Here is a 72,089-nt window from a genome sequence, read left to right as displayed (position 1 = left end):
ACTCTCGCACACATTTGCACACACTCACACTCACTCGCACGCACTCACACGCACACACTCGCACACACTCACACACACACTCGCACACACCATACACAATCGCACACACACTCGCACACACACTCGCACACACTCGCATGCACACACTCGCATGCATACACTCGCACACACTCGCACACACTCGCACACACACACTCGCACACACTCGCACACACACACTCGCACACATTTGCACACATTCGCACACACTCTCTCGCACACACTCGCACACAAACTCGCACACACACTCACTCATACACACTCGCACACACTCACTCGCACACACTCACACACACTCGCACACACTCACACCCAGTCACTCGAGCACACTCGCACACACTCGCACGCACACACTCGCGCACACTCACATGCACAAACTCGCACACATTTTCACACACTCGCACTTACTTGCACACACTCGTACGCACACACTCGCACTCACTCGCTTGCACACAACTTGCACACACTCACACACACAGACTTGCACACACTCGCACACACATTCGCACACACACTCGCAAACACTCGCACACACTCACTCGCACACATTCGCACACACTCACTCGCACACACTCGCACACACTCACTCGCACACACTCACACACACTCGCACACACTCGCACCCATTCACTCGAGCACACTCGCACACACTCGCACGCACACACTCACATGCACACACTCGTGCACACTCACGCACACTCGCACGCACACACTCGCACGCACACACTCGCACACATTTGCACACACTCACACTCACTTGCACGCACTCGTACGCACACACTGGCACACACTCGCACACACACACTCACACACACTTGCACACACTCACACACTCGCACACACTCGCACACACTCGCACGCACACACTCGCACACACACTCACACACACTCACACACTCGCACACACTTATACACAATCACACACACACACTTGTACACACACTCGCACACACTTGCACATACTCACACACACTCGCGCACAATCGAACAAACTCGCACACACACACTTGCACACACACTCACACACACACTCGCACACACTTATACACAATTGCACACACACACTCGTACACACACTCGCACACACTCGCAAACACACACTCGCACACACTCACACACACTTGCACACACTCACACACACACTCATACACACTCGCACACACTCGCACACACACATGCACACACACTCGCACACACACTCACGCACTCGCACAAGCTCGCATACACTCACACGCACACACTCGCACACACTCGCATCCACTCACTCATGCACACTCCTGCACATTTGGGCACATTTGCACACACACTCGCACACACTCGTACACACACTCGCACACACTCACACACACTCGCACACACTCGCACGCACACTCACACACACACTCACACACACACTTGCACACACTCGCACACACACACTCGCACACACACTCACACACTCGCACACACTTATACACAATCGCACACACACACTCGTACACACTCGCACACACTCGCACACACTCACTCACACACACTCGCACACAATCGAACACACTCGCACACACACACTTGCACACACACTCACACACACTCACACACACACTCGCACACACTTATACACAATTGCACACACACACTCGTACACACACTCGCACACACTCGTACACACACTCCTACACACTCGCACACACACACTCACACACACTTGCACACACTCACACACTCGCACATACTCGCACACACACTCACACACACTCACACACTCGCACACACTTATACACAATCGCACACACACACTCGTACACACACTCGCACACACTCGCACACACTCACTCACACACACTCGCACACAATCGAACACACTCGCACACACACACTTGCACACACACTCACACACACTCACACACACACTCGCACACACACTCGCACACACTCACACACACTTGCACACACTCGCACACACACACTCGCACACACACTCACACACACTCACACACTCGCACACACTTATACACAATCGCACACACACACTCGTACACACACTCGCACACACTCGCACACACTCACTCACACACACTCGCACACAATCAAACACACTCGCACACACACACTTGCACACACACTCACACACACTCACACACACACTCGCACACACTTATACACAATTGCACACACACACTCGTACACACACTCGCACACACTCGCACACACACTCCTACACACTCGCACACACACACTCACACACACTTGCACACACTCACACACTCGCACACACTCGCACGCACACACTCGCACACACACTCACACACACTCACACACTCGCACACACTTATACACAATCACACACACACACTCATACACACACTCGCACACACTTGCACATACTCACTCACACACACTCGCACACAATCGAACACACTCACACACACACTTGCACACACACTCACACACACACTCGCACACACTTATACACAATTGCACACACACACTCGTACACACACTCGCACACACTCGCAAACACACACTCGCACACACTCACACACACTTGCACACACTCACACACACACTCATACACACTCGCACACACTCGCACACACACATGCACACACACTCACGCACACACTCACACACTCGCACAAGCTCGCATACACTCACACGCACACACTCACACACACTCGCACCCACTCACTCATGCACACTCGTGCACATTTGGGCACATTTGCACACACACTCGCACACACACTCCCACACACTCATACACACTCGCACACACTCGCACGCACACTCGCACTCACGCTCACACTCGCACACACACACTCGCACACACACTCACACACACTCACACACTCGCACACACTTATACACAATCGCACACACACACTCATACACACACTCGCACAAAATCGAACACACTCGCACACACACACTTGCACACACACTCACACACACTCACACACACACTCGCACACACTTATACACAATTGCACACACACACTCGTACACACTCGCACACACACTCCTACACACTCGCACACACACACTCATGCACACACTCGCACACACTCGCACACACACACACTCATACACACTCGCACACACACTCGAACACAATTGTACACACTCACACACACACTCGCACTCATACACAATCACACAAACACTAACACACACACACTCGCACACACACACACTCGAACAGACTCGCACAGACTCGCACATACAGTCCTATACACTCACACTCACAATCGCACACACTCGCACACACTCCTACACACACTCGCACACACTCACGCACACTCGCACACACACTCGCACATACACTCATACGCATTTGCACACACACTCGCACACACAGTCCTACACACACACCCGCAAACACTCGCACACACTCACACACACACTCACTCACATGCACACACTCACGCACACTCGCACACACTCACACACTCATGCACACTAACACATACTTGCAAGCACACACTCACACTCACACACACACTCACTCACACGCAGACCCTCGCGCATACTCGCACACACTCACACACACTCGCATACACTCGCACGCCCACACTTGCACACTCTTGAACACATTTGCACACACTCGCACTCACTCGCACGCACTCACACGCACACACTCGCACACACTCACACACACACTCGCACACACCATACACAATCGCACACACACTCGCACACACACTCGCACACATTCGCACACACTCGCACTCACTCACACTCACTTGCACACACTTGCATACACTCGCAAATACACTCACACACACTCGCACACACGCACGCACACACTCGCGCACACTCACACGCACAAACTCGCACACATTCGCAGACATTTGCACTCACTTGCACACACTCGTGCGCACACACTCGCACTCACTCGCTTGCACACACTTGCATGCACACACTCACACGCACACACTCGCACACACACTCGCAAACACTCGCACACACTCACTCGCACACATTCGCACACACTCACTTGCACACACTCGCACACACTCACTCGCACACACTCACACACACTCGCACACACTCGCACTCATTCACTCGAGCATACTCGCACAAACTCGCAAGCACACACTCGCACACACTCACATGCACACACTCGTGCACACTCACGCACACTCGCACGCACACACTTGCACACATTTGCACACACTCGCACTCACTTGCACGCACTCGTACGCTCACACTGGCACACACTCGCACACACTTGCACACACTCACACACACACACTCGCACATAGTCGCACACAGTCGCACACACTCGCATGCACACACTCGCACACACACACACACTCGCACACACTTGCACACACTCGCACACGCACTCATACACACTCGTACACACTCGCACATACAGCCCTACACACAATCGCACACATTCACAAACACTCGCACACACTCACACACACACTCGCACATACTCGCACACACTCGTACACACTCACTCACACTCACACACATTCACACACAATCGAGCAAACTCGCACACACACACTCGCACACACACTCACACCCGCACACACTTATACACAATCGCACACACACTCGCACACACTCACACACACTCGCACACACACACTCGCACACACTCACACACACTTGCACACACTCGCACACATTCACATGCACACACACTCGCACATACACTCACACACACTCGCACACGCTCGCACACACTCACACGCACACACTTGCACACACACTCGCACACACTCACACCCACTCACTCGTGCACACTCGCGCACATTTGCACACACTCGCACACACTCGCACACTCTCGCACATATACTCGCACACACTCGCACACACACTCGCACACACTCACACACACTCACACACTTGAACACACTCGCACACACTCACAAACAATCGCACATACAGTCCTACAAGCTCACTCACACTCGCACACAATCACACACACTCACACTGACTCGCACGCACTCGCACACACTTGCACACACACGCACACACACTCATACACACTCGTACACACTCGCACACACACTCGCACAAACACGCACCTACACACTCGCACACACTCGCACACACTCGCACTCACACACTCACACACACTCGCACACACTCACACACACACTCGCACACACTCGCACACACTCACTCATGCACACACTCGCACACACTCGCACACACACACTCATACACACTCGCACACACACTCGAACACAATTGTACACACTCACACACACACTCGCACTCATACACAATCACACACACACTCGCACACACACACTCACGCACACACACTCGCACACACACACTCGAACAGACTCGCACACACTCGCACATACAGTCCTACACACTCACACTCACAATCGCACACACTCGCACACACTCCTACACACACTCGCACACACTCACGCACACACGCACACACACTCGCACACACACTCGCACATACACTCATACGCATTTGCACACACACTCGCAAACACTCGCACACACTCACACACACACTCGCACATACTCGCACACACTCGTACACACTCACTCACACTCACACACATTCACACACAATCGAGCAAACTCGCACACACACACTCACACACACACTCACACCCGCACACACTTATACACAATCGCACACACACTCGCACACACTCACACACACTCGCACACACACACTCGCACACACTCACACACACTTGCACACACTCGCACACATTCACATGCACACACACTCGCACATACACTCACACACACTCGCACACGCTCGCACACACTCACACGCACACACTCGCACACACACTCGCACACACTCACACCCACTCACTCGTGCACACTCGCGCACATTTGCACACACTCGCACACACTCGCACACTCTCGCACATATACTCGCACACACTCGCACACACACTCGCACACACTCACACACACTCACACACTTGAACACACTCGCACACACTCACAAACAATCGCACATACAGTCCTACAAGCTCACTCACACTCGCACACAATCACACACACTCACACTGACTCGCACGCACTCGCACACACTTGCACACACACGCACACACACTCGTACACACTCGCACACACACTCGCACACAAACACGCACGTACACACTCGCACACACTCGCACACACTCGCACTCACACACTCACACACACTCGCACACACTCACACACACACTCGCACACACTCGCACACACTCACTCATGCACACACTCGCACACACTCGCACACACACACTCATACACACTCGCACACACACTCGAACACAATTGTACACACTCACACACACACTCGCACTCATACACAATCACACACACACTCGCACACACACACTCACGCACACACACTCGCACACACACACACTCGAACAGACTCGCACACACTCGCACATACAGTCCTACACACTCACACTCACAATCGCACACACTCGCACACACTCCTACACACACTCGCACACACTCACGCACACTCGCACACACACTCGCACACACACTCGCACATACACTCATACGCATTTGCACACACACTCGCAAACACTCGCACACACTCACACACACACTCACTCACATGCACACTCTCACGCACACTCGCACACACTCACACACTCATGCACACTAACACATACTTGCAAGCACACACTCACACTCACACACACACTCACTCACACGCAGACCCTCGCGCATACTCGCACACACTCACACACACTCGCATACACTCGCACGCCCACACTTGCACATTCTCGCACACATTTGCACACACTCGCACGCACTCACACGCACACACTCGCACACACTCACACACACACTCGCACAAACCATACACAATCGCACACACACTCGCACACATTCGCACACACTCGCACTCACTCACACTCACTTGCACACACTTGCACACACTCGCAAATACACTCACACACACTCGCACACACGCACGCACACACTCGCGCACACTCACACGCACAAACTCGCACACATTCGCACACACTCGCACTCACTTGCACACACTCGTGCGCACACACTCGCACTCACACGCTTGCACACAACTTGCACACACTCACACCCAAAGACTCGCACACACTCCCACACACTCGCACACACATTCGCACACACACTCGCACGCACACACTTGCATGCACACACTCACACGCACACACTCGCACACACACTCGCAAACAGTCGCACACACTCACTCGCACACATTCGCACACACTCACTTGCACACACTCGCACACACTCACTCGCACACACTCACACACACTCGCACACACTCGCACTCATTCACTCGAGCATACTCGCACAAACTCGCAAGCACACACTCGCACACACTCACATGCACACACTCGTGCACACTCACGCACACTCGCACGCACACACTTGCACACATTTGCACACAATCGCACTCACTTGCACGCACTCGTACGCTCACACTGGCACACACTCGCACACACTTGCACACACTCACACACACACACTCGCACATAGTCGCACACAGTCGCACACACTCGCATGCACACACTCGCACACACACACTCGCACACACTTGCACACACTCGCACACGCACTCATACACACTCGTACACACTCGCACATACAGCCCTACACACAATCGCACACATTCACAAACACTAGCACACACTCACACACACACTCGCACACACTCGTACACACTCACTCACACTCACACACATTCACACACAATCGAGCAAACTCGCACACACACACTCGCACACACACTCACACCCGCACACACTTATACACAATCGCACACACACTCGTACACACACTCGCACACACTCACACACACTCGCACACACACACTCGCACACACTCACACACACTTGCACACACTCGCACACATTCACATGCACACACACTCGCACATAAACTCACACACACTCGCACACGCTCGCACACACTCACACGCACACACTCGCACACACACTCGCACACACTCACACCCACTCACTCGTGCACACTCGCGCACATTTGCACACACTCGCACACACTCGCACACTCTCGCACACATACTCGCACACACTCGCACACACACTCGCACACACTCACACACACTCACACACTTGAACACACTCGCACACACTCACAAACAATCGCACATACAGTCCTACAAGCTCACTCACACTCGCACACAATCACACACACTCACACTGACTCGCACGCACTCGCACACACTTGCACACACACGCACACACACTCATACACACTCGTACACACTCGCACACACACTCGCACAAACACGCACGCACACACTCGCACACACTCGCACACACTCGCACTCACACACTCACACACACTCGCACACACTCACACGCACACTCGCACACACTCACACACTCATGCACACTAACACATACTTGCAAGCACACACTCACACTCACACACACACTCACTCACACGCAGACCCTCGCGCATACTCGCACACACTCACACACACTCGCATACACTCGCACGCCCACACTTGCACACTCTCGCACACATTTGCACACACTCACACTCACTCGCACGCACTCACACGCACACACTCGCACACACTCACACACACACTCGCACACACCATACACAATCGCACACACACTCGCACACACACTCGCACACACTCGCATGCACACACTCGCATGCATACACTCGCACACACTCGCACACACTCGCACACACACACTCGCACACACTCGCACACACACACTCGCACACATTTGCACACATTCGCACACACTCACTCGCACACACTCGCACACAAACTCGCACACACACACACACTCACACACACTCACTCATACACACTCGCACACACTCACTCGCACACACTCACACACACTCACACACACTCACACCCAGTCACTCGAGCACACTCGCACACACTCGCACGCACACACTCGCGCACACTCACATGCACAAACTCGCACACATTCGCACACACTCGCACTCACTTGCACACACTCGTACGCACACACTCGCACTCACTCGCTTGCACACAACTTGCACACACTCACACACACAGACTTGCACACACTCGCACACACTTGCACACACAATCGCACACACACTCGCGCACACAGTTGCACGCACACACTCGCACGCACACATTTGCACACACACTCGCACACACACTCGCACACACACTCGCAAACACTCGCACACACTCACTCGCACACATTCGCACACACTCACTCGCACACACTCGCACACACTCACTCGCACACACTCACACACACTCGCACAGACTCGCACCCATTCACTCGAGCACACTCGCACACACTCGCACGCACACACTCACATGCACACACTCGTGCACACTCACGCACACTCGCATGCACACACTCGCACACATTCGCACACACTCACACTCACTTGCACGCACTCGTACGCACACACTCGCACACACTCCTACACACACTCGCACACACTCACGCACACTCGCACACACACTCGCACATACACTCATACGCATTTGCACACACACTCGCACACACAGTCCTACACACACACACCCGCAAACACTCGCACACACTCACACACACACTCACTCACATGCACACACTCACGCACACTCGCACACACTCACACACTCATGCACACTAACACATACTTGCAAGCACACACTCACACTCACACACACACTCACTCACACACAGACCCTCGCGCATACTCGCACACACTCACACACACTCGCATACACTCGCACGCCCACACTTGCACACTCTTGAACACATTTGCACACACTCGCACTCACTCGCACGCACTCACACGCACACACTCGCACACACTCACACACACACTCGCACACACCATACACAATCGCACACACACTCGCACACACACTCGCACACATTCGCACACACTCGCACTCACTCACACTCACTTGCACACACTTGCATACACTCGCAAATACACTCACACACACTCGCACACACGCACGCACACACTCGCGCACACTCACACGCACAAACTCGCACACATTCGCACACATTTGCACTCACTTGCACACACTCGTGCGCACACACTCGCACTCACTCGCTTGCACACACTTGCATGCACACACTCACACGCACACACTCGCACACACACTCGCAAACACTCGCACACACTCACTCGCACACATTCGCACACACTCACTTGCACACACTCGCACACACTCACTCGCACACACTCACACACACTCGCACACACTCGCACTCATTCACTCGAGCATACTCGCACAAACTCGCAAGCACACACTCGCACACACTCACATGCACACACTCGTGCACACTCACGCACACTCGCACGCACACACTTGCACACATTTGCACACACTCGCACTCACTTGCACGCACTCGTACGCTCACACTGGCACACACTCGCACACACTTGCACACACTCACACACACACACTCGCACATAGTCGCACACAGTCGCACACACTCGCATGCACACACTCGCACACACTCACACCCACTCACTCGTGCACACTCGCGCACATTTGCACACACTCGCACACACTCGCACACTCTCACACATATACTCGCACACACTCGCACACACACTCGCACACACTCACACACACTCACACACTTGAACACACTCGCACACACTCACAAACAATCGCACATACAGTCCTACAAGCTCACTCACACTCGCACACAATCACACACACTCACACTGACTCGCACGCACTCGCACACACTTGCACACACACGCACACACACTCATACACACTCGTACACACTCGCACACACACTCGCACAAACACGCACGTACACACTCGCACACACTCGCACTCACACACTCACACACACTCGCACACACTCACACACACACTCGCACACACTCGCACACACTCACTCATGCACACACTCGCACACACTCGCACACACACACTCATACACACTCGCACACACACTCGAACACAATTGTACACACTCACACACACACTCGCACTCATACACAATCACACACACACTCGCACACACACACTCACACACACACACTCGCACACACACACACTCGAACAGACTCGCACACACTCGCACATACAGTCCTACACACTCACACTCACAATCGCACACACTCGCACACACTCCTACACACACTCGCACACACTCACGCACACTCGCACACACACTCGCACACACACTCGCACATACACTCATACGCATTTGCACACACACTCGCAAACACTCGCACACACTCACACACACACTCACTCACATGCACACTCTCACGCACACTCGCACACACTCACACACTCATGCACACTAACACATACTTGCAAGCACACACTCACACTCACACACACACTCACTCACACGCAGACCCTCGCGCATACTCGCACACACTCACACACACTCGCATACACTCGCACGCCCACACTTGCACATTCTCGCACACATTTGCACACACTCGCACTCACTCGCACGCACTCACACGCACACACTCGCACACACTCACACACACACTCGCACACACCATACACAATCGCACACACACTCGCACACATTCGCACACACTCGCACTCACTCACACTCACTTGCACACACTTGCACACACTCGCAAATACACTCACACACACTTGCACACACGCACGCACACACTCGCGCACACTCACACGCACAAACTCGCACACATTCGCACACACTCGCACTCACTTGCACACACTCGTGCGCACACACTCGCACTCACACGCTTGCACACAACTTGCACACACTCACACCCACAGACTCGCACACACTCCCACACACTCGCACACACATTCGCACACACACTCGCACGCACACACTTGCATGCACACACTCACACGCACACACTCGCACACACACTCGCAAACAGTCGCACACACTCACTCGCACACATTCGCACACACTCACTTGCACACACTCGCACACACTCACTCGCACACACTCACACACACTCGCACACACTCGCACTCATTCACTCGAGCATACTCGCACAAACTCGCAAGCACACACTCGCACACACTCACATGCACACACTCGTGCACACTCACGCACACTCGCACGCACACACTTGCACACATTTGCACACAATCGCACTCACTTGCACGCACTCGTACGCTCACACTGGCACACACTCGCACACACTTGCACACACTCACACACACACTCGCACATAGTCGCACACAGTCGCACACACTCGCATGCACACACTCGCACACACACACACACTCGCACACACTTGCACACACTCGCACACGCACTCATACACACTCGTACACACTCGCACATACAGCCCTACACACAATCGCACACATTCACAAACACTCGCACACACTCACACACACACTCGCACACACTCGCACGCACACACTCGCACACACTCGCACACACTCGCACTCACACACTCACACACACTCGCACACACTCACACACACACTCGCACACACTCACTCATGCACACACTCGCACACACTCGCACACACACACTCATACACACTCGCACACACACTCGAACACAATTGTACACACTCACACACACACTCGCACTCATACACAATCACACACACACTCGCACACACACACTCACACACACACACTCGCACACACACACACACTCGAACAGACTCGCACACACTCGCACATACAGTCCTACACACTCACACTCACAATCGCACACACTCGCACACACTCCTACACACACTCGCACACACTCACGCACACTCGCACACACACTCGCACACACAATCGCACATACACTCATACGCATTTGCACACACACTCGCAAACACTCGCACACACTCACACACACACTCACTCACATGCACACTCTCACGCACACTCGCACACACTCACACACTCATGCACACTAACACATACTTGCAAGCACACACTCACACTCACACACACACTCACTCACACGCAGACCCTCGCGCATACTCGCACACACTCACACACACTTGCACACACTCGCACACATTCACATGCACACACACTCGCACATAAACTCACACACACTCGCACACGCTCGCACACACTCACACGCACACACTCGCACACACACTCGCACACACTCACACCCACTCACTCGTGCACACTCGCGCACATTTGCACACACTCGCACACACTCGCACACTCTCGCACACATACTCGCACACACTCGCACACACACTCGCACACACTCACACACACTCACACACTTGAACACACTCGCACACACTCACAAACAATCGCACATACAGTCCTACAAGCTCACTCACACTCGCACACAATCACACACACTCACACTGACTCGCACGCACTCGCACACACTTGCACACACACGCACACACACTCATACACACTCGTACACACTCGCACACACACTCGCACAAACACGCACGCACACACTCGCACACACTCGCACACACTCGCACTCACACACTCACACACACTCGCACACACTCACACGCACACTCGCACACACTCACACACTCATGCACACTAACACATACTTGCAAGCACACACTCACACTCACACACACACTCACTCACACGCAGACCCTCGCGCATACTCGCACACACTCACACACACTCGCATACACTCGCACGCCCACACTTGCACACTCTCGCACACATTTGCACACACTCACACTCACTCGCACGCACTCACACGCACACACTCGCACACACTCACACACACACTCGCACACACCATACACAATCGCACACACACTCGCACACACACTCGCACACACTCGCATGCACACACTCGCATGCATACACTCGCACACACTCGCACACACTCGCACACACACACTCGCACACACTCGCACACACACACTCGCACACATTTGCACACATTCGCACACACTCACTCGCACACACTCGCACACAAACTCGCACACACACACACACTCACACACACTCACTCATACACACTCGCACACACTCACTCGCACACACTCACACACACTCACACACACTCACACCCAGTCACTCGAGCACACTCGCACACACTCGCACGCACACACTCGCGCACACTCACATGCACAAACTCGCACACATTCGCACACACTCGCACTCACTTGCACACACTCGTACGCACACACTCGCACTCACTCGCTTGCACACAACTTGCACACACTCACACACACAGACTTGCACACACTCGCACACACTTGCACACACAATCGCACACACACTCGCGCACACAGTTGCACGCACACACTCGCACGCACACATTTGCACACACACTCGCACACACACTCGCACACACACTCGCAAACACTCGCACACACTCACTCGCACACATTCGCACACACTCACTCGCACACACTCGCACACACTCACTCGCACACACTCACACACACTCGCACAGACTCGCACCCATTCACTCGAGCACACTCGCACACACTCGCACGCACACACTCACATGCACACACTCGTGCACACTCACGCACACTCGCATGCACACACTCGCACACATTCGCACACACTCACACTCACTTGCACGCACTCGTACGCACACACTCGCACACACTCCTACACACACTCGCACACACTCACGCACACTCGCACACACACTCGCACATACACTCATACGCATTTGCACACACACTCGCACACACAGTCCTACACACACACACCCGCAAACACTCGCACACACTCACACACACACTCACTCACATGCACACACTCACGCACACTCGCACACACTCACACACTCATGCACACTAACACATACTTGCAAGCACACACTCACACTCACACACACACTCACTCACACACAGACCCTCGCGCATACTCGCACACACTCACACACACTCGCATACACTCGCACGCCCACACTTGCACACTCTTGAACACATTTGCACACACTCGCACTCACTCGCACGCACTCACACGCACACACTCGCACACACTCACACACACACTCGCACACACCATACACAATCGCACACACACTCGCACACACACTCGCACACATTCGCACACACTCGCACTCACTCACACTCACTTGCACACACTTGCATACACTCGCAAATACACTCACACACACTCGCACACACGCACGCACACACTCGCGCACACTCACACGCACAAACTCGCACACATTCGCACACATTTGCACTCACTTGCACACACTCGTGCGCACACACTCGCACTCACTCGCTTGCACACACTTGCATGCACACACTCACCCGCACACACTCGCACACACACTCGCAAACACTCGCACACACTCACTCGCACACATTCGCACACACTCACTTGCACACACTCGCACACACTCACTCGCACACACTCACACACACTCGCACACACTCGCACTCATTCACTCGAGCATACTCGCACAAACTCGCAAGCACACACTCGCACACACTCACATGCACACACTCGTGCACACTCACGCACACTCGCACGCACACACTTGCACACATTTGCACACACTCGCACTCACTTGCACGCACTCGTACGCTCACACTGGCACACACTCGCACACACTTGCACACACTCACACACACACACTCGCACATAGTCGCACACAGTCGCACACACTCGCATGCACACACTCGCACACACACACACACTCGCACACACTTGCACACACTCGCACACGCACTCATACACACTCGTACACACTCGCACATACAGCCCTACACACAATCGCACACATTCACAAACACTCGCACACACTCACACACACACTCGCACACACTCGCACACACTCGTACACACTCACTCACACTCACACACATTCACACACAATCGAGCAAACTCGCACACACACACTCGCACACACACTCACACCCGCACACACTTATACACAATCGCACACACACTCGCACACACTCACACACACTCGCACACACACACTCGCACACACTCACACACACTTGCACACACTCGCACACATTCACATGCACACACACTCGCACATACACTCACACACACTCGCACACGCTCGCACACACTCACACGCACACACTCGCACACACACTCGCACACACTCACACCCACTCACTCGTGCACACTCGCGCACATTTGCACACACTCGCACACACTCGCACACTCTCGCACATATACTCGCACACACTCGCACACACACTCGCACACACTCACACACACTCACACACTTGAACACACTCGCACACACTCACAAACAATCGCACATACAGTCCTACAAGCTCACTCACACTCGCACACAATCACACACACTCACACTGACTCGCACGCACTCGCACACACTTGCACACACACGCACACACACTCATACACACTCGTACACACTCGCACACACACTCGCACAAACACGCACGTACACACTCGCACACACTCGCACACACTCGCACTCACACACTCACACACACTCGCACACACTCACACACACACTCGCACACACTCGCACACACTCACTCATGCACACACTCGCACACACTCGCACACACACACTCATACACACTCGCACACACACTCGAACACAATTGTACACACTCACACACACACTCGCACTCATACACAATCACACACACACTCGCACACACACACTCACACACACACACTCGCACACACACACACTCGAACAGACTCGCACACACTCGCACATACAGTCCTACACACTCACACTCACAATCGCACACACTCGCACACACTCCTACACACACTCGCACACACTCACGCACACTCGCACACACACTCGCACACACACTCGCACATACACTCATACGCATTTGCACACACACTCGCAAACACTCGCACACACTCACACACACACTCACTCACATGCACACTCTCACGCACACTCGCACACACTCACACACTCATGCACACTAACACATACTTGCAAGCACACACTCACACTCACACACACACTCACTCACACGCAGGCCCTCGCGCATACTCGCACACACTCACACACACTCGCATACACTCGCACGCCCACACTTGCACATTCTCGCACACATTTGCACACACTCGCACTCACTCGCACGCACTCACACGCACACACTCGCACACACTCACACACACACTCGCACACACCATACACAATCGCACACACACTCGCACACATTCGCACACACTCGCACTCACTCACACTCACTTGCACACACTTGCACACACTCGCAAATACACTCACACACACTTGCACACACGCACGCACACACTCGCGCACACTCACACGCACAAACTCGCACACATTCGCACACACTCGCACTCACTTGCACACACTCGTGCGCACACACTCGCACTCACACGCTTGCACACAACTTGCACACACTCACACCCACAGACTCGCACACACTCCCACACACTCGCACACACATTCGCACACACACTCGCACGCACACACTTGCATGCACACACTCACACGCACACACTCGCACACACACTCGCAAACAGTCGCACACACTCACTCGCACACATTCGCACACACTCACTTGCACACACTCGCACACACTCACTCGCACACACTCACACACACTCGCACACACTCGCACTCATTCACTCGAGCATACTCGCACAAACTCGCAAGCACACACTCGCACACACTCACATGCACACACTCGTGCACACTCACGCACACTCGCACGCACACACTTGCACACATTTGCACACAATCGCACTCACTTGCACGCACTCGTACGCTCACACTGGCACACACTCGCACACACTTGCACACACTCACACACACACACTCGCACATAGTCGCACACAGTCGCACACACTCGCATGCACACACTCGCACACACACACACACTCGCACACACTTGCACACACTCGCACACGCACTCATACACACTCGTACACACTCGCACATACAGCCCTACACACAATCGCACACATTCACAAACACTCGCACACACTCACACACACACTCGCACACACTCGCACACACTCGTACACACTCACTCACACTCACACACATTCACACACAATTGAGCAAACTCGCACACACACTCGCACACACACTCACACCCGCACACACTTATACACAATCGCACACACACTCGTACACACACTCGCACACACTCACACACACTCGCACACACACACTCGCACACACTCACACACACTTGCACACACTCGCACACATTCACATGCACACACACTCGCACATACACTCACACACACTCGCACACGCTCGCACACACTCACACGCACACACTCGCACACACACTCGCACACACTCACACCCACTCACTCGTGCACACTCGCGCACATTTGCACACACTCGCACACACTCGCACACTCTCGCACACATACTCGCACACACTCGCACACACTCACACACACTCACACACTTGAACACACTCGCACACACTCACAAACAATCGCACATACAGTCCTACAAGCTCACTCACACTCGCACACAATCACACACACTCACACTGACTCGCACGCACTCGCACACACTTGCACACACACGCACACACACTCATACACACTCGTACACACTCACACACACACTCGCACAAACACGCACGCACACACTCGCACACACTCGCACACACTCGCACTCACACACTCACACACACTCGCACACACTCACACACACACTCGCACACACTCACTCATGCACACACTCGCACACACTCGCACACACACACTCATACACACTCGCACACACACTCGAACACAATTGTACACACTCACACACACACTCGCACTCATACACAATCACACACACACTCGCACACACACACTCACACACACACACTCGCACACACACACACACTCGAACAGACTCGCACACACTCGCACATACAGTCCTACACACTCACACTCACAATCACACACACTCGCACACACTCCTACACACACTCGCACACACTCACGCACACTCGCACACACACTCGCACACACACTCGCACATACACTCATACGCATTTGCACACACACTCGCACACACAGTCCTACAAACACACACTCGCAAACACTCGCACACACTCACACACACACTCACTCACATGCACACTCTCACGCACACTCGCACACACTCACACACTCATGCACACTAACACATACTTGCAAGCACACACTCACACTCACACACACACTCACTCACACGCAGACCCTCGTGCATACTCGCACACACTCACACACACTCGCATACACTCGCACGCCCACACTTGCACACTCTCGCACACATTTGCACACACTCGCACTCACTCGCACGCACTCACACGCACACACTCGCACACACTCACACACACACTCGCACACACCATACACAATCGCACACACACTCGCACACACACTCGCACACACTCGCATGCACACACTCGCATGCATACACTCGCACACACTCGCACACACTCGCACACACACACTCGCACACACTCGCACACACACACTCGCACACATTTGCACACATTCGCACACACTCACTCGCACACACTCGCACACAAACTCGCACACACACACACACTCACACACACTCACTCATACACACTCGCACACACTCACTCGCACACACTCACACACACTCACACACACTCACACCCAGTCACTCGAGCACACTCGCACACACTCGCACGCACACACTCGCGCACACTCACATGCACAAACTCGCACACATTCGCACACACTCGCACTCACTTGCACACACTCGTACGCACACACTCGCACTCACTCGCTTGCACACAACTTGCACACACTCACACACACAGACTTGCACACACTCGCACACACTCGCACACACATTCGCACACACACTCGCGCACACAGTTGCACGCACACACTCGCACGCACACATTTGCACACACACTCGCACACACACTCGCACACACACTCGCAAACACTCGCACACACTCACTCGCACACATTCGCACACACTCACTCGCACACACTCGCACACACTCACTCGCACACACTCACACACACTCGCACAGACTCGCACCCATTCACTCGAGCACACTCGCACACACTAGCACGCACACACTCACATGCACACACTCGTGCACACTCACGCACACTCGCATGCACACACTCGCACACATTCGCACACACTCACACTCACTTGCACGCACTCGTACGCACACACTGGCACACACTCGCACGCACACACTCGCACACACACTCACACACACTCACACACTCGCACACACTTATACACAATCACACACACACACTCGTACACACACTAGCACACACTTGCACATACTCACTCACACACACTCGCACACAATCGAACACACTCGCACACACACACTTGCACACACACTCACACACACACTCGCACACACTTATACACAATTGCACACACACACTCGCACACACACTCGCACACACTCGCAAACACACACTCGCACACACTCATACACACTTGCACACACTCACACACACACTCATACACACTCGCACACACTCGCACACACACATGCACACACACTCGCACACACACTCACACACTCGCACAAGCTCGCATACACTCACACACACACTCGCACACACTCGCACCCACTCACTCATGCACACTCGTGCACATTTGGGCACATTTGCACACACACTCGCACAAACTCGCACACACACTCGCACACACTCACACACACTCGCACGCACACTCACACACACACTCACACACACACTTGCACACACTCGCACACACACACTCGCACACACACTCACACACTCGCACACACTTATACACAATCGCACACACACACTCGTACACACACTCGCACACACTCGCACACACTCACTCGCACACACTCACACACACTCGCACACACTCACACCCAGTCACTCGAGCACACTCGCACAGACTCGCACGCACACACTCGCACACACTCACATGCACAAACTCGCACACATTCGCACACACTCGCACTCACTTGCACACACTCGTACGCACACACTCGCACTCACTCGCTTGCACACAACTTGCACACACTCACACACACAGACTTGCACACACTCGCACACACTCGCACACACACTCGCACACACTCACACACACACTCGCACACACTCGCACACACTCACTCATGCACACACTCGCACACACACACTCATACACACTCGCACACACACTCAAACACAATTGTACACACTCACACACACACTCGCACTCATACACAATCACACACACACTCGCACACACACACACTCGAACAGACTCGCACACACTCGCACATACAGTCCTACACACTCACACTCACAATCGCACACACTCGCACACACTCCTACACACACTCGCACACACTCACGCACACTCACACACACACTCGCACACACACTCGCACATACACTCATACGCATTTGCACACACACTCGCACACACAGTCCTACACACACACACTCGCAAACACTCGCACACACTCACACACACACTCACTCACATGCACACACTCATGCACACTCGCACACACTCACGCACACTAACACATACTTGCAAGCAAACACTCACACTCACACACACACTCACTCACACGCAGACCCTCGCGCATACTCGCACACACTCACACACACTCGCATACACTCGCACGCCCACACTTGCACACTCTCGCACACATTTGCACACACTCGCACTCACTCGCACGCACTCACACGCACACACTCGCACACACTCACACACACACTCGCACACACCATACACAATCGCACACACACTCGCACACACACTCGCACACATTCGCACACACTCGCACTCACTCACACTCACTTGCACACACTTGCACACACTCGCACATACACTCACACACACTCGCACACACGCACACACACACTCGCATGCACACACTCGCATGCATACACTCGCACACACTCGCACACACTCGCACACACACACTCGCACACATTTGCACACATTCGAACACACTCACTCGCACACACTCGCACACAAACTCGCACACACACACACACTCACACACACTCACTCATACACACTCGCACACACTCACTCGCACACACTCACACACACTCGCACACACTCACACCCAGTCACTCGAGCACACTCGCACACACTCGCACGCACACACTCGCGCACACTCACATGCACAAACTCGCACATATTCGCACACACTCGCACTCACTTGCACACACTCGTACGCACACACTCGCACTCACTCGCTTGCACACAACTTGCACACACTCACACACACAGACTTGCACACACTCGCACACACTCGCACACACATTCGCACACACACTCGCACGCACACACTTGCATGCACACACTCGCACACACACATTCGCACACACACTCGCACACACACTCGCACACACACTCGCAAACACTCGCACACACTCACTCGCACACATTCGCACACACTCACTCGCACACACTCGCACACACTCACTCGCACACACCCACACACACTCGCACACACTCGCACCCATTCACTCGAGCACACTCGCACACACTCGCACGCACACACTCGCACACATTCGCACACACTCACACTCACTTGCACGCACTCGTACGCACACACTGGCACACACTCGCACACACACACTTGCACACACACTCACACACACACTCGCACACACTTATACACAATTGCACACACACACTCGTACACACACTCGCACACACTCGCAAACACACACTCGCACACACTCACACACACTTGCACACACTCACACACACACTCATACACACTCGCACACACTCGCACATACACATGCACACACACTCGCACACACACTCACACACTCGCACAAGCTCACATACACTCACAGGCACACACTCACACACACTCGCACCCACTCAGTCATGCACACTCGTGCACATTTGGGCACATTTGCACACACACTCGCAGACACTCTCACACACACTCCCACACACTCATACACACTCGCACACACTCGCACGCACACTCGCACTCACACTCACACACACACTTGCACTCACTCACACGCACTCACACGCACACACTTGCACACACTCACACACACACTCGCACACACCATACACAATCGCACACACACTCGCACACACACTCGCACACATTCGCACACACTCGCACTCACTTACACTCACTTGCACACACTTGCACACACTCGCACATACACTCACACACACTCGCACACACGCACGCACACACTCGCGCACACTCACACGCACAAACTCGCACACATTCGCACACACTCGCACTCACTTGCACACACTCGTGCGCACACACTCGCACTCACTCGCTTGCACACAACTTGCACACACTCACACCCACAGACTCGCACACACTCCCACACACTCGCACACACATTCGCACACACACTCGCACGCACACACTTGCATGCACACACTCACACGCACACACTCGCACACACACTCGCAAACACTCGCACACACTCACTCGCACACATTCGCACACACTCACTCGCACACACTCACTCGCACACACTCACACACACTCGCACACACTCGCACTCATTCACTCGAGCATACTCGCACAAACTCGCACGCACACACTCGCACACAGTCACATGCACACACTCGTGCACACTCACGCACACTCGCACGCACACACTTGCACACATTTGCACACACTCGCACTCACTTGCACGCACTCGTACGCACACACTGGCACACTCTCGCACACACTTGCACACACTCACACACACACACTCGCACATAGTCGCACACAGTCGCACACACTCGCATGCACACACTCGCACACACACACACACTCGCACACACTTGCACACACTCGCACACGCACTCATACACACTCGTACACACTCGCACATACAGCCCTACACACAATCGCACACATTCACAAACACTCGCACACACTAACACACACACACTCACACACACTCGCACACACTCGTACACACTCACTCACACTCACACACATTCACACACAATCGAGCAAACTCGCACACACACACTCGCACACACACTCACACACACACCCGCACACACTTATACACAATCGCACACACACACTCGTACACACACTCGCACACACTCGCACACACTCACACACACTCGCACACACACACTCGCACACACTCACACACACTTGCACACACTCGCACACATTCACATGCACACACACTCGCACATACTCTCACACACACTCGCACACACTCACACGCACACACTCGCACACACACTCGCACACACTCACACCCACTCACTCGTGCACACTCGTGCACATTTGCACACACTCGCACACACTCGCACACTCTCACACACACACTCGCACACACTCGCACACACACTCGCACACACATACACACACTCGAACACACTCGCACACACTCACAAACAATCGCACATACAGTCCTACAAGCTCACTCACACTCGCAAACAATCACACACACTCACACTGACTCGCACGCACTCGCACACACTTGCACACACACGCACACACACTCATACACACTCGTACACACTCGCACACACACTCGCACAAACACACACGCACACACTCGCACACACTCGCACTCACACACTCACACACACTCGCACACACTCACACACACACTCGCACACACTCGCACACACTCACTCATGCACACACTCGCACACACTCGCACACACACACTCATACACACTCGCACACACACTCGAACACAATTGTACCCACTCACACACACACTCGCACTCATACACAATCACACACACACTCGCACACACACACTCGCACACACACACTCAAACAGACTCGCACACACTCGCACATACAGTCCTACACACTCACACTCACAATCGCACACACTCGCACACACTCCTACACACACTCGCACACACTCACGCACACTCACACACACACTCGCACACACACTCGCACATACACTCATACGCATTTGCACACACACTCGCACACACAGTCCTACACACACACACTCGCAAACACTCGCACACACTCACACACACACTCACTCACATGCACACACTCACGCACACTCGCACACACTCACACACTCATGCACACTAACACACACTTGCAAGCACACACTCACACTCACACACACACTCACTCACACGCAGACCCTCGCGCATACTCGCACACACTCACACACACTCGCATACACTCGCACGCCCACACTTGCACACTCTCGCACACATTTGCACACACTCGCACTCACTCGCACGCACTCACACGCACACACTCGCACACACTCACACACACACTCGCACACACCATACACAATCGCACACACACTCGCACACACACTCGCTCACATTCGCACACACTCGCACTCACTCACACTCACTTGCACACACTTGCACACACTCGCACATACACTCACACACACTCGCACACACACACTCGTATGCACACACTCGCATGCATACACTCGCACACACTCGCACACACTCGCACACATTTGCACACATTCGCACACACTCTCTCGCACACACTCGCACACAAACTCGCACACACACTCACTCATACACACTCGCACACACTCACTCGCACACACTCACACACACTCGCACACACTCACACCCAGTCACTCAAGCACACTCGCACACACTCGCACGCACACACTCGCGCACACTCACATGCACAAACTCGCACACATTCGCACACACTCGCACTCACTTGCACACACTCGTACGCACACACTCGCACTCACTCGCTTGCACACAACTTGCACACACTCACACACACAGACTTGCACACACTCGCACACACTCGCACACACATTCGCACACACACTCGCACGCACACACTTGCACGCACACACTCGCATGCACACATTCGCACACACACTCGCACACACACTCGCACACACACTCGCAAACACTCGCACACACTCACTCGCACACATTTGCACACACTCACTTGCACACACTCGCACACACTCACTCGCACACACTCACACACACTCGCACACACTCGCACCCATTCACTCGAGCACACTCGCACACACTCGCACGCACACACTCACATGCACACACTCGTGCACACTCACGCACACTCGCACGCACACACTCGCACACATTCGCACACACTCACACTCACTTGCACGCACTCGTACGCACACACTGGCACACACTCGCACACACACACTTGCACACACTCACACACTCGCACACACTCGCACACACTCGCACGCACACACTCGCACACACACTCACACACACTCACACACTCGCACACACTTATACACAATCACACACACACACGCGTACACACACTCGCACACACTTGCACATACTCACTCACACACACTCGCACACAATCGAACACACTCGCACACACACACTTGCACACACACTCACACACACACTCGCATACACTTATACACAATTGCACACACACACTCGTACACACACTCGCACACACTCACAAACACACACTCGCACACACTCACACACACTTGCACACACTCACACACACACTCATACACACTCGCACACACTCGCACACACACATGCACACACACTTGCACACACACTCACACACTCGCACAAGATCGCATACACTCACACGCACACACTCGCACACACTCGCACCCACTCACTCATGCACACTCGTGCACATTTGGGCACATTTGCACACACACTCGCACAAACTCGCACACACACTCGCACACACTCACACACACTCGCACACACTCGCACACACACTCACACACACACTTGCACACACTCGCACACACACACTCGCACACACACTCACACACTCGCACACACTTATACACAATCGCACAAACACACTCGTACACACACTCGCACACACTCGCACACACTCACTCACACACACTCGCACACAATCAAACACACTCGCACACACACACTTGAACACACACTCACACACACTCACACACACACTCGCACACACTTATACACAATTGCACACTCACACTCGTACACACACTCGCACACACTCGCACACACTCGCACACACTCCTACACACTCGCACACACACACTCACACACACTTGCACACACTCACACACTCGCACACACTCGCACACACTCGCACGCACACACTCGCACACACACACACACTCACACACTCGCACACACTTATACACAATCACACACACACACTCGTACACACACTCGCACACACTTGCACATACTCACTCACACACACTCGCACACAATCGAACACACTCGCACACACACACTTGCACACACACTCACACACACACTCGCACACACTTATACACAATTGCACACACACACTCGTACACACACTCGCACACACTCGCAAACACACACTCGCACACACTCACACACACTTGCACACTCTCGCACACATTTGCACACACTCGCACTCACTCGCACGCACTCACACGCACACACTCGCACACACTCACACACACACTCGAACACACCATACACAATCGCACACACACTCGCACACACACTCGCACACATTCGCACACACTCGCACTCACTCACACTCACTTGCACACACTTGCACACACTCGCACATACACTCACACACACTCGCACACACGCCTACGCACACTCGCACACACTCGCACACACTCACTCATGCACACACTCGCACACACTCGCACACACACACTCATACACACTCGCACACACTCACTCGCACACACTCACACACACTCGCACACACTCACACCCAGTCACTCGAGCACACTCGCACACACTCGCACGCACACACTCGCGCACACTCACATGCACAAACTCGCACACATTCGCACACACTCGCACTCACTTGCACACACTCGTACGCACACACTCGCACTCACTCGCTTGCACACAACTTGCACACACTCACACACACAGACTTGCACACACTCGCACACACTCGCACACACATTCGCACACACACTCGCACGCACACACTTGCACGCACACACTCGCATGCACACATTCGCACACACACTCGCACACACACTCGCACACACACTCGCAAACACTCGCACACACTCACTCGCACACATTCGCACACACTCACTTGCACACACTCGCACACACTCACTCGCACACACTCACACACACTCGCACACACTCGCACCCATTCACTCGAGCACACTCGCACACACTCGCACGCACACACTCACATGCACACACTCGTGCACACTCACGCACACTCGCACGCACACACTCGCACACATTCGCACACACTCACACTCACTTGCACGCACTCGTACGCACACACTGGCACACACTCGCACACACACACTCACACACACTTGCACACACTCACACACTCGCACACACTCGCACACACTCGCACGCACACACTCGCACACACACTCACACACACTCACACACTCGCACACACTTATACACAATCACACACACACACGCGTACACACACTCGCACACACTTGCACATACTCACTCACACACACTCGCACACAATCGAACACACTCGCACACACACACTTGCACACACACTCACACACACACTCGCACACACTTATACACAATTGCACACACACACTCGTACACACACTCGCACACACTCGCAAACACACACTCGCACACACTCACACACACTTGCACACACTCACACACACACTCATACACACTCGCACACACTCGCACACACTCGCACACACACATGCACACACACTCGCACACACACTCACACACTCGCACAAGATCGCATACACTCACACGCACACACTCGCACACACTCGCACCCACTCACTCATGCACACTCGTGAACATTTGGGCACATTTGCACACACACTCGCACAAACTCGCACACACTCGCACACACTCACACACACTCGCACACACTCGCACACACACTCACACACACACTTGCACACACTCGCACACACACACTCGCACACACACTCACACACTCGCACACACTTATACACAATCGCACACACACACTCGTACACACACTCGCACACACTCGCACACACTCACTCACACACACTCGCACACAATCGAACACACTCGCACACACACACTTGCACACACACTCACACACACTCACACACACACTCGCACACACTTATACACAATTGCACACTCACACTCGTACACACACTCGCACACACTCGCACACACTCGCACACACTCCTACACACTCGCACACACACACTCACACACACTTGCACACACTCACACACTCGCACACACTCGCACACACTCGCACGCACACACTCGCACACACACACACACTCACACACTCGCACACACTTATACACAATCACACACACACACTCGTACACACACTCGCACACACTTGCACATACTCACTCACACACACTCGCACACAATCGAACACACTCGCACACACACACTTGCACACACACTCACACACACACTCGAACACACTTATACACAATTGCACACACACACTCGTACACAGACTCGCACACACTCGCAAACACAAACTCGCACACACTCACACACACTTGCACACTCTCGCACACATTTGCACACACTCGCACTCACTCGCACGCACTCACACGCACACACTCGCACACACTCACACACAAACTCGAACACACCATACACAATCGCACACACACTCGCACACATTCGCACACACTCACACTCACTTGCACACACTTGCACACACTCGCACATACACTCACACACACTCGCACACACGCCTACGCACACTCGCACACACTTGCACACACTTGCACACACACTCACACACACTCGCACATACACTCATACACATTCGCACACACACTCGCACACACAGTCCTACACACACACTCGCAAACACTCGCACACACTCACACACACACTCACTCACACGCACACACTCACACACACTAACACACACTCGCAAGCACACACTCACACTCACACACACACTCACTCACACGCAGACCCTCGTGCATACTCACTCATACTCACACACACTCGCATACACTCGCACACCCAAACTTGCACACTCTCGCACACATTTGCACACACTCGCACTCACTCGCACGCACTCGCACGCACACACTCGCACACACTCACACACACACTCGAACACACCATACACAATCGCACACACACTCGCACACAAACTCGCACACACGCACACACTCACACACACTCACTCATACACACTCGCACACACTCACTCGCACACACTCACACACACTCGCACACACTCACACCCAGTCACTCGAGCACACTCGCACACACACTCGCACGCACACACTCGCGCACACTCACACGCACAAACTCGCACACATTCGCACACACTCGCACTCACTTGCACACACTCGTGCGCACACACTCGCACTCACTCGCTTGCACACAACTTGCACACACTCACACACACAGACTCGCACACACTCCCACACACTCGCACACACATTCGCACACACACTCGCACGCACACACTTGCATGCACACACTCACACGCACACACTCGCACACACACTCGCACACACACTCGCAAACACTCGCACACACTCACTTGCACACACTCACACACACTCGCACACACTCACACCCAGTCACTCGAGCTCACTCGCACACACACTCGCACGCACACACTCGCGCACACTCACACGCACAAACTCGCACACATTCGCACACACTCGCACTCACTTGCACACACTCGTGCGCACACACTCGCACTCACTTGCTTGCACACAACTTGCACACACTCACACACACAGACTCGCACACACTCCCACACACTCGCACACACATTCGCACATACACTCGCACGCACACACTTGCATGCACACACTCACACGCACACACTCGCACACACACTCGCACACACACTCGCAAACACTCGCACACACTCACTCGCACACATTCGCACACACTCACTCGCACACACTCGCACACACTCACTCGCACACACTCACACACACTCGCACACACTCGCACTCATTCACTCGAGCATACTCGCACAAACTCGCACGCACACACTCGCACACACTCACATGCACACACTCGTGCACACTCACGCACACTCGCACGCACACACTTGCACACATTTGCACACACTCGCACTCACTTGCACGCACTCGTACGCACACACTGGCACACACTCGCACACACTTGCACACACTCACACACACACACTCGCACATAGTCGCACACAGTCGCACACACTCGCATGCACACACTCGCACACACACACACACTCGCACACACTTGCACACACTCGCACACGCACTCATACACACTTGTACACACTCGCACATACAGCCCTACACACAATCGCACACATTCACAAACACTCGCACACACTCACACACACACACTCGCACACACTCGCACACACTCGTACACACTCACTCACACTCACACACACTCACACACAATCGAGCAAACTCGCACACACACACTCGCACACACACTCACACACACACCCGCACACACTTATAGACAATCGCACACACACACTTGTACACACACTCGCACACACTCGCACACACTCACACACACTCGCACACACACACTCGCACACACTCACACACACTTGCACACACTCGCACACATTCACATGCACACACACTCGCACATACACTCACACACACTTGCACACGCTCGCACACACACTCGCACACACTCACACCCACTCACTCGTGCACACTCGTGCACATTTGCACACACTCGCACACACTCGCACACTCTCGCACACACACTCACACACACTCGCACACACACTCGCACACACTCACACACACTCACACACTCGAACACACTCGCACACACTCACAAACAATCGCACATACAGTCCTACAAGCTCATTCACACTCGCACACAATCACACACACTCACACTGACTCGCACGCACTCGCACACACTTGCACACACACGCACACACACTCATACACACTCGTACACACTCGCACACACACTCGCACAAACACGCACGCACACACTCGCACACACTCGCAGTCACACACTCACACACACTCGCACACACTCACACACACACTCGCACACACTCGCACACACTCACTCATGCACACACTCGCACACACTCGCACACACACACTCATACACACTCGCACACACACTCGAACACAATTGTACACAATCGCACACACACTCGTACACACACACTCGCACACACTCACACACACTTGCACACACTCGCACACATTCACAAGCACACACACTCGCACATACACTCACACACACTCGCACACGCTCGCACACACTCACACGCACACACTCGCACACACACTCGCACACACTCACACCCACTCACTCGTGCACACTCGCGCACATTTGCACACACACGCACACATACTCGCACACACTCGCACACACTCGCACACACTCACACACTCACACACTTGAACACATTCGCACACACTCACAAACAATCGCACATACAGTCCTACAAGCTCACTCACACTCGCACACAATCACACACACTCACACTGACTCGCACGCACTCGCACACACTTGCACACACACGCACACACACTCATACACACTCGTACACACTCACACACACACTCGCACAAACACGCACGCACACACTCGCACACACTCGCACACACTCGCACTCACACACTCACACACACTCGCACACACTCACACACACACTCGCACACACTCACTCATGCACACACTCGCACACACTCGCACACACACACTCATACACACTCGCACACACACTCGAACACAATTGTACACACTCACACACACACTCGCACTCATACACAATCACACACACACTCGCACACACACTCACACACACACACTCGCACACACACACACACTCGAACAGACTCGCACACACTCGCACATACAGTCCTACACACTCACACTCACAATCACACACACTCGCACACACTCCTACACACACTCGCACACACTCACGCACACTCGCACACACACTCGCACACACACTCGCACATACACTCATACGCATTTGCACACACACTCGCACACACAGTCCTACAAACACACACTCGCAAACACTCGCACACACTCACACACACACTCACTCACATGCACACTCTCACGCACACTCGCACACACTCACACACTCATGCACACTAACACATACTTGCAAGCACACACTCACACTCACACACACACTCACTCACACGCAGACCCTCGTGCATACTCGCACACACTCACACACACTCGCATACACTCGCACGCCCACACTTGCACACTCTCGCACACATTTGCACACACTCGCACTCACTCGCACGCACTCACACGCACACACTCGCACACACTCACACACACACTCGCACACACCATACACAATCGCACACACACTCGCACACACACTCGCACACACTCGCATGCACACACTCGCATGCATACACTCGCACACACTCGCACACACTCGCACACACACACTCGCACACACTCGCACACACACACTCGCACACATTTGCACACATTCGCACACACTCACTCGCACACACTCGCACACAAACTCGCACACACACACACACTCACACACACTCACTCATACACACTCGCACACACTCACTCGCACACACTCACACACACTCACACACACTCACACCCAGTCACTCGAGCACACTCGCACACACTCGCACGCACACACTCGCGCACACTCACATGCACAAACTCGCACACATTCGCACACACTCGCACTCACTTGCACACACTCGTACGCACACACTCGCACTCACTCGCTTGCACACAACTTGCACACACTCACACACACAGACTTGCACACACTCGCACACACTCGCACACACATTCGCACACACACTCGCGCACACAGTTGCACGCACACACTCGCACGCACACATTTGCACACACACTCGCACACACACTCGCACACACACTCGCAAACACTCGCACACACTCACTCGCACACATTCGCACACACTCACTCGCACACACTCGCACACACTCACTCGCACACACTCACACACACTCGCACAGACTCGCACCCATTCACTCGAGCACACTCGCACACACTAGCACGCACACACTCACATGCACACACTCGTGCACACTCACGCACACTCGCATGCACACACTCGCACACATTCGCACACACTCACACTCACTTGCACGCACTCGTACGCACACACTGGCACACACTCGCACGCACACACTCGCACACACACTCACACACACTCACACACTCGCACACACTTATACACAATCACACACACACACTCGTACACACACTAGCACACACTTGCACATACTCACTCACACACACTCGCACACAATCGAACACACTCGCACACACACACTTGCACACACACTCACACACACACTCGCACACACTTATACACAATTGCACACACACACTCGCACACACACTCGCACACACTCGCAAACACACACTCGCACACACTCATACACACTTGCACACACTCACACACACACTCATACACACTCGCACACACTCGCACACACACATGCACACACACTCGCACACACACTCACACACTCGCACAAGCTCGCATACACTCACACACACACTCGCACACACTCGCACCCACTCACTCATGCACACTCGTGCACATTTGGGCACATTTGCACACACACTCGCACAAACTCGCACACACACTCGCACACACTCACACACACTCGCACGCACACTCACACACACACTCACACACACACTTGCACACACTCGCACACACACACTCGCACACACACTCACACACTCGCACACACTTATACACAATCGCACACACACACTCGTACACACACTCGCACACACTCGCACACACTCACTCGCACACACTCACACACACTCGCACACACTCACACCCAGTCACTCGAGCACACTCGCACAGACTCGCACGCACACACTCGCACACACTCACATGCACAAACTCGCACACATTCGCACACACTCGCACTCACTTGCACACACTCGTACGCACACACTCGCACTCACTCGCTTGCACACAACTTGCACACACTCACACACACAGACTTGCACACACTCGCACACACTCGCACACACACTCGCACACACTCACACACACACTCGCACACACTCGCACACACTCACTCATGCACACACTCGCACACACACACTCATACACACTCGCACACACACTCAAACACAATTGTACACACTCACACACACACTCGCACTCATACACAATCACACACACACTCGCACACACACACACTCGAACAGACTCGCACACACTCGCACATACAGTCCTACACACTCACACTCACAATCGCACACACTCGCACACACTCCTACACACACTCGCACACACTCACGCACACTCACACACACACTCGCACACACACTCGCACATACACTCATACGCATTTGCACACACACTCGCACACACAGTCCTACACACACACACTCGCAAACACTCGCACACACTCACACACACACTCACTCACATGCACACACTCATGCACACTCGCACACACTCACGCACACTAACACATACTTGCAAGCAAACACTCACACTCACACACACACTCACTCACACGCAGACCCTCGCGCATACTCGCACACACTCACACACACTCGCATACACTCGCACGCCCACACTTGCACACTCTCGCACACATTTGCACACACTCGCACTCACTCGCACGCACTCACACGCACACACTCGCACACACTCACACACACACTCGCACACACCATACACAATCGCACACACACTCGCACACACACTCGCACACATTCGCACACACTCGCACTCACTCACACTCACTTGCACACACTTGCACACACTCGCACATACACTCACACACACTCGCACACACGCACACACACACTCGCATGCACACACTCGCATGCATACACTCGCACACACTCGCACACACTCGCACACACACACTCGCACACATTTGCACACATTCGAACACACTCACTCGCACACACTCGCACACAAACTCGCACACACACACACACTCACACACACTCACTCATACACACTCGCACACACTCACTCGCACACACTCACACACACTCGCACACACTCACACCCAGTCACTCGAGCACACTCGCACACACTCGCACGCACACACTCGCGCACACTCACATGCACAAACTCGCACATATTCGCACACACTCGCACTCACTTGCACACACTCGTACGCACACACTCGCACTCACTCGCTTGCACACAACTTGCACACACTCACACACACAGACTTGCACACACTCGCACACACTCGCACACACATTCGCACACACACTCGCACGCACACACTTGCATGCACACACTCGCACACACACATTCGCACACACACTCGCACACACACTCGCACACACACTCGCAAACACTCGCACACACTCACTCGCACACATTCGCACACACTCACTCGCACACACTCGCACACACTCACTCGCACACACCCACACACACTCGCACACACTCGCACCCATTCACTCGAGCACACTCGCACACACTCGCACGCACACACTCGCACACATTCGCACACACTCACACTCACTTGCACGCACTCGTACGCACACACTGGCACACACTCGCACACACACACTTGCACACACACTCACACACACACTCGCACACACTTATACACAATTGCACACACACACTCGTACACACACTCGCACACACTCGCAAACACACACTCGCACACACTCACACACACTTGCACACACTCACACACACACTCATACACACTCGCACACACTCGCACATACACATGCACACACACTCGCACACACACTCACACACTCGCACAAGCTCACATACACTCACAGGCACACACTCACACACACTCGCACCCACTCAGTCATGCACACTCGTGCACATTTGGGCACATTTGCACACACACTCGCAGACACTCTCACACACACTCCCACACACTCATACACACTCGCACACACTCGCACGCACACTCGCACTCACACTCACACACACACTTGCACTCACTCACACGCACTCACACGCACACACTTGCACACACTCACACACACACTCGCACACACCATACACAATCGCACACACACTCGCACACACACTCGCACACATTCGCACACACTCGCACTCACTTACACTCACTTGCACACACTTGCACACACTCGCACATACACTCACACACACTCGCACACACGCACGCACACACTCGCGCACACTCACACGCACAAACTCGCACACATTCGCACACACTCGCACTCACTTGCACACACTCGTGCGCACACACTCGCACTCACTCGCTTGCACACAACTTGCACACACTCACACCCACAGACTCGCACACACTCCCACACACTCGCACACACATTCGCACACACACTCGCACGCACACACTTGCATGCACACACTCACACGCACACACTCGCACACACACTCGCAAACACTCGCACACACTCACTCGCACACATTCGCACACACTCACTCGCACACACTCACTCGCACACACTCACACACACTCGCACACACTCGCACTCATTCACTCGAGCATACTCGCACAAACTCGCACGCACACACTCGCACACAGTCACATGCACACACTCGTGCACACTCACGCACACTCGCACGCACACACTTGCACACATTTGCACACACTCGCACTCACTTGCACGCACTCGTACGCACACACTGGCACACTCTCGCACACACTTGCACACACTCACACACACACACTCGCACATAGTCGCACACAGTCGCACACACTCGCATGCACACACTCGCACACACACACACACTCGCACACACTTGCACACACTCGCACACGCACTCATACACACTCGTACACACTCGCACATACAGCCCTACACACAATCGCACACATTCACAAACACTCGCACACACTAACACACACACACTCACACACACTCGCACACACTCGTACACACTCACTCACACTCACACACATTCACACACAATCGAGCAAACTCGCACACACACACTCGCACACACACTCACACACACACCCGCACACACTTATACACAATCGCACACACACACTCGTACACACACTCGCACACACTCGCACACACTCACACACACTCGCACACACACACTCGCACACACTCACACACACTTGCACACACTCGCACACATTCACATGCACACACACTCGCACATACACTCACACACACTCGCACACACTCACACGCACACACTCGCACACACACTCGCACACACTCACACCCACTCACTCGTGCACACTCGTGCACATTTGCACACACTCGCACACACTCGCACACTCTCACACACACACTCGCACACACTCGCACACACACTCGCACACACATACACACACTCGAACACACTCGCACACACTCACAAACAATCGCACATACAGTCCTACAAGCTCACTCACACTCGCAAACAATCACACACACTCACACTGACTCGCACGCACTCGCACACACTTGCACACACACGCACACACACTCATACACACTCGTACACACTCGCACACACACTCGCACAAACACACACGCACACACTCGCACACACTCGCACTCACACACTCACACACACTCGCACACACTCACACACACACTCGCACACACTCGCACACACTCACTCATGCACACACTCGCACACACTCGCACACACACACTCATACACACTCGCACACACACTCGAACACAATTGTACCCACTCACACACACACTCGCACTCATACACAATCACACACACACTCGCACACACACACTCGCACACACACACTCAAACAGACTCGCACACACTCGCACATACAGTCCTACACACTCACACTCACAATCGCACACACTCGCACACACTCCTACACACACTCGCACACACTCACGCACACTCACACACACACTCGCACACACACTCGCACATACACTCATACGCATTTGCACACACACTCGCACACACAGTCCTACACACACACACTCGCAAACACTCGCACACACTCACACACACACTCACTCACATGCACACACTCACGCACACTCGCACACACTCACACACTCATGCACACTAACACACACTTGCAAGCACACACTCACACTCACACACACACTCACTCACACGCAGACCCTCGCGCATACTCGCACACACTCACACACACTCGCATACACTCGCACGCCCACACTTGCACACTCTCGCACACATTTGCACACACTCGCACTCACTCGCACGCACTCACACGCACACACTCGCACACACTCACACACACACTCGCACACACCATACACAATCGCACACACACTCGCACACACACTCGCTCACATTCGCACACACTCGCACTCACTCACACTCACTTGCACACACTTGCACACACTCGCACATACACTCACACACACTCGCACACACACACTCGTATGCACACACTCGCATGCATACACTCGCACACACTCGCACACACTCGCACACATTTGCACACATTCGCACACACTCTCTCGCACACACTCGCACACAAACTCGCACACACACTCACTCATACACACTCGCACACACTCACTCGCACACACTCACACACACTCGCACACACTCACACCCAGTCACTCAAGCACACTCGCACACACTCGCACGCACACACTCGCGCACACTCACATGCACAAACTCGCACACATTCGCACACACTCGCACTCACTTGCACACACTCGTACGCACACACTCGCACTCACTCGCTTGCACACAACTTGCACACACTCACACACACAGACTTGCACACACTCGCACACACTCGCACACACATTCGCACACACACTCGCACGCACACACTTGCACGCACACACTCGCATGCACACATTCGCACACACACTCGCACACACACTCGCACACACACTCGCAAACACTCGCACACACTCACTCGCACACATTTGCACACACTCACTTGCACACACTCGCACACACTCACTCGCACACACTCACACACACTCGCACACACTCGCACCCATTCACTCGAGCACACTCGCACACACTCGCACGCACACACTCACATGCACACACTCGTGCACACTCACGCACACTCGCACGCACACACTCGCACACATTCGCACACACTCACACTCACTTGCACGCACTCGTACGCACACACTGGCACACACTCGCACACACACACTTGCACACACTCACACACTCGCACACACTCGCACACACTCGCACGCACACACTCGCACACACACTCACACACACTCACACACTCGCACACACTTATACACAATCACACACACACACGCGTACACACACTCGCACACACTTGCACATACTCACTCACACACACTCGCACACAATCGAACACACTCGCACACACACACTTGCACACACACTCACACACACACTCGCATACACTTATACACAATTGCACACACACACTCGTACACACACTCGCACACACTCACAAACACACACTCGCACACACTCACACACACTTGCACACACTCACACACACACTCATACACACTCGCACACACTCGCACACACACATGCACACACACTTGCACACACACTCACACACTCGCACAAGATCGCATACACTCACACGCACACACTCGCACACACTCGCACCCACTCACTCATGCACACTCGTGCACATTTGGGCACATTTGCACACACACTCGCACAAACTCGCACACACACTCGCACACACTCACACACACTCGCACACACTCGCACACACACTCACACACACACTTGCACACACTCGCACACACACACTCGCACACACACTCACACACTCGCACACACTTATACACAATCGCACAAACACACTCGTACACACACTCGCACACACTCGCACACACTCACTCACACACACTCGCACACAATCGAACACACTCGCACACACACACTTGAACACACACTCACACACACTCACACACACACTCGCACACACTTATACACAATTGCACACTCACACTCGTACACACACTCGCACACACTCGCACACACTCGCACACACTCCTACACACTCGCACACACACACTCACACACACTTGCACACACTCACACACTCGCACACACTCGCACACACTCGCACGCACACACTCGCACACACACACACACTCACACACTCGCACACACTTATACACAATCACACACACACACTCGTACACACACTCGCACACACTTGCACATACTCACTCACACACACTCGCACACAATCGAACACACTCGCACACACACACTTGCACACACACTCACACACACACTCGCACACACTTATACACAATTGCACACACACACTCGTACACACACTCGCACACACTCGCAAACACACACTCGCACACACTCACACACACTTGCACACTCTCGCACACATTTGCACACACTCGCACTCACTCGCACGCACTCACACGCACACACTCGCACACACTCACACACACACTCGAACACACCATACACAATCGCACACACACTCGCACACACACTCGCACACATTCGCACACACTCGCACTCACTCACACTCACTTGCACACACTTGCACACACTCGCACATACACTCACACACACTCGCACACACGCCTACGCACACTCGCACACACTCGCACACACTCACTCATGCACACACTCGCACACACTCGCACACACACACTCATACACACTCGCACACACACTCGAACACAATTGTACACACTCGCACACACTCACACACAAACTCGAACACACCATACACAATCACACGCACACTCGCACACACACTCGCACACACAGTCCTACACACACACACTCGCAAACACTCGCACACACTCACACACACTAACACACACTCGCAAGCACACACTCACACTCACACACACACTCACTCACACGCAGACCCTCGTGCATACTCACACATACTCACACACACTCGCATACACTCGCACACCCAAACTTGCACACTCTCGCACACATTTGCACACACTCGCACTCACTCGCACGCACTCACACGCACACACTCGCACACACTCACACACACACTCGAACACACCATACACAATTGCACACACACTCGCACACAAACTCGCACACACGCACACACTCACACACACTCACTCATACACACTCGCACACACTCACTCACACACACTCACACACACTCGCACACACTCACACCCAGTCACTCGAGCACACTCGCACACACACTCGCACGCACACACTCGCGCACACTCACACGCACAAACTCGCACACATTCGCACACACTCGCACTCACTTGCACACACTCGTGCGCACACACTCGCACTCACTCGCTTGCACACAACTTGCACACTCTCACACACACAGACTCGCACACACTCCCACACACTCGCACACACATTCGCACACACACTCGCACGCACACACTTGCATGCACACACTCACACGCACACACTCGCACACACACTCGCACACACACTCGCAAACACTCGCACACACTCACTTGCACACACTCACACACACTCGCACACACTCACACCCAGTCACTCGAGCTCACTCGCACACACACTCGCACGCACACACTCGCGCACACTCACACGCACAAACTCGCACACATTTGCACACATTCGCACACACTCTCTCGCACACACTCGCACACAAACTCGCACACACACTCACTCATACACACTCGCACACACTCACTCGCACACACTCACACACACTCGCACACACTCACACCCAGTCACTCGAGCACACTCGCACACACTCGCACGCACACACTCGCGCACACTCACATGCACAAACTCGCACACATTCGCACACACTCGCACTCACTTGCACACACTCGTACGCACACACTCGCACTCACTCGCTTGCACACAACTTGCACACACTCACACACACAGACTTGCACACACTCGCACACACTCGCACACACATTCGCACACACACTCGCACGCACACACTTGCACGCACACACTCGCATGCACACATTCGCACACACACTCGCACACACACTCGCACACACACTCGCAAACACTCGCACACACTCACTCGCACACATTCGCACACACTCACTTGCACACACTCGCACACACTCACTCGCACACACTCACACACACTCGCACACACTCGCACCCATTCACTCGAGCACACTCGCACACACTCGCACGCACACACTCACATGCACACACTCGTGCACACTCACGCACACTCGCACGCACACACTCGCACACATTCGCACACACTCACACTCACTTGCACGCACTCGTACGCACACACTGGCACACACTCGCACACACACACTCACACACACTTGCACACACTCACACACTCGCACACACTCGCACACACTCGCACGCACACACTCGCACACACACTCACACACACTCACACACTCGCACACACTTATACACAATCACACACACACACGCGTACACACACTCGCACACACTTGCACATACTCACTCACACACACTCGCACACAATCGAACACACTCGCACACACACACTTGCACACACACTCACACACACACTCGCACACACTTATACACAATTGCACACACACACTCGTACACACACTCGCACACACTCGCAAACACACACTCGCACACACTCACACACACTTGCACACACTCACACACACACTCATACACACTCGCACACACTCGCACACACTCGCACACACACATGCACACACACTCGCACACACACTCACACACTCGCACAAGATCGCATACACTCACACGCACACACTCGCACACACTCGCACCCACTCACTCATGCACACTCGTGAACATTTGGGCACATTTGCACACACACTCGCACAAACTCGCACACACTCGCACACACTCACACACACTCGCACACACTCGCACACACACTCACACACACACTTGCACACACTCGCACACACACACTCGCACACACACTCACACACTCGCACACACTTATACACAATCGCACACACACACTCGTACACACACTCGCACACACTCGCACACACTCACTCACACACACTCGCACACAATCGAACACACTCGCACACACACACTTGCACACACACTCACACACACTCACACACACACTCGCACACACTTATACACAATTGCACACTCACACTCGTACACACACTCGCACACACTCGCACACACTCGCACACACTCCTACACACTCGCACACACACACTCACACACACTTGCACACACTCACACACTCGCACACACTCGCACACACTCGCACGCACACACTCGCACACACACACACACTCACACACTCGCACACACTTATACACAATCACACACACACACTCGTACACACACTCGCACACACTTGCACATACTCACTCACACACACTCGCACACAATCGAACACACTCGCACACACACACTTGCACACACACTCACACACACACTCGAACACACTTATACACAATTGCACACACACACTCGTACACAGACTCGCACACACTCGCAAACACAAACTCGCACACACTCACACACACTTGCACACTCTCGCACACATTTGCACACACTCGCACTCACTCGCACGCACTCACACGCACACACTCGCACACACTCACACACAAACTCGAACACACCATACACAATCGCACACACACTCGCACACATTCGCACACACTCACACTCACTTGCACACACTTGCACACACTCGCACATACACTCACACACACTCGCACACACGCCTACGCACACTCGCACACACTTGCACACACTTGCACACACACTCACACACACTCGCACATACACTCATACACATTCGCACACACACTCGCACACACAGTCCTACACACACACTCGCAAACACTCGCACACACTCACACACACACTCACTCACACGCACACACTCACACACACTAACACACACTCACAAGCACACACTCACACTCACACACACACTCACTCACACGCAGACCCTCGTGCATACTCACTCATACTCACACACACTCGCATACACTCGCACACCCAAACTTGCACACTCTCGCACACATTTGCACACACTCGCACTCACTCGCACGCACTCGCACGCACACACTCGCACACACTCACACACACACTCGAACACACCATACACAATCGCACACACACTCGCACACAAACTCGCACACACGCACACACTCACACACACTCACTCATACACACTCGCACACACTCACTCGCACACACTCACACACACTCGCACACACTCACACCCAGTCACTCGAGCACACTCGCACACACACTCGCACGCACACACTCGCGCACACTCACACGCACAAACTCGCACACATTCGCACACACTCGCACTCACTTGCACACACTCGTGCGCACACACTCGCACTCACTCGCTTGCACACAACTTGCACACACTCACACACACAGACTCGCACACACTCCCACACACTCGCACACACATTCGCACACACACTCGCACGCACACACTTGCATGCACACACTCACACGCACACACTCGCACACACACTCGCACACACACTCGCAAACACTCGCACACACTCACTTGCACACACTCACACACACTCGCACACACTCACACCCAGTCACTCGAGCTCACTCGCACACACACTCGCACGCACACACTCGCGCACACTCACACGCACAAACTCGCACACATTCGCACACACTCGCACTCACTTGCACACACTCGTGCGCACACACTCGCACTCACTTGCTTGCACACAACTTGCACACACTCACACACACAGACTCGCACACACTCCCACACACTCGCACACACATTCGCACATACACTCGCACGCACACACTTGCATGCACACACTCACACGCACACACTCGCACACACACTCGCAAACACTCGCACACACTCACTCGCACACATTCGCACACACTCACTCGCACACACTCGCACACACTCACTCGCACACACTCACACACACTCGCACACACTCGCACTCATTCACTCGAGCATACTCGCACAAACTCGCACGCACACACTCGCACACACTCACATGCACACACTCGTGCACACTCACGCACACTCGCACGCACACACTTGCACACATTTGCACACACTCACACTCACTTGCACGCACTCGTACGCACACACTGGCACACACTCGCACACACTTGCACACACTCACACACACACACTCGCACATAGTCGCACACAGTCGCACACACTCGCATGCACACACTCGCACACACACACACACTCGCACACACTTGCACACACTCGCACACGCACTCATACACACTTGTACACACTCGCACATACAGCCCTACACACAATCGCACACATTCACAAACACTCGCACACACTCACACACACACACTCGCACACACTCGCACACACTCGTACACACTCACTCACACTCACACACACTCACACACAATCGAGCAAACTCGCACACACACACTCGCACACACACTCACACACACACCCGCACACACTTATAGACAATCGCACACACACACTTGTACACACACTCGCACACACTCGCACACACTCACACACACTCGCACACACACACTCGCACACACTCACACACACTTGCACACACTCGCACACATTCACATGCACACACACTCGCACATACACTCACACACACTTGCACACGCTCGCACACACACTCGCACACACTCACACCCACTCACTCGTGCACACTCGTGCACATTTGCACACACTCGCACACACTCGCACACTCTCGCACACACACTCACACACACTCGCACACACACTCGCACACACTCACACACACTCACACACTCGAACACACTCGCACACACTCACAAACAATCGCACATACAGTCCTACAAGCTCATTCACACTCGCACACAATCACACACACTCACACTGACTCGCACGCACTCGCACACACTTGCACACACACGCACACACACTCATACACACTCGTACACACTCGCACACACACTCGCACAAACACGCACGCACACACTCGCACACACTCGCAGTCACACACTCACACACACTCGCACACACTCACACACACACTCGCACACACTCGCACACACTCACTCATGCACACACTCGCACACACTCGCACACACACACTCATACACACTCGCACACACACTCGAACACAATTGTACACAATCGCACACACACTCGTACACACACACTCGCACACACTCACACACACTTGCACACACTCGCACACATTCACAAGCACACACACTCGCACATACACTCACACACACTCGCACACGCTCGCACACACTCACACGCACACACTCGCACACACACTCGCACACACTCACACCCACTCACTCGTGCACACTCGCGCACATTTGCACACACACGCACACATACTCGCACACACTCGCACACACTCGCACACACTCACACACTCACACACTTGAACACATTCGCACACACTCACAAACAATCGCACATACAGTCCTACAAGCTCACTCACACTCGCACACAATCACACACACTCACACTGACTCGCACGCACTCGCACACACTTGCACACACACGCACACACACTCATACACACTCGTACACACTCGCACACACACTCGCACAAACACGCACACACACACTCGCACACACTCGCACACACTCGCACTCACACACTCACACACACTCGCACACACTCACACACATACTCGCACACACTCGCACACACTCACTCATGCACACACTCGCACACACTCGCACACACACACTCATACACACTCGCACACACACTCGAACACAATTGTACACACTCACACACACACTCGCACTCATACACAATCACACACACACTCGCACACACACACTCGCACACACACACTCGCACACACACACACACTCGAACAGACTCGCACACACTCGCACATACAGTCCTACACACTCACACTCACAATCGCACACACTCGCACACACTCCTACACACACTCGCACACACTCACGCACACTCGCACACACACTCGCACACACACTCGCACATACACTCATACGCACTCACACACAATCGAGCAAACTCGCACACACACACTCGCACACACACTCACACACTTATAGACAATCGCACACACACACTTGTACACACACTCGCACACACTCGCACACACTCACACACACTCGCACACACACACTCGCACACACTCACACACACTTGCACACACTCGCACACATTCACATGCACACACACTCGCACATACACTCACACACACTTGCACACGCTCGCACACACTCACACGCACACACTCGCACACACACTCGCACACACTCACACCCACTCACTCGTGCACACTCGCGCACATTTGCACACACTCGCACACACTCGCACACTCTCGCACACACACTCACACACACTCGCACACACACTCGCACACACTCACACACACTCACACACTCGAACACACTCGCACACACTCACAAACAATCGCACATACAGTCCTACAAGCTCATTCACACTCGCACACAATCACACACACTCACACTGACTCGCACGCACTCGCACACACTTGCACACACACGCACACACACTCATACACACTCGTACACACTCGCACACACACTCGCACAAACACGCACGCACACACTCGCACACACTCGCAGTCACACACTCACACACACTCGCACACACTCACACACACACTCGCACACACTCGCACACACTCACTCATGCACACACTCGCACACACTCGCACACACACACTCATACACACTCGCACACACACTCGAACACAATTGTACACAATCGCACACACACTCGTACACACACACTCGCACACACTCACACACACTTGCACACACTCGCACACATTCACAAGCACACACACTCGCACATACACTCACACACACTCGCACACGCTCGCACACACTCACACGCACACACTCGCACACACACTCGCACACACTCACACCCACTCACTTGTGCACACTCGCGCACATTTGCACACACACGCACACATACTCGCACACACTCGCACACACTCGCACACACTCACACACTCACACACTTGAACACATTCGCACACACTCACAAACAATCGCACATACAGTCCTACAAGCTCACTCACACTCGCACACAATCACACACACTCACACTGACTCGCACGCACTCGCACACACTTGCACACACACGCACACACACTCATACACACTCGTACACACTCGCACACACACTCGCACAAACACGCACACACACACTCGCACACACTCGCACACACTCGCACTCACACACTCACACACACTCGCACACACTCACACACATACTCGCACACACTCGCACACACTCACTCATGCACACACTCGCACACACTCGCACACACACACTCATACACACTCGCACACACACTCGAACACAATTGTACACACTCACACACACACTCGCACTCATACACAATCACACACACACTCGCACACACACACTCGCACACACACACTCGCACACACACACACACTCGAACAGACTCGCACACACTCGCACATACAGTCCTACACACTCACACTCACAATCGCACACACTCGCACACACTCCTACACACACTCGCACACACTCACGCACACTCGCACACACACTCGCACACACACTCGCACATACACTCATACGCATTTGCACACACACTCGCACACACAGTCCTACAAACACACACTCGCAAACACTCGCACACACTCACACACACACTCACTCACATGCACACTCTCACGCACACTCGCACACACTCACACACTCATGCACACTAACACATACTTGCAAGCACACACTCACACTCACACACACACTCACTCACACGCAGACCCTCGCGCATACTCGCACACACTCACACACACTCGCATACACTCGCACGCCCACACTTGCACACTCTCGCACACATTTGCACACACTCGCACTCACTCGCACGCACTCACACGCACACACTCGCACACACTCACACACACACTCGCACACACCATACACAATCGCACACACACTCGCACACACACTCGCACACATTCGCACACACTCGCACTCACTCACACTCACTTGCACACACTTGCACACACTCGCACATACACTCACACACACTCGCACACACGCACACACACACTCGCATGCACACACTCACATGCATACACTCGCACACACTCGCACACACTCGCACACACACACTCGCACACATTTGCACACATTCGCACACACTCACTCGCACACACTCGCACACAAACTCGCACACACACACACTGACACACACTCACTCATACACACTCGCACACACTCACTCGCACACACTCACACACACTCGCACACACTCACACCCAGTCACTCGAGCACACTCGCACACACTCGCACGCACACACTCGCGCACACTCACATGCACAAACTCGCACACATTCGCACACACTCGCACTCACTTGCACACACTCGTACGCACACACTCGCACTCACTCGCTTGCACACAACTTGCACACACTCACACACACAGACTTGCACACACTCGCACACACTCGCACACACATTCGCACACACACTCGCACGCACACAGTTGCACGCACACACTCGCACGCACACATTCGCACACACACTCGCACACACACTCGCACACACACTCGCAAACACTCGCACACACTCACTCGCACACATTCGCACACACTCACTCGCACACACTCGCACACACTCACTCGCACACACTCACACACACTCGCACAGACTCGCACCCATTCACTCGAGCACACTCGCACACACTCGCACGCACACACTCACATGCACACACTCGTGCACACTCACGCACACTCGCATGCACACACTCGCACACATTCGCACACACTCACACTCACTTGCACGCACTCGTACGCACACACTGGCACACACTCGCACACACACACTCACACACACTTGCACACACTCACACACTCGCACACACTCGCACACACTCGCACGCACACACTCGCACACACACTCACACACACTCACACACTCGCACACACTTATACACAATCACACACACACACTCGTACACACACTAGCACACACTTGCACATACTCACTCACACACACTCGCACACAATCGAACACACTCGCACACACACACTTGCACACACACTCACACACACACTCGCACACACTTATACACAATTGCACACACACACTCGTACACACACTCGCACACACTCGCAAACACAAACTCGCACACACTCACACACACTTGCACACACTCACACACACACTCATACACACTCGCACACACTCGCACACACATGCACACACACTCGCACACACACTCACACACTCGCACAAGCTCGCATACACTCACACGCACACACTCGCACACACTCGCACCCACTCACTCATGCACACTCGTGCACATTTGGGCACATTTGCACACACACTCGCACAAACTCGCACACACACTCGCACACACTCACACACACTCGCACGCACACTCACACACACACTCACACACACACTTGCACACACTCGCACACACACACTCGCACACACACTCACACACTCGCACACACTTATACACAATCGCACACACACACTCGTACACACACTCGCACACACTCGCACACACTCACTCGCACACACTCACACACACTCGCACACACTCACACCCAGTCACTCGAGCACACTCGCTCAGACTCGCACGCACACACTCGCACACACTCACTCATGCACACACTCGCACACACTCGCACACACACACTCATACACACTCGCACACACACTCGAACACAATTGTACACACGCACACACACACTCGCACTCATACACAATCACACACACACTCGCACACACACACTCGCACACACACACACTCGAACAGACTCGCACACACTCGCACATACAGTCCTACACACTCACACTCACAATCGCACACACTCGCACACACTCCTACACACACTCGCACACACACTCGCACACACACTCGCACATACACTCATACGCATTTGCACACACACTCGCACACACAGTCCTACACACACACACTCGCAAACACTCGCACACACTCACACACACACTCACTCACATGCACACACTCACGCACACTCGCACACACTCACGCACACTAACACATACTTGCAAGCACACACTCACACTCACACACACACTCACTCACACGCAGACCCTCGCGCATACTCGCACACACTCACACACACTCGCATACACTCGCACGCCCACACTTGCACACTCTCGCACACATTTGCACACACTCGCACTCACTCGCACGCACTCACACGCACACACTCGCACACACTCACACACACACTCGCACACACCATACACAATCGCACACACACTCGCACACACACTCGCACACATTCGCACACACTCGCACTCACTCACACTCACTTGCACACACTTGCACACACTCGCACACACACTCGCATGCACACACTCGCATGCATACACTCGCACACACTCGCACACACTCGCACACACACACTCGCACACATTTGCACACATTCGCACACACTCACTCGCACACACTCGCACACAAACTCGCACACACACACACACTCACACACACTCACTCATACACACTCGCACACACTCACTCGCACACACTCACACACACTCGCACACACTCACACCCAGTCACTCGAGCACACTCGCACACACTCGCACGCACACACTCGCGCACACTCACATGCACAAACTCGCACATATTCGCACTCACTCGCACTCACTTGCACACACTTGTACACACACACTTGCACTCACTCGCTTGCACACAACTTGCACACACTCACACACACAGACTTGCACACACTCGCACACACTCGCACACACATTCGCACACACACTCGCACGCACACACTTGCACGCACACACTCGCACACACACATTCGCACACACACTCGCACACACACTCACACACACACTCGCAAACACTCGCACACACTCACTCGCACACATTCGCACACACACACTCGCATACACTCGCACACACTCACTCGCACACACCCACACACACTCGCACACACTCGCACCCATTCACTCGAGCACACTCGCACACACTCGCACGCACAAACTCGCACACATTCGCACACACTCACACTCACTTGCACGCACTCGTAAGCACACACTGGCACACACTCGAACACACACTCACACACACTTGCACACACTCACACACTCGCACACACTCGCACACACTCGCACGCACACACTCGCACACACACTCACACACACTCACACACTCACACACACTTATACACAATCACACACACACACTCGTACACACACTCGCACACACTTGCACATACTCACTCACACACACTCGCACACAATCGAACACACTCGCACACACACACTTGCACACACACTCACACACACACTCGCACACACTTATACACAATTGCACACACACACTCGTACACACACTCGCACACACTCGCAAACACACACTCGCACACACTCACACACACTTGCACACACTCACACACACACTCATACACACTCGCACACACTCGCACACACACATGCACACACACTCGCACACACACTCACGCACTCGCACAAGCTCGCATACACTCACACGCACACACTCGCACACACTCGCATCCACTCACTCATGCACACTCGTGCACATTTGGGCACATTTGCACACACACTCGCACACACTCGCACACACACTCGCACACACTCACACACACTCGCACACACTCGCACGCACACTCACACACACACTCACACACACACTTGCACACACTCGCACACACACACTCGCACACACACTCACACACACTCACACACTCGCACACACTTATACACAATCGCACACACACACTCGTACACACACTCGCACACACTCGCACACACTCACTCACACACACTCGCACACAATCGAACACACTCGCACACACACACTTGCACACACACTCACACACACTCACACACACACTCGCACACACTTATACACAATTGCACACACACACTCGTACACACACTCGCACACACTCGCACACACACTCCTACACACTCGCACACACACACTCACACACACTTGCACACACTCACACACTCGCACACACTCGCACACACTCGCACGCACACACTCGCACACACACTCACACACACTCACACACTCGCACACACTTATACACAATCACACACACACACTCGTACACACACTCGCACACACTTGCACATACTCACTCACACACACTCGCACACAATCGAACACACTCACACACACACACTTGCACACACACTCACACACACACTCGCACACACTTATACACAATTGCACACACACACTCGTACACACACCCGCACACACTCGCAAACACACACTCGCACACACTCACACACACTTGCACACACTCACACACACACTCATACACACTCGCACACACTCGCACACACACATGCACACACACTCACGCACACACTCACACACTCGCACAAGCTCGCATACACTCACACGCACACACTCACATACACTCGCACCCACTCACTCATGCACACTCGTGCACATTTGGGCACATTTGCACACACACTCGCACACACTCTCACACACACTCCCACACACTCATACACACTCGCACACACTCGCACGCACATTCGCACTCACGCTCACACACACACTTGCACACACTCGCACACACACACTCGCACACACACTCACACACACTCACACACTCGCACACACTTATACACAATCGCACACTTACACTCATACACACACTCGCACACACTCACTCACACACACTCGCACACAATCGAACACACTCGCACACACACACTTGCACACACACTCACACACACTCACACACACACTCGCACACACTTATACACAATTGCACACACACACTCGTACACACTCGCACACACACTCCTACACACTCGCACACACACACTCATGCACACACTCGCACACACTCGCACACACACACACTCATACACACTCGCACACACACTCGAACACAATTGTACACACTCACACACACACTCGCACTCATACACAATCACACAAACACTCACACACACACACTCGCACACACACACACTCGAACAGACTCGCACAGACTCGCACATACAGTCCTATACACTCACACTCACAATCGCACACACTCCTACACACACTCGCACACACTCACGCACACTCGCAGACACACTCGCACACACACTCGCACATACACTCATAAGCATTTGCACACACACTCGCACACACAGTCCTACACACACACACCCGCAAACACTCGCACACACTCACACACACACTCACTCACATGCACACACTCACGCACACTCGCACACACTCACACACTCATGCACACTAACACATACTTGCAAGCACACACTCACACTCACACACACACTCACTCACACGCAGACCCTCGCGCATACTCGCACACACTCACACACACTCGCATACACTCGCACGCCCACACTTGCACACTCTTGAACACATTTGCACACACTCGCACTCACTCGCACGCACTCACACGCACACACTCGCACACACTCACACACACACTCGCACACACCATACACAATCGCACACACACTCGCACACACACTCGCACACATTCACACACACTCGCACTCACTCACACTCACTTGCACACACTTGCACACACTCGCACACACGCACGCACACACTCGCGCACACTCACACGCACAAACTCGCACACATTCGCACACACTCGCACTCACTTGCACACACTCGTGCGCACACACTCGCACTCACTCGCTTGCACACAACTTGCACACACTCACACCCACAGACTCGCACACACTCCCACACACTCGCACACACATTCGCACACACACTCGCACGCACACACTTGCATGCACACACTCACACGCACACACTCGCACACACACTCGCAAACACTCGCACACACTCACTCGCACACATTCGCACACACTCACTTGCACACACTCGCACACACTCACTCGCACACACTCACACACACTCGCACACACTCGCACTCATTCACTCGAGCATACTCGCACAAACTCGCAAGCACACACTCGCACACACTCACATGCACACACTCGTGCACACTCACGCACACTCGCACGCACACACTTGCACACATTTGCACACACTCGCACTCACTTGCACGCACTCGTACGCTCACACTGGCACACACTCGCACACACTTGCACACACTCACACACACACACTCGCACATAGTCGCACACATTCGCACACACTCGCATGCACACACTCGCACACACACACACACTCGCACACACTTGCACACACTCGCACACGCACTCATACACACTCGTACACACTCGCACATACAGCCCTACACACAATCGCACACATTCACAAACACTCGCACACACTCACACACACACTCGCACACACTCGCACACACTCATACACACTCGCACACACACTCGAACACAATTGTACACACTCACACACACACTCGCACTCATACACAATCACACACACACTCGCACACACACACTCGCACACACACACTCGCACACACACACACACTCGAACAGACTCGCACACACAGTCCTACACACTCACACTCACAATCGCACACACTCGCACACACTCCTACACACACTCGCACACACTCACGCACACTCGCACACACACTCGCACACACACTCGCACATACACTCATACGCATTTGCACACACACTCGCACACACAGTCCTACAAACACACACTCGCAAACACTCGCACACACTCACACACACACTCACTCACATGCACACTCTCACGCACACTCGCACACACTCACACACTCATGCACACTAACACATACTTGCAAGCACACACTCACACTCACACACACACTCACTCACACGCAGACCCTCGCGCATACTCGCACACACTCACACACACTCGCATACACTCGCACGCCCACACTTGCACACTCTCGCACACATTTGCACACACTCGCACTCACTCGCACGCACTCACACGCACACACTCGCACTCACTCACACACACACTCGCACACACCATACACAATCGCACACACACTCGCACACACACTCGCACACATTCGCACACACTCGCACTCACTCACACTCACTTGCACACACTTGCACACACTCGCACATACACTCACACACACTCGCACACACGCACACACACACTCGCATGCACACACTCGCATGCATACACTCGCACACACTCACACACACTCGCACACACACACTCGCACACATTTGCACACATTCGCACACACTCACTCGCACACACTCGCACACAAACTCGCACACACACACACACCCACACACACTCACTCATACACACTCGCACACACTCACTCGCACACACTCACACACACTCGCACACACTCACACCCAGTCACTCGAGCACACTCGCACACACTCGCACGCACACACTCGCGCACACTCACATGCACAAACTCGCACACATTCGCACACACTCGCACTCACTTGCACACACTCGTACGCACACACTCGCACTCACTCGCTTGCACACAACTTGCACACACTCACACACACAGACTTGCACACACTCGCACACACTCGCACACACATTCGCACACACACTCGCACGCACACAGTTGCACTCACACACTCGCACGCACACATTCGCACAAACACTCGCACACACACTCGCACACACACTCGCAAACACTCGCACACACTCACTCGCACACATTCGCACACACTCACTCGCACACACTCACTCGCACACACTCACACACACTCGCACAGACTCGCACCCAATCACTCGAACACACTCGCACACACTCGCACGCACACACTCACATGCACACACTCGTGCACACTCACGCACACTCGCATGCACACACTCGCACACATTCGCACACACTCACTTGCACGCACTCGTACGCACACACTGGCACACACTCGCACACACACACTCACACACACTTGCACACACTCACACACTCGCACACACTCGCACACACTCGCACGCACACACTCGCACACACACTCACACACACTCACACACTCGCACACACTTATGCACAATCACACACACACACTCGTACACACACTAGCACACACTTGCACATACTCACTCACACACACTCGCACACAATCGAACACACTCGCACACACACACTTGCACACACACTCACACACACACTCGCACACACTTATACACAATTGCACACACACACTCGTACACACACTCGCACACACTCGCAAACACACACTCGCACACACTCACACACACTTGCACACACTCACACACACACTCATACACACTCGCACACACTCGCACACACACATGCACACACACTCGCACACACACTCACACACTCGCACAAGCTCGCATACACTCACACGAACACACTCGCACACACTCGCACCCACTCACTCATGCACACTCGTGCACATTTGGACACATTTGCACACACACTCGCACAAACTCGCACACACACTCGCACACACTCACACACACTCGCACGCACACTCACACACACACTCACACACACACTTGCACACACTCGCACACACACACTCGCACACACACTCACACACTCGCACACACTTATACACAATCGCACACACACACTCGTACACACACTCGCACACACTCGCACACACTCACTCGCACACACTCACACACACTCGCACACACTCACACCCAGTCACTCGAGCACACTCGCACAGACTCGCACGCACACACTCGCGCACACTCACATGCACAAACTCGCACACATTCGCACACACTCGCACTCACTTGCACACACTCGTACGCACACACTCGCACTCACTCGCTTGCACACAACTTGCACACACTCACACACACAGACTTGCACACACTCGCACACACTCGCACACACACTCGCACACACTCACACACACACTCGCACACACTCGCACACACTCACTCATGCACACACTCGCACACACTCGCACACACACACTCATAAACACTCGCACACACACTCGAACACAATTGTACACACTCACACACACACTCGCACTCATACACAATCACACACACACTCGCACACACACACTCGCACACACACACACTCGAACAGACTCGCACACACTCGCACATACAGTCCTACACACTCACACTCACAATCGCACACACTCGCACACACTCCTACACACACTCGCACACACTCACGCACACTCACACACACACTCGCACTCACACTCGCACATACACTCATACGCATTTGCACACACACTCGCACACACAGTCCTACACACACACACTCGCAAACACTCGCACACACTCACACACACACTCACTCACATGCACACACTCACACACACTCGCACACACTCACGCACACTAACACATACTTGCAAGCACACACTCACACTCACACACACACTCACTCACACGCAGACCCTCGCGCATACTCGCACACACTCACACACACTCGCATACACTCGCACGCCCACACTTGCACACTCTCGCACACATTTGCACACACTCGCACTCACTCGCACGCACTCACACGCACACACTCGCACACACTCACACACACACTCGCACACACCATACACAATCGCACACACACTCGCACACACACTCGCACACATTCGCACACACTTGCACTCACTCACACTCACTTGCACACACTTGCACACATTTGCACATACACTCACACACACTCGCACACACGCACACACACACTCGCATGCACACACTCGCATGCATACACTCGCACACACTCGCACACACTCGCACACACTCGCACACACACACTCGCACACATTTACACACATTCGCACACACTCACTCGCACACACTCACACACACAAACTCGCACACACACACACACTCACACACACTCACTCATACACACTCGCACACACTCACTCGCACACACTCACACACACTCGCACACACTCACACCCAGTCACTCGAGCACACTCGCACACACTCGCACGCACACACTCGCGCACACTCACATGCACAAACTCGCACATATTCGCACACACTCGCACTCACTTGCACACACTCGTACGCACACACTCGCACTCACTCGCTTGCACACAACTTGCACACACTCACACACACAGACTTGCACACACTCGCACACACTCGCACACACATTCGCACACACACTCGCACGCACACACTTGCACGCACACACTCGCACACACACATTCGCACACACACTCGCACACACACTCGCACACACACTCGCAAACACTCGCACACACTCACTCGCACACATTCGCACACACTCACTCGCACACACTCGCACACACTCACTCGCACACACCCACACACACTCGCACACACTCGCACCCATTCACTCGAGCACACTCGCACACACTCGCACGCACACACTCGCACACATTCGCACACACTCGCACTCACTTGCACGCACTTGTACGCACACACTGGCACACACTCGCACACACACACTCACACACACTTGCACACACTCACACACTCGCACACACTCGCACACACTCGCACGCACACACTCGCACACACACTCACACACACTCACACACTCACACACACTTATACACAATCACACACACACACTCGTACACACACTCGCACACACTTGCACATACTCACACACACACACTCGTACACACACTCGCACACACTCGCACACACTCGCACACACTCGCACACACTCACACACACTCGCACACACACACTCGCACACATTCACACGCACAAACACTCGCACACACACTCACACACACTCGAACATGCTCGCACACACTCACACGCACACACTCGCACACACACTCACAAACACTCAAACCCACTCACTCGTGCACACTCGCGCACATTTGCACACACTCGCACACACTTGCAAACTCTCTCACACACACTCGCACACACACTCGCACACACTCACACACTCGAACACACTCACACACACTCGCAAACAATCGCACATACAGTCCCACAAGCTCACTCACACTCGCACACAATCACACACACTCGCACACACACTCACACACACTTGCACACACTCAAACACACTCAAACACACTCGCACACACACTCGCACACACACTCGCACACACTCGCACACACACTCGCACATACACTCATATACACTCGCACACACGCGCACACACTCGCACACACAGTTGTACACACTCACACACACACTCGCACACACTCACACACACACTCACTTACTCACACGCACAAGATCGCGCACGCTCGCACACACTCGCGCACACTAGCACACACTCGCAAGCACACACTCGCACAGACTCACACACACTCACTCACACACACACACTCGTGTACACTCACACACACTCGCACACACTCGCACACACTTGCACACACTCGCACACACACTCATACACACTCGCACACACTCGCACATACAGCCCTACACACAATCGCACACATTCACACACACTCGCACACATTCACACACACACTCGCACACACTCGCACACACTCGTACACACTCACTCACACTCACACACACTCACACACAATCGAGTAAACTCGCACACACACTCGCACACACACTCACACTCGCACACACTTATACACAATCGCACACACACACTCATACACACACTCACACACACTCGCACACACTCGCACACACTCGCACACACTCACACACACTCACACACACACACTCGCACACACTTGCACACACTCGCACACATTCACACGCACACACACTCGCACATACACTCACACACACTCGCACACACTCAAACGCACACACTCGCACACACACTCGCACACACACACACCCACTCACTCGTGCACACTCGCGCACATTTGCACACACTCGCACACTCTCGCACACACACTCGCACACACTCGCACACACACTCGCACACACTCACACACACTCACACACTCGAACACACTCTCACACACTCACAAACAATCGCACATACAGTCCTACAAGCTCACTCACACTCGCACACAATCACACACACTCGCACACACACGCACACACACTCGCACACACTCGTATGCACTCACACACATACTCGCACACACTTGCACACACTCAAACACACTCGCACACACACTCGCACACACACTCGCACATACACTCATATACACTCGCACACACGCACACACTCGCACACACAGTCGTGCACACTCACACACACACTCGCACACACTCACACACACACTCACATACTCACACGCACACACTCGCGCACACTCACACACACTCACACACTCTCACACACTAGCACACACTCGCAAGCACACACTCGCACAGACTCACACACACTCACTCACACACACACACTTGTGCACACCCGCACACGCTCGCACACATTTGCACACACTCACACTCACTCGCACGCACTCGCACACACTTGCACACACACGCACACACACTCATACACACTCGTACACACTCGCAAACACACTCGCACAAACACTCACGCACACACTCGCACACACTCACACCCACACACTCACACACACTCGCACACACTCACACACACACACGCACACTCGCACACACTCACTCATGCACACACTCGCACACACTCGCACACACACACTCATACACACTCGCACACACACTCGAACACACTTGCACACACTCACACACACACTCGCACACATTCGCACACACTCGCACTCACTTACACACAATCGTACGCGCATACTGGCACACACTCGCACTCACTCGCTCGCACACACTTGCACACACTCACACACACAGACTCGCACACACTCGCACACACTCACACACACTCACACGCACACACTCGCACTCACTTGCACACGCTCGTACGCACACACTGGCACACACTCGCACTCACTCGCTCGCACACACTTGCACACACTCACACACACAGACTCGCACACACTCGCATACACCCGCTCGCACACACTCGCACTCACTTGCACGCACTCGTACGCACACACTGGCAAACACTCGCACACACACTCGTACACACTTGCACACACTCACACAAACAGTCAAACACACTCGCACGCACACACTCGCACGCACACACACTCGCACACACTCGCACACACGTGCACACACTCGCACACACACTCATACACACTCGCACACAGTCGCACATACAGCCCTACACACAATCGCACACATTCACACACACTCGCACACACTCACACACACACTCGCACACACTCGCACACACTCGTACACACTCACTCACACACACTCACACACAATCGAGCAAACTCGCACACACACACTCGCACACACACTCACATACACACTCGCACACACTTATACACAATCGCACACACACACTCGTACACACTCGCACACACTCGCACACACTCGCACACACTCACACACACTCGCACACACACACTCGCACACATTCACATGCACAAACACTCGCACACACACTCACACACACTCGAACATGCTCGCACACACTCACACGCACACACTCGCACACACACTCACAAACACTCAAACCCACTCACTCGTGCACACTCGCGCACATTTGCACACACTCGCACACACTTGCACACTCTCTCACACACACTCGCACACACACTCGCACACACACTCACACACTCGAACACACTCGCACACACTCGCAAACAATCGCACATACAGTCCTACAAGCTCACTCACACTCGCACACAATCACACACACTCGCACACACACTCACACACACTTGCACACACTCAAACACACTCGCACACACACTCGCACACACTCGCACACACACTCGCACATACACTCATATACACTCGCACACACGCGCACACACTCGCACACACAGTTGTACACACTCACACACACACTCGCACACACTCACACACACACTCACTTACTCACACGCACAAGATCGCGCACGCTCGCACACACTCACACACTCGCGCACACTAGCACACACTCGCAAGCACACACTCGCACAGACTCACACACACTCACTCACACACGCACACTCATGTACACTCACACACACTCGCACACACTCGCACACGCTCGCACACATTTGCTCACACTCGCACTCACTCGCACGCACTCGCACGCACACACCCGTGCACACTCACACACACACTCGCACACACTTTCACACACACTCGCACACACTCACTCATACACAATCGCACACACACACTCACACACACTCGCACACACTCACACACACTTTGACACACAGTCGCACACACTCACTCATACACAATCGCACACACACACTTGCACACACTCGCACACACAACCGCACGCACTCGCACACACTTGCACACACACGCACACACACTCATACACACTCGTACACACTCGCACACACACTCGCACAAACACGCATGCACACACTCGCACACACTCGCACCCACACACTCACACACACTCGCAAAAACTCACACACACACTCGCACACACTCACTCATGCACACACTCGCACACACACACTCATACACACTCGCACACACACTCGAACACACTTGCACACACTCACACACAAACTCGCACTCATACACAATCACACACACACTCGCACACACACACTCGCACACACGCTAGCACACACACACACTCGAACAGACTCGCACACACTCGCACATACAGTCCTACACACTCACACACACAATCGCACACACTCGCACACACTCCTACACACACTCGCACACACTCACACCCACTCGCACACACTCGCACACACAATCGCACACACACTTGCACATACACTCATACACATTCGCACACACACTCGCAAAGACAGTCCTACACACACACTCGCAAACACTTGCACACACTCACACACACACTCACTCACACGCACACACTCGCACACACTCACACACTCACGCACACTAACACACACTCGCAAGCACACACTCACACTCACACACACACTCACTCACACGCAGACCCTCGCGCATACTCGCACACACTCACACACACTCGCATACACTCGCACGCCCTCACTTGCACACTCTCGCACACACTCGCACACACTCACACACACACCATACACAATCGCACACACACTCGCACACATTTGCACACACTCGCACTCACTCACACTCACTTGCACACACTTGCACACACTCGCACATACACTCACACACACTCGCACACACGCACACACACACTTGCACACACTCGCACGCACACACTCGCACGCATACACTCGCACACACTCGCACACACACACTCGCACACATTTGCACACATTCGCACACACTCACTCGCACACACTCGCACACAAACTCGCACACACGCACACACTCACACACACTCACTCATACACACTCGCACACTCTCACTCGCACACACTCACACACACTCGCACACACTCACACCCAGTCACTCGAGCACACTCACACACACTCGCACGCACACACTCGCGCACACTCACACGCACAAACTCTCACACATTCGCACACACTCGCACTCACTTGCACACACTCGTACACACACACTCGCACACACTCGCTTGCACACAACTTGCACACAACTTGCACACACTCACACACACAGACTCGCACACACTCGCACACACTCGCACACACTCGCACACACATTTGCACACATACTCGCACGCACACACTTGCACGCACACACTCGCACGCACACACTCGCACACACACTCGCACACACACTCGCACACACTCACACACACTCACTCGCACACATTCGCACACACTCACTCGCACACACTCGCACACACACTCGCACACACTCACACACACTCGCACACACTCACACCCAGTCACTCGAGCACACTCACACACACTCACACGCACACACTCGTGCACACTCACACGCACAAACTCGCACACATTCGCACACACTCGCACTCACTTGCACACACTCGTACGCACACACTCGCACTCACTCGCTTGCACACAACTTGCACACACTCACACACACAGACTCGCACACACTCGCACACACATTCGCACACACACACTTGCACGCACACACTCGCACGCACACACTCACACACACACTCGCACACACACTCGCAAACACTCGCACACACTCATATACACTCGCACACACTCGCACATACAGCCCTACACAATATCGCACACATTCACACACACTCGCACACACTCACACACACTCTCGCACACACTCGCACACACTCGTACACACTCACTCACACACACTCAAACCCACTCACACTCACACGCACACACTCGCACACACACTCACAAACACTCAAACCCACTCACTCGTGCACACTCGCGCACATTTGCACACACTCGCACACACTTGCACACTCTCTCACACTCACTTTCACACACACTCGCACACACTCACTCATACACAATCGCACACACACACTCACACACACTCGCACACACTCACACACTTTGACACACAGTCGCACACACTCACTCATACACAATCACACACACACACTCGCACACACTCGCACACACACACGCACGCACTCGCACACACTTGCACACACACGCACACACACTCATACACACTCGTACACACACTCGAACACACTTGCACACACTCACACACAAACTCGCACTCATACACAATCACACACACACTCGCACACACACACTCGCACACACGCTAGCACACACACACACTCGAACAGACTCGCACACACTCGCACATACAGTCTTACACACTCACACACACAATCGCACACACTCGCACACACTCCTACACACACTCGCACACACTCACACCCACTCGCACACACTCGCACACACACTCGCACACACACTCGCACATACACTCATACACATTCGCACACACACTCGCACACACAGTCCTACACACACACTCGCAAACACTTGCATACACTCACACACACACTCACTCACACGCACACACTCGCACACACTCACACACACACTCACTCACACGCACACACTCGCACACACTCACACACTCACGCACACTAACACACACTCGCAAGCACACACTCACACTCACACACACACTCACTCACACGCAGACCCTCGCGCATACTCGCACACACTCACACACACTCGCATACACTCGCACGCCCACACTTGCACACTCTCGCACACACTCGCACACACTCACACACACACCATACACAATCGCACACACACTCGCACACATTTGCACACACTCGCACTCACTCACACTCACTTGCACACACTTGCACACACTCGCACATACACTCACACACACTCGCACACGCGCACACACACACTTGCACACACTCGCACGCACACACTCGCACGCATACACTCGCACACACTCGCACACACACACTCGCACACATTTGCACACATTCGCACACACTCACTCGCACACACTCGCACACAAACTCGCACACACGCACACACTCACACACACTCACTCATACACACTCGCACACTCTCACTCGCACACACTCACACACACTCGCACACACTCACACCCAGTCACTCGAGCACACTCGCACACACTCACACGCACAAACTCTCACACATTCGCACACACTCGCACTCACTTGCACAAACTCGTACACACACACTCGCACACACTCGCTTGCACACAACTTGCACACACTCACACACACAGACTCGCACACACTCGCACACACTCGCACACACTCGCACACACTCGCACACACTCGCACACACATTTGCACACATTCTCGCACGCACACACTTGCACGCACACACTCGCACGCACACACTCGCACACACACTCGCACACACACTCGCACACACTCGCACACACTCACTCGCACACATTCGCACACACTCACTCGCACACACTCGCACACACACTCGCACACACACCCGCACGCACTCGCACACACTTGCACACACACGCACACACACTCGTACACACTCGCACTCACTTGCACACACTCGTATGCACACACTGGCACACACTCGCACACACACTCGTACAAACTTGCACACACTCACACACACAGTCGCACACACTCGCACGCACACACTCACACGCACACACACTCGCACACACTCGCACACACTTGCACACACTCGCACACACACTCATACACACTCGCACACACTCGCACATACAGCCCTACACACAATCGCACACATTCACACACACACTCGCACACACTCGCACACACTCGTACACACTCACTCACACACAATCGAGCAAACTCGCACACACACACTCGCACACACACTCGAACACACTTGCAAACTCTCTCACACACACTCGCACACACTCACACACTCGAACACACTCACACACACTCGCAAACAATCGCACATACAGTCCCACAAGCTCACTCACACTCGCACACAATCACACACACTCGCACACACACTCACACACACTTGCACACACTCAAACACACTCAAACACACTCGCACACACACTCGCACACACACTCGCACACACTCGCACACACACTCGCACATACACTCATATACACTCGCACACACGCGCACACACTCGCACACACAGTTGTACACACTCACACACACACTCGCACACACTCACACACACACTCACTTACTCACACGCACAAGATCGCGCACGCTCGCACACACTCGCGCACACTAGCACACACTCGCAAGCACACACTCGCACAGACTCACACACACTCACTCACACACACACACTCGTGTACACTCACACACACTCGCACACACTCGCACACACTTGCACACACTCGCACACACACTCATACACACTCGCACACACTCGCACATACAGCCCTACACACAATCGCACACATTCACACACACTCGCACACATTCACACACACACTCGCACACACTCGCACACACTCGCACACACTCACTCACACTCACACACACTCACACACAATCGAGCAAACTCGCACACACACTCGCACACACACTCACACTCGCACACACTTATACACAATCGCACACACACACTCATACACACACTCACACACACTCGCACACACTCGCACACACTCGCACACACTCACACACACTCACACACACACACTCGCACACACTTGCACACACTCGCACACATTCACACGCACACACACTCGCACATACACTCACACACACTCGCACACACTCAAACGCACACACTCGCACACACACTCGCACACACACACACCCACTCACTCGTGCACACTCGCGCACATTTGCACACACTCGCACACTCTCGCACACACACTCGCACACACTCGCACACACACTCGCACACACTCACACACACTCACACACTCGAACACACTCTCACACACTCACCAACAATCGCACATACAGTCCTACAAGCTCACTCACACTCGCACACAATCACACACACTCGCACACACACGCACACACACTCGCACACACTCGTATGCACTCACACACATACTCGCACACACTTGCACACACTCAAACACACTCGCACACACACTCGCACACACACTCGCACATACACTCATATACACTCGCACACACGCACACACTCGCACACACAGTCGTGCACACTCACACACACACTCGCACACACTCACACACACACTCACATACTCACACGCACACACTCGCGCACACTCACACACACTCACACACTCTCACACACTAGCACACACTCGCAAGCACACACTCGCACAGACTCACACACACTCACTCACACACACACACTTGTGCACACCCGCACACGCTCGCACACATTTGCACACACTCACACTCACTCGCACGCACTCGCACACACTTGCACACACACGCACACACACTCATACACACTCGTACACACTCGCAAACACACTCGCACAAACACTCACGCACACACTCGCACACACTCACACCCACACACTCACACACACTCGCACACACTCACACACACACACGCACACTCGCACACACTCACTCATGCACACACTCGCACACACTCGCACACACACACTCATACACACTCGCACACACACTCGAACACACTTGCACACACTCACACACACACTCGCACACATTCGCACACACTCGCACTCACTTACACACAATCGTACGCGCATACTGGCACACACTCGCACTCACTCGCTCGCACACACTTGCACACACTCACACACACAGACTCGCACACACTCGCACACACTCGCACACACTCACACGCACACACTCGCACTCACTTGCACACGCTCGTACGCACACACTGGCACACACTCGCACTCACTCGCTCGCACACACTTGCACACACTCACACACACAGACTCGCACACACTCGCATACACCCGCTCGCACACACTCGCACTCACTTGCACGCACTCGTACGCACACACTGGCAAACACTCGCACACACACTCGTACACACTTGCACACACTCACACAAACAGTCAAACACACTCGCACGCACACACTCGCACGCACACACACTCGCACACACTCGCACACACGTGCACACACTCGCACACACACTCATACACACTCGCACACAGTCGCACATACAGCCCTACACACAATCGCACACATTCACACACACTCGCACACACTCACACACACACTCGCACACACTCGCACACACTCGTACACACTCACTCACACACAATCGAGCAAACTCGCACACACACACTCGCACACACACTCACAAACACACTCGCACACACTTATACACAATCGCACACACACACTCGTACACACACTCGCACACACTCGCACACACTCGCACACACTCGCACACACTCACACACACTCGCACACACACACTCGCACACATTCACACGCACAAACACTCGCACACACACTCACACACACTCGAACATGCTCGCACACACTCACACGCACACACTCGCACACACACTCACAAACACTCAAACCCACTCACTCGTGCACACTCGCGCACATTTGCACACACTCGCACACACTTGCACACTCTCTCACACACACTCGCACACACACTCGCACACACACTCACACACTCGAACACACTCGCACACACTCGCAAACAATCGCACATACAGTCCTACAAGCTCACTCACACTCGCACACAATCACACACACTCGCACACACACTCACACACACTTGCACACACTCAAACACACTCGCACACACACTCGCACACACTCGCACACACACTCGCACATACACTCATATACACTCGCACACACGCGCACACACTCGCACACACAGTTGTACACACTCACACACACACTCGCACACACTCACACACACACTCACTTACTCACACGCACAAGATCGCGCACGCTCGCACACACTCACACACTCGCGCACACTAGCACACACTCGCAAGCACACACTCGCACAGACTCACACACACTCACTCACACACGCACACTCATGTACACTCACACACACTCGCACACACTTGCACACGCTCGCACACATTTGCTCACACTCGCACTCACTCGCACGCACTCGCACGCACACACCCGTGCACACTCACACACACACTCGCACACACTTTCACACACACTCGCACACACTCACTCATACACAATCGCACACACACACTCACACACACTCGCACACACTCACACACACTTTGACACACAGTCGCACACACTCACTCATACACAATCGCACACACACACTTGCACACACTCGCACACACAACCGCACGCACTCGCACACACTTGCACACACACGCACACACACTCATACACACTCGTACACACTCGCACACACACTCGCACAAACACGCATGCACACACTCGCACACACTCGCACCCACACACTCACACACACTCGCAAAAACTCACACACACACTCGCACACACTCACTCATGCACACACTCGCACACACACACTCATACACACTCGCACACACACTCGAACACACTTGCACACACTCACACACAAACTCGCACTCATACACAATCACACACACACTCGCACACACACACTCGCACACACGCTAGCACACACACACACTCGAACAGACTCGCACACACTCGCACATACAGTCCTACACACTCACACACACAATCGCACACACTCGCACACACTCCTACACACACTCGCACACACTCACACCCACTCGCACACACTCGCACACACAATCGCACACACACTCGCACATACACTCATACACATTCGCACACACACTCGCAAAGACAGTCCTACACACACACTCGCAAACACTTGCACACACTCACACACACACTCACTCACACGCACACACTCGCACACACTCACACACTCACGCACACTAACACACACTCGCAAGCACACACTCACACTCACACACACACTCACTCACACGCAGACCCTCGCGCATACTCGCACACACTCACACACACTCGCATACACTCGCACGCCCTCACTTGCACACTCTCGCACACACTCGCACACACTCACACACACACCATACACAATCGCACACACACTCGCACACATTTGCACACACTCGCACTCACTCACACTCACTTGCACACACTTGCACACACTCGCACATACACTCACACACACTCGCACACACGCACACACACACTTGCACACACTCGCACGCACACACTCGCACGCATACACTTGCACACACTCGCACACACACACTCGCACACATTTGCACACATTCGCACACACTCACTCGCACACACTCGCACACAAACTCGCACACACGCACACACTCACACACACTCACTCATACACACTCGCACACTCTCACTCGCACACACTCACACACACTCGCACACACTCACACCCAGTCACTCGAGCACACTCACACACACTCGCACGCACACACTCGCGCACACTCACACGCACAAACTCTCACACATTCGCACACACTCGCACTCACTTGCACACACTCGTACACACACACTCGCACACACTCGCTTGCACACAACTTGCACACACTCACACACACAGACTCGCACACACTCGCACACACTCGCACACACTCGCACAC

The sequence above is a fragment of the Phyllobates terribilis genome, unplaced genomic scaffold, assembly GCF_046119375.1.
Source record: "Phyllobates terribilis strain yellow unplaced genomic scaffold, ASM4611937v1 Scaffold_12__6_contigs__length_324123572, whole genome shotgun sequence".
NCBI classification, from domain to species: Eukaryota; Metazoa; Chordata; class Amphibia; order Anura; family Dendrobatidae; genus Phyllobates; species Phyllobates terribilis.
This window is presented reverse-complemented; position numbering follows the sequence as displayed.